General features: G+C 37.2%; 5 protein-coding genes across 6 annotated transcripts; 4 read left to right on the top strand and 1 right to left on the bottom strand.

Annotated features, from left to right (window-relative positions):
* Positions 1-19,955: 19,955 nt before the first annotated feature.
* LOC110865445 lies at positions 19,956-27,132 on the top strand. Of its 2 annotated transcripts, none has more exons than XM_022114690.2 (15): positions 19,956-20,212; positions 21,004-21,539; positions 21,617-21,893; positions 21,984-22,297; positions 23,080-23,262; positions 23,350-24,090; positions 24,185-24,279; positions 24,357-24,416; positions 24,527-24,615; positions 24,699-25,226; positions 25,332-25,406; positions 25,501-25,571; positions 25,688-25,745; positions 25,873-26,077; positions 26,175-27,132. In XM_022114690.2, the coding sequence occupies exons 2-15, from the start codon at positions 21,130-21,132 to the stop codon at positions 26,786-26,788; spliced, it is 3,720 nt and encodes a 1,239-aa protein (XP_021970382.1). In that variant the 5' UTR covers positions 19,956-20,212; positions 21,004-21,129; the 3' UTR covers positions 26,789-27,132. The 2 variants fall into 2 exon arrangements, with proteins under 2 accessions (XP_021970382.1, XP_021970383.1); XM_022114691.2 differs by having other exon boundaries at positions 19,957-20,212; positions 26,178-27,132.
* A 6,708-nt stretch (positions 27,133-33,840) lies between these two features.
* On the top strand, positions 33,841-38,612 carry LOC110865444 (protein Brevis radix-like 4). Its single transcript, XM_022114689.2, has 5 exons — positions 33,841-34,107; positions 34,545-34,912; positions 37,649-37,784; positions 37,875-38,251; positions 38,361-38,612. Exons 1-5 carry the CDS (start codon positions 34,003-34,005, stop codon positions 38,437-38,439), a joined length of 1,065 nt encoding a protein of 354 aa, XP_021970381.1. The 5' UTR covers positions 33,841-34,002; the 3' UTR covers positions 38,440-38,612.
* A 2,370-nt stretch (positions 38,613-40,982) lies between these two features.
* Positions 40,983-42,082, top strand: LOC118479885. The gene is made up of 2 exons (XM_035974746.1): positions 40,983-41,479; positions 41,552-42,082. Exons 1-2 carry the CDS (start codon positions 41,391-41,393, stop codon positions 41,823-41,825), a joined length of 363 nt encoding a protein of 120 aa, XP_035830639.1. The 5' UTR covers positions 40,983-41,390; the 3' UTR covers positions 41,826-42,082.
* A 5,348-nt stretch (positions 42,083-47,430) lies between these two features.
* LOC118479884 lies at positions 47,431-48,529 on the top strand. Its single transcript, XM_035974745.1, has 2 exons — positions 47,431-47,926; positions 47,999-48,529. Exons 1-2 carry the CDS (start codon positions 47,838-47,840, stop codon positions 48,270-48,272), a joined length of 363 nt encoding a protein of 120 aa, XP_035830638.1. The 5' UTR covers positions 47,431-47,837; the 3' UTR covers positions 48,273-48,529.
* A 4,664-nt stretch (positions 48,530-53,193) lies between these two features.
* On the bottom strand, positions 53,194-56,240 carry LOC110865443 (growth-regulating factor 3). The gene is made up of 4 exons (XM_022114688.2): positions 55,866-56,240; positions 54,847-55,213; positions 53,430-53,839; positions 53,194-53,341 (listed from the first exon to the last, which is right to left on the bottom strand). Exons 1-4 carry the CDS (start codon positions 56,053-56,055, stop codon positions 53,334-53,336), a joined length of 975 nt encoding a protein of 324 aa, XP_021970380.1. The 5' UTR covers positions 56,056-56,240; the 3' UTR covers positions 53,194-53,333.
* Positions 56,241-72,089: the final 15,849 nt, after the last annotated feature.

Raw genomic sequence — 72,089 nt, 5'->3', positions numbered from 1 at the left:
TATACGAGGAAAAAGCCCTTGATCAATGAATGATCTCCGGCATAAAAAACCTCGGGTGATGGAAACTACCGATCACCAAGCTCAAATTAATCAATAAATGTTTACAACTTCGGATAGTAATGAGCTAGGTACAAGGATCACTATGGTGAAATGTGTAAAAGTGTGTGAAAACTGTTAAGTGTTTGCCGAATGCTTCAAGAGTGCGGTTGTACGAGAGTGTGTGTAGCTGAAAATGGCTAAGTGTCCTAATTACTAGCTCGTTACCCCTTTAAAAATAGAAGTTAACTATGCTAACAAACTATCCGACTTTTGTGCCATGCTCCCACGTTCTCCACAACGTCCATTTCCAGTCAAACGTGTGCGAAATACCCGTGGAATATTCCATAGCAATGTTGCTAAGACCAGGTCAAGCTTGTTACTCCTGCAAAACAATACGAAATTCAAACAAACAATCGTTAGTATGAGGATCCTTAAGGTGATCCATGATCCTGATCTTGAAGCTCTTCTGAGGATCACTATCTGTCACAGAAGTAAGGATCATTGTTAGGATAACAAGTAAGGATCATAGGTCATTAAAAATCCTGCCCTAACAGTTAGGTGCCAAAAAAGGAAAATGGGCAGAGGAACTTCCATTTGTCCTATGGGCTGATAGAACAACTATGAAGAATGTTACTGGGCAAACCCTATTTTCTTTGGTATTTGGGGCAGAAGCAGTGATCCCGACAGAAATGGTGATACCGACAGCTAGATCAAGCCTACGGGATCCTGAATCAAATCCTGAAATCTTATGTCAAGAACTGGATACTATTGATGAGACAAGAGATGCAGTAAAGCTAAGGATGGCGGCATATCAACAGAGGATATCCAGAGCATATAACAAGAATATAAGGACTAGAAGGTTCCAAGTCGGAGATTGGGTGTTAAGGAAAGCTTTTCAGAATACTACGAATCCTGCTGATGGAAAGTTGGCTCCAAAGTGGGAAGGACCCTATGAGATTGAATCGAAATCTGGAAAAGGAGCATACCAGCTCAAGAATATGGAGGGGGATATACTACCAAGATCCTGGAATGCTATACATCTCAAAGCCTATTTCAAGTGAGTTTAGAATTTAATTTCTAACTCAAAATGGTATGAATTCTGTCTCTTTTAAATATAATTTATTTTATTTGAACCCAATACTAACTTAAGCATCGGAGGGGTGTTAGCCAAGCTAACACCCACCTTAGTTTAAGGTTGTTTTGCAGAATATGCTTTCGGGATATAGCTCCGGATACACACTCAGGATACTTCGAAAGATTAGAGGATTGGCCCTCTCTCTCACGTTTAAGGGATCCTGATCCCTTCACAGGTTTAAAGGTATTCACCTTTCTCACGAATTGGGTTTAAACACCCCTCCTGGAGCGCAAGTTATCCAGGGATAGTTCAAGGTGGCGGGACCAGTTCATGTAAAAGTGGCTGACAATTTCGTTACTGTTGGCTATACCCTGGATCCTTAAGGTATATGAGGATTGATCACCCTCTCTCGCGAAAGGGGATTTTCATAATCTCTAAGGTTTAAAGGTTTTCACCTTTCTAAGTCTTGGAGTTTATACACTCCCGCCTGTAGCGCACGAAAATTTGGGATTTTCCCCAGGATACTAAGGGTTTATCCCCAGTACAGTAAGGGTTTATCCCCAGTAAAACTAAAGTTTTTAACAAGATTGTAAAGATATGACAAGCTGTGATTACACACATTCTTTGTGGATAAGAAGCTACGAAGTTTAATCACTAAGTGAAGAAATACTCAAGTATGTCATGCACTGATGCAATATCCTGCACAGACAGGGGACATCCATGTCGGGGACATTGCAAAGGATTCAAAGGTTGAGGTATCATTAAAGACGGACTAACCAGGATACAGGTTCAGTATATGTGTACGGGATACAGGATCTGGATACTTACCTTATTAGGGAAGGAGGTCATGGGCTCGATAGATTCCGTGAAGTCAAGGTCATCATAAGAGAAACCTTCAACAGCAGCGACAGATGGCTCCTTTTTCACCAGGACAGGCTTGGGATAACTGTCAAGCTTCTCAAGATCGAAGAAAACATATATCCTTGCAAGGCATGTTAGAATGACTAAAAAATATATCCGTTGGAATCATGATATCCAACAGTTATATTTTTGGGGACAATTGTTATGGGTGAAATTCTGAGCCCATATCCTGACTTTGTATCTTGATTTTGTATTAGTTGTATATGATCAGGATACTGGATCAGGATACCGGATCAGGATACTGGATCAGGATACCGGACCAGGATATTGGTAACGTCCTGAGGCAGTATCCTGACTATTACTAACAATTTGCTTGTAAACGTTGGCTACAAGGGACTAACGTTTATAAGGACCAAGTCATCCTGAAGACCCGCTCAAGTTGGTTAGGATAAAGACGTTGATGGCAAGAAAATAGCTCTTGTAACGGTCAGCATTGAAGAATGGTGTGTTTTATGGGAATTATTGATGCTGGTCAAAGATATCAATGATATAACGGTTATGGAAGCTTAAATCCCGGAGTTATAGTTAGTATGCGCGTGGAAAACGTGTTGAAACAGCCTTGCAACGTTCGGAAAGGAAATAATCTCAGTATCCCGGATTTTTAACATAATATCCCGGATTTTTAGCATAGTTAGTTATTTCCTTTTACTATATAAAGGAATGCACGGATCATAGGAACACACGACTTACACACACAATTTTCTTGAACACTCTTGCTCTCTACCACCTGTAACCACTCACAACACAACACTTGTACTCGAATCGCATTGTAACACTTAATTGATCCATATCGTGTTTTGGTCAAAAATCACACAAGGATAATGTAACCAAACTTTATGAAAACGGGGTATGATGCTTGGTTAACTACGAAAGTAAAGGATCACTTCTGTGATGAAGATGCAAAGACACAATGATTTATACAAGGAAAAAGCCCTTGATCAATGAATGATCTCCGGCATAAAAAACCTCGGGTGATGGCAACTACCGATCACCAACTTCAATATAAAAATGTAGTTACAACTTTGGATGATAATGAGCTGAGTACAAGGATCACTGAGTGTCTAAGTGTTTGAGAGTTGTGTCGTATGTCGTGTGTGTTCTTCCGAATGAAGAAGAGTGGTACTTATACATGTGTGAGTGACCTATTTTAGGTAAAATGACTAGATATCAGCTCATTACCCCTTTAGAAATAAAGATAATCTAGCCTAAATCGCTGCCCATGAATTAAGCCATGTTTCCATATCCTGTGCAACGTCTATCTCTGATTTAGCTCTTGCCATATTTGTGAAGACGCGTCCCTGGATCATGATCTTTAGAGCATATCCTGCTAGATGTTCCTGCAAAACGATATTGTAGTAAGCAAAGGTGACCGTTAGTATAAGGATCACCATAACGTCCCATGATCCTGATGTTGAAGTCCGGCTGAGGATCACTACCTGCCAAAGAAACAAGGATCACTGGTTAGGATCACGTATAAGGATCACTTATAGTAAAAATCCAGCCCTAACAATTGCCCCCAAAATATAAGGAGTTAATTGTAAATAGACGAGTTATATTTTGCTTCGATCTTATCTCTAACGGGCGATTCCGATTAACTAGCCGTTACACATGAACTAGCCGTTGTGATCATTACGTCACAGATGTGACAATCCTGCAGATCATGATTATAAATAGGAGATAGGGTGAGGATCAGTTTGTATTTAAATTCGAGATACACTCCCTTTATATTCTGCACCGAAGGTTGTTCAGGTATCTTCTTCCTCTCTCTTTCCCTTCTTCCTTTCCTTTACTCTGTTCTTTTCTACTCCGTCTCTGTTTCTATTCCGTCACAAAACATGTTGCTCCGGAATTCTCCATACAAGGATTCCAAGAAGGATAGTCCCTTAAAAAGCCAGGGGATTATCAAGGATTCTCCTACGGAGAGGTGCTGCTTTACTGATGTCCATATAGACATGATTCGCCATTGCTTTCCGGCGAATGTTGTTTTTAAATCCTTTGATCCTACTGCTTTGAGCGATTTTGTCTCAGATGTCTGGGTGGCTTTTCCTGCTACTCCGTTTATTATAGGTTACTCATATCCTTTTCCAGACTTTACCCAGTCTTTCTTTTCCTTAACCGGCATCTCTTACATCCAAGCTATGCCGATGATCTGGAGGGTTCTTTATACCTTCGAGAGGATCATCGAGCAAGAAGGGATTGATCTGGGGATGGCGGAGTTAGCTGAGTTTTACGATCTCACCACCTTCGGTTCTCACCGATATTTGTTGAAACGGAAAGCTGGGGAGGATCACCCAATCTTCAAAGTTACCAAGAATGATACCAACTGGAAACGTCGGTTTTTCTTTGTTAAGAGGGATTCCATCCCGGATGGGAAGGATCTGCCCAAGGAATGGGCCACTCATGGTAGGGTAGAGGATCCTCGAAGGATCACTATCAGTCCTGTCTCATATGATGAGGATCACTGATGTCTTTTTTCCTTTGTCTTTTATGCAGCTATTTCCATTGCTCGTCTGAAATTAACCCCTGCTGCAAAAGAGAGAGTGTTAGCTTTCAAAAAGCTTGATCCTGAAGTTAGAAGCTTCCAAATCACTATCCAAGATTCTCAAGAGATATCCTCTGCATCTGCCACAATGTCAAGTAAGTATCTTTATAGAAAATAAGTTTTATGTAAAAGTATTTAATTTAACAAGGAGACTTATCTTGTTTTTTGAATTGTGTAGGTGCTGGAAAATCTGCCAGGTCTGTTAAATCCGCTTCCAAGTTTGGGATAAGTGATCTTGCCAATGTCACGTCTTCAAAGAAGAAGAAGGCTCCTGCTGCCAGTCCTTCAGCATCAGCTCCTAAAGCATCTATCCGGGGCAAGGGAAAAAAGAGGAAAACCTCTGAAGATCTCCAAGGATTTCCCCTCCTCCGTCAGCAATTCCTCGACTACGTGAATGAGGTAAGGATCACTGCCCCTGTTGGTTATCCGTCTATCATATCCTGTTTGTGTATCCTGCTTTTCTGGAGGATCATCTGATCCTATGCTTATCTTTTTCTTCTCCTGTTGCAGAAACTTGCTGAGATTGAAACTTATCTTGGCAATGTTGAGGACCAGGAGAGCCAGATTGCCGATCTTCAGCAAATGGGTGTGTTAAAGGATCTCAAGATAGCGGATCTTGAGAAGGAACTCCAGGCCACCAAGGATGAAGCTGCTCAGAGGCTGACTGATATGGATAACGAGAAGCAGGAGATCACCCAAGATGCCAAGGTCTCGGCGGCGATTGCTATGTACAAGATACAACTTCAGATGGCTGAGGAGGCTCAGGATCCCACCTTTGACAAAAGCTCATGGGACGTTGAAGGTTGGAAGGCAAGGCTGGCGGACTTGGATGACGAGGAGGATGCTGAGGATATCCCAAGGCTGGAGGGAGGTGATGCTGATAAGGATCAGGATGGAGAAGCTGGTGGAGATGGAGCAGCGAAGGAGTAGGCTGCATGATTGGGCGATGATGGATATTGTTGACTAGGCCGGAGCCCAATTTTTTAGGTTTGTTAGTGGTTGTGGTTGTGGTATTTGTGAACAATTATGGTTTGTAATTTCTGAACAATAGTTTCTTAGGGTTAAGGATCCTGGATCCTTTGAACAATAGGTAGGATTACAAAAGGTGGAGGGATCCTCTGTTTGGGGGATGAAGCCTTTGTGATCCTGCCGCTTTTATTTCCTGCAAAATGCTAAGACCGCATAGACAATGGACACCCTTTGCCAACCCATGTGGACGGGCCACGTTTTGCTGGTAGAAATGTGGGTTGGCAATTTTGACAATCTTTTTGAAAGGGTTAATGATCCTTTTGCTTAATAATATAACTTAACTTTTCTGGCTTATCTTGTGTTGTTATCCTTCAATAATCCTCTTATTTCTCAATTGATATGTTTGTTAAAATAACAAGAGTTGACAAAGTGTTTAATGAACTTAGGATATGATCCTGGATCAAATATCCTCATATTGAAAATTCTCAAAGCGTTTTAGTTCAAGGATCATAGGTTTGGTTGTCGAAGTATAAGGGTTGGTTAGGATAAAGAGTATAATCAAAAATAGTCAAGGATCATACCTGAGGATCCACGTTAGGATCCTATCCTTTAATCGGAACAACCATAGGTAAGACTTTAATGGATAATAAGGATTAAGGATCCTTAATTGTTTAACTTCGAAAACCTGAGAAGATGGAACATAAGCTGGGACTAAGCCAATATAAAAGATAAGTTAGTAACTGGGGACAAGCCCAAAGGATAACTGAGAATGATCCCAGAGGATCACTGGGGACAAGCCCAAAGGATAATTGGGGACGATCCCGGAGGATCACTGGGGACAAGCCCATAGGATAACTGGGGACAAGCCCAAAGGATAACTGGGGACAAGCCCAAAGGATCGTATGTAAACTGGAGTATGGCCCTTTCTGGCAACTATCCAAACTTAGTGACATGAAAATGTCAAAACCTTAGCTAACGTGAAAACGTTAGAAACCTTAGGAACGGATGTATGGTGCGTCCACCATTATACGTAGGATCCCAAATATAGCCAGTACGATGAGGTTGTCAGCCCCGAAAGTGGGTACTGGTCCCAAAGACGTGAACTATACCAGGATCATCGTGCGCTGCTGGCGGAAACTGGGGATAATCCCAAGGATAACTGGGGTTGTACCCAAGGATCTGTGGTGCTTTTGGAGATCTTTGACGATTTGCTGAAGATACCTGAACTATCATAACTCAAATGGTTTGTGAGTAGAGGATGAAGGATACATGATCCTTATCCTTAGGCAAAAAGTAAGAAAATGCAATAGTTTTAGGATAAGCATATTACCAGAGTAAGGATCACTGATATCTCCAGGATCCTTCAAGGATACTTCAATGTAAGGATCACATGCAGGAAGGATCATGCTCACATGAAATATTTCTTTAAGTGAACAGCATTCCAGGCTCTTGGTAACAAGTTCCCTTCCATGGTTAGCAACCTGTATGCCCCCTTTCCTGCTTCAGCTTCAATCAAGTAGGGACCTTCCCATTTTGGTGCTAGCTTCCCGTCAGCAGGGTTGATAGTATTTTGAAATGCTTTTCTCAACACCATATCTCCGACTTGGAACTTCCTTATCCTGACATTCTTGTTGTAGGCACCAGCCATCTTTTGTTGGTAGCTTGCCATCCTTATCCTGGCTAGATCCCTGTTTTCCTCAATAGTATCTAAATCCTGAGCCAGGATTGTAGCATTTTCTTCAGGATCACGAGCACTTGTTCTAGCAGTTGGGATCACCATCTCTGTTGGGATCACTGCTTCTGCCCCAAATACTAAAGAGAAGGGTGTCTGACCGGTGGCATTCTTGGGAGTTGTCCTATCAGCCCATAGCGCATAAGGTAACTCTTCTGCCCATTTCCCTTTCTTGGATCCTAGCTTCTTCTTCAGATTGTTGATGATGATCTTGTTGGATGATTCTGCTTGACCATTGGCTTGTGGGTGAACTGGTGTTGATGTGATCATCTTGATTCCCCAACTGTCACAAAAGTTAGTGGTTCTGCTTCCAATGAATTGGGAGCCATTATCACATACAATTTCAGAGGGAATGCCAAATCTAGTTATAATGTTTCTTTTAATGAAGGATATGACTTCCTTTTCTCTGACTTGAGCGAAGGCTTCAGCTTCTATCCACTTGGAAAAATAGTCAGTCATGGCAAGCATAAATACTTTTCCACCAGGTGCTTTAGGGAGCTTGCCAACTATATCCATTCCCCATCTCATGAATGGCCATGAGGATGGTATGGGGTGTAGTAATTCAGCTGGTTGGTGAAGGATATTGCTATGTCTTTGGCAAGGATCACATCTCTTAGCATACTCTATGGCATCCCTTTTCATGGTTGGCCAGTAGTATCCTGTTCTAAGGATCCTTGAGAATAATGCCCTGCCCCCAGTGTGGTTTCCACAATCTCCTTCGTGGAAGTCTCTCAACACTTCTTCAATTTCAGGATCTTCAATACATCTTAAATATGGTCCTGCAAGGGATCGTTTATATAGCACATTATTTAAGATTGCAAATTGAGATACCTTAATCCTGAAAGCTCTAGGATTTTCTCCCGTTGGAATCTCCCCATGTTGCAAGTATCTCATGATTGGTGAGATCCATGATCCTGAATAAGATTGGGCTTCTTCACTAGGGATCATTGCAGTATCCTCTTCTATTTCCATGGCCACCTGATTTTCAATAGCAGGAGCCAGGATATGGATGATAGGGATACTTATATCTTCTGGAATCTTCAAGGATGATCCTAGGTTGGCCAATGCATCAGCTTCCGTGTTATCCTCCCTTGGTACCTGTGTTAAGCTAAAAGAAACAAAAGAGAGTGCCAATTCTTTGACTATCTCTAAATATTTGGTTAGTTTTTCACCTTTAACAGCATAGGATCCATTAAAGTGATTGGTGATCAATAATGAATCCACATATACTTCGAGATATCTTACCCCCATATCCTTAGCAATCTGTAAGCCAGCAATTAAGGCTTCATATTCAGCCTCATTGTTAGTTGCTTGGAATTCACAGGCTATGGAGTGGGGTATTATGTCCCCCTGTGGCGATTTTAGTAGGATCCCTAGCCCTGTGCCTTTGATATTTGAGGATCCGTCAGTGTGCAGGATCCAAGGATCCTTAGTCTCATCCAACTGCTGAACCTCCAATTCTGCTTCTTTTTGTAGATCACTACTGAAATCAGCCACAAAGTCAGCTAGTGCTTGAGATTTAATGGCTGTTCTTGGTTTGTATCTTATATCATGGGCACTAAGCTTCACTGCCCACTTAGCCATTCTTCCTGACATATCCGGTTTCCTGAGGACATTCTTAATTGGAAAATTAGTTTTAACAACAATAGTATGGGTTTCAAAATAATGCCTTAACTTAGTGGATGCCATGATTAATGCAAGGATGAGTTTTTCGAGGTGTGAGTACCTGGATTCGGCGTCAAGTAGACTTTTACTTACATAGTAGATAGGATATTGTGTACCTTCGTGATCCTTAACGAGTACAGCACTTACAGCGGTTGAGGATACCGCCAGATATAAGGATAACACATCTCCTTTTTCCGGTTTTGCTAATGCTGGTGCTGAGGACATATACTCTTTTAGGGCTTGTAAAGCATTCTCATGCTTCTCAGTCCATTCGAACTTCTTATTCTTCCTTAGGATATCGTAGAATTCTTTGCACTTTTCTGAGGATTTCGATATGAATCTGTTCAAAGCTGCTATCCTGCCTGTTAGTCTTTGAACATCCTTGGCATTGGCAGGAGATTTGATATTTATTAATGCTTTGATTTGTTCCGGGCTTGCTTCAATGCCCCTCTGGGTTACCATGTATCCTAAGAACTTTCCTGCCTTAACACCAAAATGGCATTTTGAAGGATTAAGTTTCATGTTGTAACTATCAAGGATATCGAATGCTTCTTCCAAGTCCCTTAGGTGATCCTCAGCTTTCTTTGACTTGACCACCATATCATCTATGTACACCTCCATAGTTTTTCCAATTTGATCTTTGAACATCATATTTACCAGCCTTTGATATGTTGCACCTGCATTTCTTAGTCCAAAAGGCATGGCAATATAACAATATAAACCGGTTGGGGTCATAAAGGCTGTATCTTCTTGGTCAGATGGTTCCATCTGGATTTGTTGGAATCCAGATGATGCATCCATAAAAGTTAACAGTTCATGCCCCGCTGTTGCATCCACCATGGAGTCAATGTGGGGTAATGGGAAAGGATCCTTGGGACATGCCTTATTCAAATCAGTGAAATCGACACATACCCTCCACTTTCCGTTTTTCTTTTGGACAACAACCACATTGGCTAACCATTTAGGATACTTTACCTCTCTGATCATACCTGCTCGAAGTAGTCTCTCTACTTCTTCTTGGATAATGGCATTCCTTTCTGGTGCAAACTTCCTCCTTTTTTGATGGATTGGTTTGATAGACCTGTCAATGCCAAGTTTGTGAGTAATAATATCCTTAGATATACCTGTCATATCTTCATGTTTCCATGCAAAGGTTGATTTTCTTCTTTTGAGGAAGGATATCATGTCTTCTTTCATCTTGCCAAGGATCCCTGATCCGATATAGATTTTTGATTCAGGATCACTAGGATCCAAGAGGATTTCATCTACATCTTGTTCCCTTGCCTCCAAGACATTCCTCGGAGGATACTGTAATTGCTATTGCTCCCTTGGCTTCGAGGTTGGCTTCATGGATGAGGTATAGCAATCCTTAGCCTCTTGCTGATCACTGTCGATCTTGATTATCCCCCATGGGCTAGGGAGCTTCACACATTGATGGTAGGTAGATGGAACTGCTTTCATGTCATGTATCCAAGGCCTGCCAAGGATAACGTTGCAACAAGATAAACAGTCAATAACACAAAATTTTTGGTAATTATGTAATCCTTCCACGTAGATTGGGAGTTTGATGTCCCCCAGAGTTTTCTTCGTTTCCCCACTGAATCCTACAAGCACGGAGGATCTTGGTGTGATGTCTGATTCTGGGATTCCCATCTTCTTCAAGACATCAAGCTGGATAATGTTCACTGAGCTCCCACCGTCAATAAGGATCCTGCGGACAAAATGGTTAGAGATAAAGAGAGTGATCACTAAACTATCATGGTGAGGATCCTGAACATTAACGCGATCATCCTCATCAAATGTTATCATCTTCCCTTCTGAGACGCTTGAGGTTCTAATAGGCCTTTCTCCATTATCCATTTTTGATTCTTTTGCATGTCTTTTGGCCGCTGAGAAGGATGTTCCACAAATGTCTGATCCTCCGGATATGAAGTTAATCACTTGTGCGTTTGCCGGAGGTGCTGGAGCCTTTTCAGGGATCCTTTCAGGATCCTGGGTTCTTTGCTTTTTTCTTCCCAACAATTCTTTTAGATGCCCCTTGCTTAGTAGGTATCCAATTTCTTTTCTTAAGGCTATGCAATCTTCAGTTAGATGCCCGAAATCCTCATGGTATGCACACCATTTGGACTTGTCTTTAGTCCCGGATGGTTTGTCATTCTTCCTGGGCCACCTAGCCTTTTCACCTAGATTCTGCATTGCAAGGATTAGTTCATGATTATCAACGGAAAAACAATATTCTGAGATTGGAGGATATTCTTCATCATCCTCTTCTTGGTCAACAGCATGCACATTCTTGTTCTCATTCCTATGGTAGGATTTGAACTTGTTGCTTTTGAAGGAGGATCCTTGCTTCTCCGGTTTTGAGGATCCCACTTGTCTCTCCTGGATCCTCTTGTCATCCTCTAGCCGGATAAACCTGAGTGCTCGAGTTCTTACTTCATCTAAATTCCTCCCATTGGGTTCAAGTTAGGGAATCCATATTGCTGGGATTCTGGAACAACGGAGGGACCAGTGGAAGCAATGGTCTGCATTGGAATGAAGTCCCCTTGATGGACATCTAGACTCCCTGTTTGCAAACTTTTTAGGGATCCTGGCATCTGTAAGGATCCTGGTATCTGGGATGATCCTGGAACGAAGGAGGATCCGTGAATCTGGGATGATCCTGGAACAAAGGAGGATCCTTGGCCCTGGAATGATCCTGGAACAAAGTAGGATCCTTGAAACTGCTGTGCCCCCGGATAGGCTCCCGGATTCATGAAGGATCCCGTGTATTGAGGATAGGATCCTATTGGCTGAAAATGTGAATCTGATGTCTGAGTCATTGCTGCCGAGTTGAGACGTGATCCTCTTGACTCCCCTATGATTTGCACGTCCGGGATCCCTGATGGCTGGGAAGTGATTATTGGAGTATCGAAGCTCAAGGATTTGGGCATCAGTGGAGAATGATCCTCTGCCGCTTTCTTTTGTCTTTTGAGATCTCCAATTTCCCTGAGGATCCTTTCGTTGGTTTCATCTTGCCGCTGCATACGATCCTTCATCTGCAAAATTAAAGCAAATACATCACTAGTACTGGGAATAGAAGAATTCATAGCAGAAGAAGATAGAGGTTTAGAGAAAGTGGGAGTTGATCTCTTCTCAGTATTTTTCTGAGATCCTGCCGGTGGAGGAGGCAAGGTGATCTGTGATGAGGTGACTGCAGACATCGCCGTGGACGTGTTCTTCAATGATGAAGCCATGTAATTCTTTGAAATGATTTCGAACAAAAGATTTTCTTATGAATGAAGCACCAATTGCCCCACGGTGGGCGCCAAACTGTTTTGGTCAAAAATCACACAAGGATAATGTAACCAAACTTTATGAAAACGGGGTATGATGCTTGGTTAACTACGAAAGTAAAGGATCACTTCTGTGATGAAGATGCAAAGACACAATGATTTATACGAGGAAAAAGCCCTTGATCAATGAATGATCTCCGGCATAAAAAACCTCGGGTGATGGCAACTACCGATCACCAACTTCAATATAAAAATGTAGTTACAACTTTGGATGATAATGAGCTGAGTACAAGGATCACTGAGTGTCTAAGTGTTTGAGAGTTGTGTCGTATGTCGTGTGTGTTCTTCCGAATGAAGAAGAGTGGTACTTATACATGTGTGAGTGACCTATTTTAGGTAAAATGACTAGATATCAGCTCATTACCCCTTTAGAAATAAAGATAATCTAGCCTAAATCGCTGCCCATGAATTAAGCCATGTTTCCATATCCTGTGCAACGTCTATCTCTGATTTAGCTCTTGCCATATTTGTGAAGACGCGTCCCTGGATCATGATCTTTAGAGCATATCCTGCTAGATGTTCCTGCAAAACGATATTGTAGTAAGCAAAGGTGACCGTTAGTATAAGGATCACCATAACGTCCCATGATCCTGATGTTGAAGTCCGGCTGAGGATCACTGCCTGCCAAAGAAACAAGGATCACTGGTTAGGATCACGTATAAGGATCACTTATAGTAAAAATCCAGCCCTAACATATCGTATCCTGCACTGTATCCTGTTATTCAAGCAATAAGAAGAACAAGGCAGCCGACGCTTGTCAGCTCCCGAGGTTTTATGCCGGAGATCTAGATTGATCAAGGGCTTTCCTCGTACATCACGTGTCAACCTTTACATTTTTGCTCATTGTTTGATTATAGATACAGCTCGATATCCCGAGCCGTATCCTGTTAACTGTTTTTTGCAAACTAACAAAACAACATATTTTTCATAAAGTATTACTAGCACACTACCTCACAAAACTAATTTGATCACTTAATTGCTTAGGTAATTTTTGACCAAAAGTGATCACTTTATCAGTCGTGAGGGTCGTCATCCTGGTTGGTATTTCCCCTCTTCCAGCTTTAGCTTCCTTTGCATGTCTCTTGGCCGCAGAATATGATGTCCCACAAATGTCGGATCCTCCTGAAATAAAGTTAATTATCTTGGCATCGGCAGGAGGTGATGCTGCTCGTTCAGGATCCTTCTCAGTATCTTGACCCTTATTCTTCTTTCTTCCTAGAAGATCCTTCAGATATCCTTTGCTTAAAAGATAACTTATTTCTTTCCTCAGGGCAATGCAATCCTCAGTAACATGTCCGAAATCCTCATGGAAGGCACACCACTTGGACTTATCCTTCCAATCAGCTTTTTGTTGATTCTTCCGAGGCCACCTGGCTTTGTCTCCTAAACCCTCCAGCCGAATGTATCTCAATGCCCTGTTACGAGCTTCATCCAGGTTCCTGCAGGGATTCATCACAAGATCCTGGTAAAATTGAGAATCTTTCTGCAATCCCATCTTGAAAGCCTGCACAGCTGTCGCGACATCAAGATGTGGGATATCCAAGGATTCTCGGCTAAACTTATTCACATAATCCCTCAAGGATTCCTGAGGTCCTTGAGTTATCCTGTGAAGATCACTGGTTAATTTCTCAAAACTCCGGCTGCAAGAAAATTGACTATTGAACAGATTAACCAAATGAGCAAAAGAAGTAATTGAGTGAGGAGGAACGTTTAACAGCCATTTTAAGGTTGATCCCGTTAAGGTAGAGCCGAAACCCTTGCATAAGCATGCTTCTTTGAGATCTGGGGGAATGGGATTAATTTCCATCCTTTCCCTATACTGGGCGATATGCTCTTCGGGATCCGTAGTTCCGTCATAGAGCTTCATGTTGGGGGTTTGAAATCTTTTTGGGATTTCAGCATCACAGATAGGGTGCGCAAACCGAGATATCCTGTGACTGTCCTGGGATACTTCTGGAATTGGCTGGATCACCCCAGGCACACTGGATATCATGTCTTTTAACTTCTGAAGCTCCCTAGATAACGCTGACATCACACCTGTATCCTGCAAAGATCCAACACAGTTAGTGGCAAGAGTATTATTATTATCATATACATTACCGATCTGGGGATTCTGGCCATATCCTGAAGCATATCCTGAGCTTCTCACAGTCGACACTCTGACCGAAGAGGGTATCTCAGGAGTATGATTATGGGAATGACTAGGTATAGTATTTCCCCGATTATCCTCAGTGTAAACTGCAGAACTGAAGTTCAAAGCCCTGGGCTGCAAGGGAGTGACAGTGTCTTCAGCAGGCCTGCTCGAGCTTGACTTCAAGAGTTGTATCTCTCTCATCAGCATCTGATTAGTTTCCTGCTGCTGCCTCATCTGTCCATGTACACTACCAAACAAACTTAGAATTTCCTCATTAGAAGCTAAAACAGGACCGGATCCCTGGACATTGCGGGTGGGAATAACATCCCGAGCCACATGAATTTCAGTTCCTTGGGAAGAAGCTTGAGATCTCGAAGGAGGTGGTGGAAGCACCGAACCAATTGTTGTAGAGTTTGTAGCAGACATGGTGGAAGAGCTCATGTTTGATCTTAAGGCCATTGAAAATAGTTTTGAAAAGAATTTTGAAAACAGAAAACCAAATAGCGATTTTGCAAAGGCTTTTAGTAAAAATAACACCACTACTCGCCCCACGGTGGGCGCCAAATTGTTTTGGTCAAAAATTGCCGAAGCAATTTAGTGATCAAACTTAGTTTGTGAGGTAGTATGCTATGTAAACTTGTAAAAATGTGTTAACTTTGTTGAAAATGTAAACAGTTTCAGGATATAGTTCCGGGATACAGAACCATATCAATTTGTAAACGAAATGCAAGTAAAGTAAAAATTGACACGAGATGTACGAGGAAAGCCCTTGATCTTTCTAGATAGCCGGCATAAAACCTCGGGAGCTGACAATAGTCAGCTGCCTTGTTCTTCTTATTGCTTGAATAACCAGGATACAATGCAGGATAATGCTCGGATCGAATCTAAGTGTTACAATGATTGTGAATTGTGAGTGTTAGTGTGTGTTTGCAGCTAGAAATGAGAGTGTACGAGTATGAGAGCTCGAAAGTGTGTGAATTCCTATGATCCGGCACTCATATTTATAGTTACAAGTCCGATAACGGCGCTGAAGTAGTAAATCTATCGGCACCATAGCTGTGGCCTACACTCGCTCGCTCCCTTTCATCCGATAGAGAGTTTGAATCCTTACTTGCTTCTTTACCGTCGAAGTGTCCCGCTATTGGAACGGTCAAACCGTTAAGTCAACAGAAATAACAAAATATGCTAAAAATCCGGGATATTCCCCTATTATTCCGGGATCGTTGGAATCTTCCCTTGTGACCGTTGTAGACCACTTCTCTTGGCTCCAACGTCTCTTTTCCAACTAATTTGAGCGAGTCTTCAGGGGAATTGGTCTTTGTGAATGTTAACAACCTTCAGCAACAAGCTACACGCAAATCGTTAATAACTGCCAGGATACTGCCTCAGGATGTTACCAATATCCTGGTCCGGTATCCTGATCCAGTATCCTGATCATAAACAGCTAACATAAAATCAAGATATAGTGTCAGGATATGGGCTCAGAATTTCACCCATAACAATACACATGCCAACATAGGTCACTAATGTAACTGGATTTATGATGTGAAAACTTAATATGAAATGTCACACCTATGTATTGTACCGTTTCACATTTTTGTACTTTCAATATTTAGAAAGTTGTATTCGTATTTCTATTTTTGAAAACTGGTATTCGTATTTAATTTCCAATTTTGTAATCCGAGACGTTGATCATAATGGAATTCACTTTTATACATATACATGTTACATATTTATGTTATACGCAATCAATCACCGAATATGTGCCTATACGTGAAACTGAGACTCGAAATACTTGGAAATACCAATCATACATGCATCATGCTCATATAATACCTTGATACACTTTGAATACCTAAAAATAGGCCAAAATACAAGAAAAAGACATAAAATAATGTAGTTACAAAGTACAGGGGCTGAAAATGAACAAAAACCAAACTTTGGGAAACATTACCCGTCGCGCCACGCGACGGAGAGATGTTGCATGGTCGCGTGGTGCGACCATGTTGATCCGCAACATTCCCTTTCCAACTAACGAGTTGGTCCATTTTTCCACCTCTTCTCACCCCAATCACCTTCCAACCTTCTTTAAACCCAAACCATAATCCTCCACTATAAATATATGACTCCCACACCTTCCTAACACCTTTACACACTCTACAAATCACTCCAAACATCAAAAAACTCTCAAGAATTCCTATTTTGGGCAAAAGCATCCAAAGTGTTCTAAGTGAATTTTCACTCACTTTTCTCCAACTTTCTTCTTCAAATCTTCTTTCAAACTACTTGGACAACCTCTAGGAAGGTTTTCACAAGTTTGCCATGACAAAATAAGGTGGAACCTCGCCACATTTGAGGTCCAAAGTAGGATGAAAATTATGTTTTCACAAAACTTTTACAACATGTTTGGTTCTTGTTACATCTTATGAAAATTTTGCATCAACCTTGCTCCCAATCAAACTCATGTTTATGGGGCTTGTGTATTGTTGACTTCCAGAAGATTAAAGACCTAAATACATTGTAAACATTCTGTTTTAAGAAGGTTCCAAGCAACCTACAAGTTCAATATGGTTGAACTTGTGATTTGGTAAATGTTTGAACCATGAAAGCTTTGGCTCTCTAACCTTGTTCCACTACCTCACTTTCTTGATTTATTACTTACCACTAAGTCTCAAAACATTTTCCAACAAAGGGACAAGGCTACATCATGTCCCCAAACACTTTCCATGTTTGGGATGCACGCATCTAGCTTGCTCGCTTGGTTGTTTTAAGATTTAGTAGTTTATGTATTATTCATTTTTAGTCTATATTCATGACCAAACGAAATCATCAACTAAGTTGATGATTTTGTGCTTTGGTGAAACATATAATGAGGTTAAATGGATGTTCATCATCCTACCTCCTTGCATGATCGCATTCGTGGCTCCTTACTTTACATTAATTTATGTTATACGTCCTAAATTCCGAATCCAGTCCGTTAAACAAAACCACAACTCACACACCTTCGTTTCCCTCTTAGGGTAACTTCGGTGTTCCAAAACTCAAGACTCGTCAAACTCACTAAGTGGAATTACTTCACAAACCGTGAGTATACAGGACCCTCTTTCCGATTTTACACTTTGGGTGCAATATATATTACCATATTAAAACTCACACAAACACACATATGCAAATACTTTATTCATACAAACGAATGCGATATACATGCTTTATACGTTCATACTTTAAAAATACATGCATGCTAGAAGCCATTCTTGCACTATACTTTGTCATTAACTTCGTACAAGCCTACCTTAACATGTATAGCGCTATAGGAGTAACACACCGCCCTTGTTGGGTTTATGTTAAGTAATCATACAAACAGTCTTGTCGTTGCGACGATAAGACTACACTAGTGGAATCTTTGAGTTGACACGTATGTGATGCATGCTAGTTCATGATATGTTATGCCTTAGTATACGTTTTTGCCATATGAATTTTGTTAAAACTCTTTTATACATATGCTAGTACACTAAACTTGTATGATCACCAATGCTTTTGTGTTGACATGCTACTTTTATATATATTGTAGGAGCTTGATGTTGATGCGTTGAAAAGAAATCTAGTACAAAGGACTAGAAAAGCACTTAGTTAAATTTATGTTTGTTGTTTATTTTGTTATGTTTTAATTCTTGTATTTTCTTTTAAAACAATGTATTCCCGTTAGCATGAAATGAAAATCGTTACTTTAAATACTTGTCACAAATAGTCATTATGAAGTCTTGAGCAATCTCGTTTTCGTCTCACTCCGATATTTCCACCATCAGTTAGGATGTGAGATGTATCAACCCACTATAACTAAATATATTAATACCTCTCGTAGAAATATACAGTATTAAATACTAAGATTGTTTTAAGATTTTGTCTTATAAGCTTCCTCTTTCGTCACTCATGGTCCATGGATTCCACATGATATCTATATATATCTAAACACACCTTTTGATCAATGTACTTATCCCTATGTGTCATGTGTTGTTTATCTAAAACTGAAAAAGAATCATTCCCAAAAGTCTTAGATGCAACTACTTATTTGTAAGCTCGATATACAAATCTTTCTTTGATATAACATGTCAACTTGATCGTCAGGTGCAGTCTTCAAACACGTCCACTTTATTCCACTGAATATTGACTCTTATTTTGATAGTTTAAACATCACGAAAAACATGTTTTACAATGGATTTTTCGATATGATATGAAAATGTTTTAAATGTATATAAACCACTATAAATTATGTATCAAATCAATCTAATCATTTTCATGTATTATTAACTAGCTTACAACCCCGTGTATTACACGCGTTGAATGATGAAAAATGTAAATTATAAACTTGTATATAATCCTTATTAATGAAATGACTTATTTAGATAAATTAGTAAAACAAAAGAACAGTTATATTTTCGTCACTTGTACATGTGATTTGATACTTTATTAGTAATTATTGTTTATATCCAAATACTATATTTTATCTTAACAAATATATTTGGTTAGGGTAAAATGAAAACTTCTACGAGTTGTGAGAACTTAGAGAACTCAACCTTACAAAAAGTTTTTTGAATTTTTTTTACAGAGGGTGTGAATGAGCGGTTAGAGATTCAAGGTGTTAAACTTTTTGATTTTGTATTTAAGTGGTTAAAACCACTAAAACATAGGGACTCAAAAAGTAATTTACTATTAATTAAATTTGAAATTATACGTTTGATCTCTAACTATATTAAATAATATTATACTTATTATATTATCTGATACATTTATATTTGTTATAGATAATTATTAATTAAACTTGAATTTAGACGTTTATCTCTAACTATATTAATTAATATTATAATATATTTTGTGTATAAAACTAATATGTAATACTATTATTAAAAGGGAGGAGGCACCAGAGAGTGACACGTGTACAAAAAGATTTTCATTTATTAGTATCGGAAGATATCAACATTTAATGAAAATAAACAAACAAACGTATCTAGCAAAACCCTACATATGAAGACATCATCTGGAGATTCTAACTAGAAGGATATAGTATTCGTTAGCTTGGTAAAGTATCTAAAATCTTTTACTAAACTAACTGAATATTGAACAAACTTTTTCCGATAATTAATTATCGATTAGATTAGGTAAAAAAAAAATTTATAAGCGAAACGCTATTAAATTTCTGAAAGATGTTTTGACAATCCATCTATAACCAAACTTCTTAGTAAATTCATATTAATTAATCATATTATTTTATAACTTCAGAAATTAGACCCAAGAAAAACTTTAAACATAGGGTGTTCATACTTTATACATATATCTATCTATCTATCTATCAAATATCTTAAAACCTAAAGAAGTAAATAAAAAGAAAAAAAGAAGAATAAAAAGTAAAAACATTAAAGGAAAAGACAGGCTTGAGCTATTGAAGCCGACTTGAAACTTGTTATTCCAACAACACCCATGTTGCACCCTCTTCATGCAACACAAACCATGGGCAAAACAGTAAATTCACACAGAGCCAACGCATCTCCGATCATAACACTGCGCTGCAATGGCTTCGTTCGATTACCTTAACCCCCAAACTCAAGAACACATAATATCATCATCATCATTATTACAACTACAATTACAATTATTATTATTATTATTAAAACAATATTTCAAAAACAAATAAATCGCAAATTTGCATAAATTTAACCTAATCGTAAATCCCCCAAAATTCGATCAGCTTCGTATAAACCCTAAAAGCACCAATTCTACACGCGATTTGCAGTTACAGCTAAAGGTATTTACGTATTCGATCTTGTTATTGTTTAATTATGTGGATTTTCATAGATTCTGCTTAATTTGATCGTTTAACTTTGGGTTTTTGCGTCGTTTCGGCTTCTAGGGTTTCAATTTGGTAAGATTTTAGGTAATTAGGGTTATACAGTTGTTAATTTATCTTGCATGTGTTTAATTTGTGAGTAGGTGAATTCCAGATCATAAGCTTGTATTGTTTATATTCAATTATGTAGTTAATTATTTTATTAGTGTGTTTGATGAGGAATATATAGTGTTATTTACTGGAAATGTATTGATAAAGTTATATGTTTAAGAATTAAGATGATTTATGTAGGAAATATCCATATGAAGTTAACCTTTTGGATTGGCATTAATTATGCTCAATAGTGAATTAGTGATCAGCCCGTCATATGAACTGTTGAGTATCCCGGAGAGAGATACGTGTATGTATTTTCTACGATATTGTACCGACACTCGCAAATATGTTAGATACGGGAGGTATTTTGTGCAGTACTTTTGGTATATAGACACTTTTGTAAACGTAACGCTTGTGATTATGAAGCTTTGTTTTAATGAATTTTAATTTGATGTACCGATGGGTACGCATAGGTTATACTTATTACCTATTTACAGGTTTATAGAGTGTGTAGACATTTTTGTGCATTGTGTGCCAATTACAAGAACTCAATCATAAACCGATTCACTTCTTAGCTTTTATATTATTAGAACCCAATCTGAAAGCGAATTACTTCAATGCGAATCTGAGGCTTGTACTATATCTTCAATTGTTAGGTTTTATTCTTCTTTTGCCATTGGGAAAACCGAGATTTACTTCCATGTGTTGTGACACGACAGTCTTGTCATGCACAACCGTGTTTTCAAGTCTTGTAACAGAGAGACTGTTTATGAACTGATGCAATGGCATCATCTGGTAAATTCGACATGTCCTCATCTGTTAGCACAGATAGGTCATTGTACAATTCTGCACGTGGGTCCTACACAGCCGCTTCACTGGACAGATCATCCAGTTTCCATGACAACATGGAAAATCCAATATTATCATCTCTTCCAAGCATGTCAAGAAGTGCCTCAACTGTCACACAAGTAGACGTTACCAACTTTTTTCAATGCTTGCGGTTTGACCCAAAGTCAATGGCGGCCGAACTTAAGTTCCACCGACATGGGGATTTTAAACGACTTGCAAGTGCTGTTTTTGGTTCACCGGATGAGTCACCGTCTGGTTCGTTGAAAGGAAATCTGTCTAATTTCTCCCCTGAGGATGTTAAGCGATTTAAGGCTGGTCTGCGTGAATCCACCATTAAAGCCAGGTATATATTTAATTATTTATATATCTTTGTAGGGTCAAAGATGTATACATGATGTAATATTTTTATAATGTATTTAGGGAACGGGTGAAGGCTTTCAGTGAGACGTTATCAGTGATCAACAAGTGTTTCCCAAGTATTCCGTCAAGGAAGCGATCAAGGCCAGACGTTTTACCTGGTGATCGTTCGAGTGGTTTACTCTTGAATCGTGCACCTATGGGGCAAGGTGTCGGTAAGATGGGTACCCAAAGTCATTCCCTCACACATGCTTTTGATTTTGAGAACCAGAAGGTTGAAGAAAGGGGTAAAAATGTCATTCCCAACAAACGAACCAGAACTTCAATGGTTGATCAAAGGGTTTGTAAATTGTAACTTTGTATAATGTTGGTGAATTTGCTATTTTTTTTTTGAACTTTTTTTATCTCATTTGGGAATTTACTAATACAGGTAGAGGTGCGTCCAAACACTCCTGCTAGATCATCTGTGAATATGGATAGGGATAAAGAAACGTCAAGACTTCCAAATGGAACCAGTTCTCAGGGCGAGGATCGGTCATTACCGATTGTAGCTGATGGTTGGGAAAAGGCGAAAATGAAGAAGAAACGTACCGGAATAAAAGCTGATACTGCTGCAAGTCCAAGGTCAATGTCAACAAAAGCTGTTGATGGATATCGAGAAGCCAAACAAGGAGTGCATGCAAGAGTGCATGCAAGGCATCTTCCTGATGCCATGTCACGGTTAAATGATTCCCATGGGTTAAGGTATAAATTCTCATACCTACAAGTAGGCTGTAAACGAACCGAACGAACACGAATTAATGAATGAATATGTTCATGAACGGTTCATGAACACTTACCGAACGGGATTTCTTCTTCGTGTTCGTTCATTAAGAAAATGAACATGTTCATGAACTGCTCATGAACACTTACCGAACGTAAACAAATGTAGACGAAAACAAACAAATGTTCTTGAACATAAACAAACAGACGAACGTTATATATTCATTCTAAAATAAAATCTGCATTTTCATCTGAAAGATTACGAAGAATTCACCAAAAATAAATAAGTATTTAACATAACTTTGCGAACATAATTGATCTAATCATCTTAAACATAATTAACAGAAGAATTAAGAAGTTTTGTCAAACTTTAACACAAACTGAAACTGAAATGCTCAAATGAGGAATGTTGGCAGAGGTGTATAGTATAACTATGGTTTCAAATTTTTAAAAACTAATACGCGATAAAACAAAAATATAACATAAAAAACCCTTTAAATGAACAAACAAAATGAACATAAACGAGCAAACATAAATGAACACATTACCAAACGTTCACGAACATAAACGAACGCAGCCACTGTTCATGTTCGTTTGTTTAACTTATCGAACGAAATTTCTTGTTCGTGTTTGTTCATATACTAAACGAACGAGCTACACGCCGAACGGTTCACGAACTGTTCGCCGAACGTTCGGTTCGTTTACAGCACTACCTACAAGTCATACATCATTGTGTTCAGTCTTTATGGTCAACTTTGATGTAGGCCAGGAACTGCTAATGGAACGGTTGGAGGTGGGAAAACTGACGGTCCAGCTCAGCAGGCAAGTATGGGCATGCGGTCTTCCATCCCACGGCCCGAGCAGGAGACTACAGCCCTTCTTCATGATAAAAGAGATAGAAGTACTAGCTCCGAAAAGGAAAGGACAAATCTCAGATCAGTTAACAAGTGAGATAATATGGGTTCTGTTGGCATTTATGTTTAAATACTCATATCTGTATCGTGTACTTATAATAGTCTCATCATGGCAACCAGGTCGAACGTACGAGAAGAGTTTATATCTGGTAGTCCTACTTCTAGCACAAAACTGCATGGGCCGGCTCGAGGTCCAAGATCAGGGCCTAAGTTATCAACGGTGATTCAACGGGCAACTGCTTCAAGTGATTGGGACCTGGTTCACGGTACAAACAAGAATTCCGGATCGTTCGCGTCCAGTAATCGTAAACGTACACCCTCAACACGCTCTCCATCTCCACCGGTAGCACAGTGGGCTGAGCGTAGGCCCCAGAAGATATCACGAACCGCAAGGAGAACCAACCTTGTTCCTATCTTATCTAGCAGTGACGAAGTCCCGGGTTTGGATAACACCAGTGATGTTACCGGTAGTGAAAGTGGGCCAGGGTTGTCGAAATGGTTTCCAGCGAATTCTCCTCAGCAGTTCAAGTCAAAAGGCGATCATTTCCCGTCATCTACGATATCCGAAAGTGAGGAATCCGGTGCTGCTGAAATCAGATCTAGAGACAAGGGAAAGAAGTCTGATGAAGTAGAAGAGAAAGGCGAACAAAATGTTCAAAAGGTGTCGACCTTATTCCCGCCAACAAGAAAGAATAAGGTGGTTAACGGGAAAGCTGTTGGTGATGGCGTTCGTAGAGCAGGTAGAACTGGGCGGGGTTTTGGTTCCGCACGAGGTGTTACACCGGCAGTAGAGAAGAACCGCAACATGGGAACTGCTAAACAACTTAGAACTGCTAGACTTAGTTTTGATAAGTCCGAAAGGTTGTTCGTTGTTGCTTCTCTATTTGAAGATAAAAATAGTACCTTTTTAGTTGCTGTATGTTAACGAAATATATATTGGTTGGTGATTTGACAGCAAGCCCGGCAGGCCTCCCACTAGGAAACTCTCTGACCGCAAAGCTTATACTCGTCAAAAGCATAGCACATTCAATGCTGCGGAAGATTTTTCGGGTATATGAAATGTTGACTTTTTTAAATGAAGCATTGTTGATCGTAGATTTCTTATATTTGTTCGTTATTTCTGCTAGTTGGCTCTGATGATGGACAAGAAGAGCTTCTGGCTGCGGCTAAAGCGGTTCTTAATCCTAGTACTGTTCTAAATCACCTCTTCTTACACACACACACACATATATATATATATATATGTTTCTTTGTTTGAGCACTTTGGTAAATCTAATTACTGGATCGGTGTTTACAGATCATGCTTTATCCAGTCCATTTTGGAGGCAAATGGAACCGCTTTTTGGTTTTGTATCTGATGTGGATATGTCCTGTTTAAAGCAACAGGTGATGGTTCTTCAGGTTTGTAAAGACAATATTAGATGTTGTAAATTGCAACTTTTAATTTACTTTTTTCTACTCTTATACAGGGAATCACTCACTCCAATATTAACACAATAAACCCAGTTCATCAAGACAATTACAGTTCTGGTACACTTCCTAACGGAACAGAAAACAGAAGCATTGAACCAACCGTTGGTCCGGAGGGAATTCCCCTTTGTCAGAGACTACTTTCTGCCCTAATTTTCGAAGAAGGAAATGACGGGCTTCCTTTTAGTGGGAACACTGACAACAAATTTAATGTTTATAGATCTTCATTTGAGTTTGAAACAGATGTAGAGCCAAATGCCGTCAATCATCAATCATTGCAGAGATGCGAACTTGGCGGACGTGGTACTTTTGGTGGTCATACAATAACTTCTACGCTGAGATCTTGTAACGAGTCCATGTCAGATTCGACAATTGCTACTGGTTTTGATCATTCCTACAATGGTCTACTTTCAGATCCAGCAATGACATCTGCCGTAACCTTTTCGGATTATCAGTATGGTAACATGCCATTAAATGAAAGACTCCTTGTAGAGATTCAGAGTATTGGACTCTATCCAGAACTTACGGTATGTGTTTTCTTTTCCTCACTCTCATGTGTTTTTTATTTTAATTTTTATGAAGCCAAAGAAAGTGCAATAATTTTTAACGGGAAACACTTTCGTTTTGGCCAGCCTGATCTACCATGTAACGGGAATGAAGACATTAGTGGAGAAATCCGCCGACTTGGAGAAAAACATCGTGAACAGGTAGGAGTCTACTGCAACTTAAATCTTTTTATTTGATGGAAAGTTCTGCACATTAAATATAAAAGCCTCGTCTCATGATCTACTCGATTAACAGGTTTCCCGAAAGAAAGACCTGCTTGAGAATCTTTTGGAGTCCACTAATGAAGCAAGGGAACTGCAAGAGAAGTGAGTTTTTTTTTTTTTTTTGGTGTGTGTGTGTGTGTTTCTCACCAAGTGACTTTGATCTCTCTGGCTTTTGTTCTCATATGGATATTCTAATAAGATCATCTGTGTGTTTGTAGGGAATTTGAACAACTTTGTATCGACAAGCTCACCGCAATTGCTTATCAGAAGTACATGGTAATGTTCATTGCTCACAATCTGCATCGTGTTAATTCTAGTTTGAACAACTATTAATGGGAATTCCTTTAAAAACGCCAAAGTCGTGATATCGATCTAATCCTTTTGTCTGTCAAATGTTCTTCAGAGTTGTTCTCATCCTAAAAGTGTTGGTAGCAAAGTAGCCAAGCAAGCCGCTGTAGGTTTTGTGAGACGCACACTGGACCGATGCCACGAATTTGAAGAAACAGGCAAAAGCTGCTTCAATGAGCCATTATATAAAGAAATGTTGCGGTCTGGTTCATCTCACTTAAACGACACACAAGTAGACACTGCAGCAGATAATGAATTTGGTAAAAATATATGGCACTACACATTATTCACACATATTTGCAATGTATTTTCTTTTCTTTGTGCATATGGTGATTTTGGTTCTTGTTTATAATGAAGTAGGTACACAGCTAAGCCCGTCGTTGAATAACCATGACGTGTATCCGTCTAGTGCATTCCACTTCTCTGAGCAAAGTAATGGCAAAAATGATAATATATGGTCAAGCAGGGTCAAAAAACGAGAGTTATACCTTGATGATGTTGTTGGCGGCAGTTCTTCAGGCATTGGAACAACAGTGTTAAATGGTGCAAAAGGAAAGAGAAGTGAAAGGGACGGTTTATCCAGAAATGGAGGCCCAAAAGTTGGGCGGCCTGCTTCTGGTAATGCTAAAGGTGAAAGAAAGAACAAAACAAAACCGAAACAGAAAACAACTCAATTGTCTTCTTCGTTCAATGGCCCAATCGGAAAGATTTCAGATCAAAACAGAACCTTTTCTTCAGTCGCTATGAAAAATAATACGATCAAAGAGAGCGATGAATACAAGTTACTGGAGAACACTGAGGAACCACTTGACTTTTCCCACCTGCAACTACCGGAAATGGATGTTCTTGGTGAGCAAGGGGAGGATATAGGCTCGTGGTTGAACATTGACGATGAAATATTACAAGATGACGACTTTATGGGACTCGAGATTCCTATGGATGATTTGTCAGATTTGAATATGATGGTCTGAACTCTGAAGTTGATCATGTTATGTTGTATAGACGTTCGTTATACCACTTACAGGTCCGACATAACTGCTGGTGTCAAAAAAACGGATTCTTTTCAGACCCCCTGAAAGAGTTTTAAGCAATACCTGTGTGGACTGGACGGCTTCCGGTGGTATGGATTTTGGTGATATTTAATATATAGTGACATAGTTTGTAAAAAAATCTTTTTGTTCTCTAAGCATAAGCTAGTTTGTTCTGCTCACTACATTTTAGAAAACAAGATTTATCGTTGTAGCATTTAAAGATCAGGGGACAATACCCCTTGTACATACAAATTATGTTCTCAATAAAATCACTTCATTCATAAGTCCACTGTTCCGTACTGGCGTGTGTGTGTGTGTATTTATCTCATCTTTTTCTTCATGCTTATTTTCTATGCCTTGGAGTTTCTATCTATCTTCAGGTACAGAAGACTACTGGGAAAGAAAATCATCTCTGTTCCTTTGAGGTATTATGTTTAGAATTACTGCATCCATTATTTTCATTAATGGATATTTGATTGTATTGATTTGAGTCTCTATAAGATTTATCTAGTTTGTTTATGTTGAAGGATATCTTAGATATCTGCTGTTATTGAGAAAAGTCAAACCATCTTATCGTGCGGACGGAATGACATCTCTTCTTTTTAAGTTTTGCCCAAGATTTTACTGTTCTGTTATAGTGAAGTATTATGATCAAATGTTCATCATCCGTTTCTATTTTCGACTTATGATACATTTATTTTCTTATCCTGATGTCTTTTATGTAGATTGAAAGCAGCCTTGGTTTTTGACATGGTTGCAGCATTTGTTGACCATCTTTCACCAGCTTATTTATCACACATTTGAACATATATAATAAATAATATTTTGGCATAAAAATAATAATTTGTTAAAGAAGGTTGATGTTTTATAGAACAGATAAAAGACTTGACTAACAAGTAACAACCTTTTTTCTTAACTATGAAGACAAAGATTGGTCATCTAGACTAATAATGGGGGGAAGCATCTCTAGTTTTTTCTTCTCTGAGAACCACTTGACCGGCATCACTTCAACCAAAAACTGCCCTCCGTTCCAGATGGCTGCCGAAACTTTAAGTATTTGGAAAACAAGGTGCAACTCGTATGACATAAAGATCGGGACTGTCAACGCCATTGTTGCTACTGTGAAAATGGCTTGTAGCAGAATATACATAAGCATCCGGTTTTGATCTCCAAGACACCCGCTTAACCGCCACCATACATTATTTTCCTTCTGTGCCTTTTTCGACCCTGAGATTTTGTAGAATTTTTTTGGTATATACGTTTTCGACCCCCGGTCGGAAATCTCAAGCTTCACCTGAAACAAACGAATCCACACCTTGGATCGATCTTTTAGCCTCTGCTTCACCTTTGAGAATCGACGTCCACCATACGAATTTTCTTCAGTGATCGACATCTTATCGTCTCATCATAACACATTCACAAATCTGAAATGCATAGAGTCTGATTTTGTGTTTGGTGATAGATTAGATGCACAAAACAAAGGGAAACTGATGGGGATTATATGAAATGATATGCACAAACACACAGAGAAGGGGGACTGGACATATGGAAATATACATAATTTATTATATAGGAATTAGGAAGGATCTCAAAATATGTAAATTCAGAATTTGTTCATGAATTTTAACCCTCAGTTTATATGGGCTGTGGTATAATAATATTCTTATGGATTCATAACCAACTTTATTACATTCCGTACACTTAAACATTAGCTCTTGAGCCTCCGAGCTTGTTTATACCCATAGTGAGTAGACGTATAAGCTTACACAATTAGACCACCCGTAGTGGGGTGGTATTTAAAAAAAAAAAAATTGAAAAAAACGCCCCCCCCCCCCCATTACACTAGGCGTTATTGGGCGTTTTTTTTTTTTGAAAAAACTTGTTGTTGGCGTTTTATTTAAAACGCTGAAGTGGGTCAAATGGAATTTGAATGTGGCCAATGGGAGTGGTCCAAGGTTTGACTAGCCAATGAGCAACTGTTTGCTTTTTTTTTGTTTAATGATTGGAAGGGGCGTTATTAGGCATTATTCCCACTACGCCACTTTTGCAATAACGCCCCATGCTGACTGGACTGCCACGTGTCGAATAATGCCCCATGGTAGGGGCATTATTTTGTTTAACCACTACACATGGTCTTAACAAAAAATACAATATTAATTATGAAACATGCCAGTCTATCTTTATGTATCAAATCATAGGCATCCCATTGGTTCATAAAAGTAAGCACCAAATTAATAAAAGATACCCAAAAACCAACAATGTTGCTAAGAATAATTTTGATGAATCCTAAGACAAAACTCTAAATAAGAGAAAAAAATATAAAATATATAGTATATGGACTTTAACCCGTAACCTTGTGGGTAGGACTATGCATGGGCTTGAAACCGAACTAAATAAGCTAAAAGAACCAGGAAATCGCATCGGTACATGTTTGGTCTCCGTCCGGTCCGGGTTGGATTCAAGCTAAGAGGCTTTCTATAAAATTCAAGTGATTCTTGTGACATCAAAGAACGGGACTAAAATGGATTCAAGCTAAAACAAATGATTTAGTGACAAGATCCGTTTAAATGATTTTTTTTCTTCATGTTACTACCTTGAGTTATAAATTCACACTTAAAAAGCATAAATCTCTATTCAAAATTGTATCAACTTTTTTTTTTTTTTTTCTAATCAAACATCGTATTTATCTACCAAATCTACATTAATGACATTTTACTAACAAAAGGTTAACTATGGTTCTATTGGTGCGTTTTTCTTGTTGTTCAAATTACGCAAACATTGTTTTAAGCCCTTATCTACAATCACACACCTTATATTGTAAGTCATTGTAGACGTATACTGTTGCTACAACAATTATGCAGTGGATGAAAGGCATATATTTATCTTTGGAGCAATGACGGACCCAGGAATTTTTTTCATGGGGCGCGAAATATTTAGGGGTCGTTTGCCTAAACTGAGCTGCCCACTTGATGATGAGAAGATGTCTCTACCTTGTTTATACCTAGACGTATGGTTCTTTGAATTCTGTAGCTACTTGCTTACGACGATGGCTCCTTAAACCCTTTAGTTGTTTTAGGATGGGAAGTGGGTTTTAACCCACCCCGTCATCATCAATTACTATTTCTATTTATTATATGATGCTAATTCTATAAATTACGTAGAAAATGGCATAAAATTAAGAAATTAAAGGTTTGTTTATATAATATCCAACCATCCATACCGCTTAATATTGTGCACTTTGTCCGTGATAAGTTCAAATATTTGGTTTATGAGTAGTCCACCATCCATACACACTTAATAGGGAAGTCCGCATCTCTTCTATAGTCGGTGCATCTAAAACATGTTGATATTAACGACCATACAATCTCTATGTCTTAGTATGTCTCTTGTAGAGTTAGTTGTGTTTCTAAAGTAGGAAAGAGAACATGCATAGTAGATTGGTAGGGGTTGTATGGGCGTGTTTTGCTGGTGTGGGCCGACCCCATTCAAAGCAGATGAACCGTCATTGTTTATATTAAAATAATGAGTCACATGTGAAGGTGGTTGAGTAGAAAAACAAGATGGAATTAAAAACGAAGGTTGTGTAGATGGACTTTTTTTGCATGTTGTAGACTACCTAGAGGATATCAACCTTGGTTATATAACATTAAAAAAATAAGTGGAGAGTGGGGTCATGGACGAGATAGGTGTGTTATGTGTAGATGCGGGTTGAGGTGGGTTAGGCCCTTAACTCGCGAATATTTAAGAAAAAAAAGTTAATTACACAGATGGACCTTGTGATTTATAGCTAGTTTTATATTTGGGTATTAACTTTTTTTAACAGGTTCAGGTTCTATGGTTTTGATTTTGTAAAACCTTTGAGTATTAAGGCTAACTTTTAGGGCTGCAAACGAACAGAACGAACACGAACACGACCTTGTTCGTGTTCGTTTGTTAAGGATTTCATGTGTTCACGAACACTTACCGAACGAGATTTTTTGTTCGTGTTCGTTTGTTAAGGAAATGAACTTGTTCGTGTTTGTTTGTTAATTTAGGTACCGAACACAAACGAACGTTCATGAACGCACACAGACGCAAACGAACACAAACAAACGTTAATGAACATAAACAAACGAACATATATTTACTTTCGAAGATGATCATAACAAAAAAAAAACACTAAGTAGATCCACCCAAAATATACCAAGCTAATTATCCAAACTTGAGTAGCTTAATATATAATTTTTATAAACATAACTAACACAAAGTAGTGTCTCAAAACTTCATCTTAAACTTCAAGTCTCCATTTAATCCACCAAAATAACCTTGAGATCGTCTATAACCAAAATAAACTTGAATTCGTCTAACCATCATCAAGTAAGCTCAACACATATGACATAAACAAACGATAAAATATAAGTTGGGCCATACAATATAATATAATATAAGTTGGGTAATAAAATAAAATAAAAAATATATACATATATATGTATATATTCCTATACACGAACATACAAACGAACATAAACAAACGAACACAAATGAACGTAAACGAACACATTACCGAACGTTCACGAACACAAATGAACGAACATGGCCTTTGTTCATGTTCGTTCATTTAACTAAACGAACGAAATTTTTTGTTCGTGTTCGTTCATTTATTAAACGAACGAACACAAACGAACTTCCCGCTGCACGGTTCATGAACTGTTCGCTGAAAGTTCAGTTCGTTTGCAACCCTACTAACTTTTGTTAAATTTTCTGTTAAGATCAGATAAAATGACTAAAATATCTTTTACTCAAAAGAAAAACTACAAGGAATATTCATGTAAATTTCCTAAATTTAATAGACTGGGGTTGTTTGTGTAAATTTACTTAAAATCAAAATAAATAAATAATTAAAAAATGAACTAAACCCCTTCGTTCACACCTCTCATTTTCCGGCACCACTCAGACCACAATCGCCGACCCAACGAACCCCACCTCTTTTCATGCACAAACGGCAAACCGAGCCACCTTCCAACACTCCTCGCCACTCCAGAATACGCTATCATTACATGTTACACAAAAACCTAGTTGATTAGAATCCTTACGTAAATAACACTAGTGCCTTGTGTAGAATTTGATTGTGACAGTTACAAGTAGTTGTTGTAAGTTTGTCATCTGGTGGAGAGTCTGAAGGGATAATTAATATTTTGAGATTGAATACATCTCTCATGTTATTTAGTTATTTTAAGGTTGATAATGCATGGCGATTGTATTTATTTAATAAATATAATATAATATAAATGCTAATAGAGCTTTTTAATTTAATAAATGTTTATACGTTTCTTGTAAGCGCCACTATGGTTACAAAGGCTTTCTTAGCCTAAAATATGTCGTAAGCAAGTCCTCATGTTTAACTTAAATAAGTTGTGACGGAGAGATTAATGCAAATCATTATAAACGATATGGTTGTTTTATTACAATAATAAAAGGATTAGGATCAAATACAAAGGCTCTTTATTGTAAGAAGGATACAAAGACTTCTAAAAAAACCCACTACAAAAAAAAAAAAAAAAAAAAAAAAAAAAAAAAACTAAACACCCACCACCACCCAAAAACCTAAACCCCCTCCTCACCCACCACAAAAATATATATTTTTTTGTCGAGAGGGTTTTTTTGGGAAGGGGGGGGGTTAGGTTTTTGGGTGGGGGTGGGGGGTTTAGGTTTTTGGGTGGTGGTGGGGGGTTTAGGTTTTTGGGTGGTGGTGGGGTGGAGGTGGAGGTGAGTGTTTAGGTTGATGTAGTGGGTTTAGGTTTTAGGTTATTGAACACTTATCACTCTATAAATCCTTCTTACAATTAGGAGTTTTTGTAGAATAACTTAACCCTAATAAGAACATAACTACACTTTTTGCGTAAATATTAATATGATTATCTAACGACGAAAATTCATACATAAAGTTAAATTACATGTCTTCTAGTAGCATTGACATAGAGAAATAAAGTTAATTATGTTGTCGAAGCAACATAGATTATTTGTATTGTGCATAGTACCATTAACTAAAGAGAAAATATGGAATGAAGTTGTGGTAATAATTCCATATTAATCCGAATCAATCTATACGCTCCCATTTAATAATAAAATTCCGGCAAGAAGCATACATGTACCGTAATGCACATCTCCATGGGTATCCGATAACCATGTATGTATGGGTAGAACCAACAATTTAATAGCAAAAGCAATAAAAGATTCAATATATACATAATATGATTTTCAAAGCCGAAGGATACAACTCATTAAATGACCTTTCAAAACTTAATGTTGATTGATTAGAACCAAATAATCTGACACCCAAAACTCCCATTAAGAGAAAAAAAAACCCAGTCGTGTACAAAATAAATTATGTGGCTGAGTAGAGACGCTTATTTCCTCTCCACATGGATAGAAGTAAATGACGATATTTATAGGTTGTTCAAGAAACAATACCATCTTATAACATTCCTTAATTGTTAAAGTACGTTTATAATTGTAAGAGGATTTACAATGGAGCCTTTATATCCTTCTATATAAGAAAACCCTTCTCTAGATTTTATTAATTTTTTAAAAAATCTCACATCCAACTCTTTAACTCTATCTATTTCTTACTCGCAAACAATTACTTTATTATTTTTTCTCTTTTCTATACACTCACAACATAAATAAAGAGGGTTGAATATAAACCTTTAAATATAGAGGTGAACTTTACTTTCTATATATTTTTCGCTGTTATTGAAATTCTAATATTATGGTGTTTTTGTTGTTTTCTCTATATTATATAGAATAGAGCCTCTAACTTGAATAATCTAAAAGTTAAACAACGAGGATTATATATCAAAAGTCTATTTAATGAACTTTACAAAAAAATAAAATTCATTTATTTTTAGGTATAATTAACAAATAAACCCAATAAAGAAAGAAATAAAAATAATAATAATGCTGCATTTAGTGTAGAATATCTTTAATCGCCAAATATACACAAGGAATCTCATCATCAAAACCTGAATTAAGAAAAGTCCATAAACCAACAACACATGATTATCACACCCTTCCTTCTTCTTCTTCTTCTGTATTCAATCTTGATCAATTATATTCTGTAAATTCATTCATTCATCAACTGATCGATCATCACTTCATCAATCTTCTTCCACAAAATGCTAACATGCATTGCTTGTTCGAAGCAGCCGGATGAACCACACGAATCAAAACGTCTTAACGGCACTACTCCTAAGCAATCCATCAAAACGCTTACCACTCAGGTATCGTAATTCACCTAATCCAACAATACATCGATCGATTACACAACTTTACGTATGTGAAATTGTTGATTCAATTGGTGCTAAAGATCAAGGACGTATGTTTTGTAATTTTCGATTTTCGAACAACAATATTGTTTAACGCATTTTTCGATTACAAAACTTTACGTATCAATCGGTCGTGAACCGCCAGGATGTGAAATTGTTAACTGAATTTGTGTATGTTTTTGAATATCGAACAACAATTCGTTTAACGCATCGATCGATTACACAACTTTACGTATCAAACGGTTGCGGATCGCTAGGGCATGAACTGTTTACTGGAATTGTGTTATAGATAATAGATCAAGGTTATGGCGATTAAAACAACAATTCGGATTCATCGATTACAAAATTTTACGTATCAAACGGTTCAATTGTTAACTGAATTTGTGTTACAGATCAAGGATATGGCGATTAAATGCAATCCGTGTAACGGAGCGGCGATGACGACGCCGCAACAGCAGTTGCAGAAGAGGAACGGCGACGTGGAATCGGAGCGGTTCCGGTGGTCGTACAGGCGGAGCGGGAGTAAGAACTCGAGCTCCGGTAGGGTTTGGGGGAAGGAGATGGAGGCGAGATTGAAGGGGATATCGATGGGAGGAGGTGACGTGTTGTGTACGTCAGCTAGTGGCCGGAGACAGGTTCCGGTTGTGTTAGAGGAGGAGAAGGAACCAAAAGAGTGGGTTGCTCAGGTGGAACCGGGCGTGCTCATCACTTTTGTGTCTCTGCCACGTGGCGGTAACGATCTTAAAAGAATCCGGTTCAGGTAATTTGTCATACTCTTCCTTTGTTTAATATTATTTTATTCTTTTATAATTTTTTTAGTTATAATTTGCTTCTGGTACACTTCTATTCGATTCTATTCACACCATTCTATCTATAATAGTATAATATAATTTCATTTTTTTTACATATAATTAATTATATTTAAGTTTTGATGTTAATATAAAGCACTATTATTGTAGAAAAGTTAATGTAAAAGTTTCACTTTAGGCCTCAAAATAGATTGGACCGACAATCATCGTAGAAATCACGAAAAAAGTGTAAGGAGACATAACCTTGCCATGTGGATATGAGTGATCTAGATTATGAATGGTGGTGTTGTTGTAAGTTATAACAAAGTAGGAATGATTACAAATAGGATGATTCTCAAGTTTGTTTATGGAAATAGTTGCTCATTATGAGAAGTCAGGATTGTGTCATAAGGGTGGATGTAGGCTTTATTGATTCTTTCCTGTCAAGAATATTTGAGATCCTAGTGTAATTACTAAAGTTATTTGATGAGAACAAAGCAACGATATGGTTCGCCTGGTGTATTGTGTTGGTTGGGGAGTATCCATATTGGGATCGATATCCTACGTTCATAGTTGATGGATGAATGTTGAAATAATAAACATGAATCAATCAGTGAGTAATGACATTGTGTTCTCGGGTTATAGAGTACGAAACTTTTGTTGTTCACTTTGTATCAAATAAAACAAATGCTAAAGTTCGTATATACATACATATGTGTACACATATACAGACATGTAAACTAATATATAGTTTTTAACTTCAACAGTAAACTATTTTGTTTATCATTATTGGTCAAGGAGATAGTTATTAGGCTTAATTTTCTTTGGCATAACCATAGTTTTGTTAGTTTCTGTTCTGAAAAGACTTGAGATTCAAGAGCCTTGAATTCTAATCTTCTTCTGCCGGTTGCTATTTTGTTTCTTTTCTTTTGGAATTGTTATTTCACATGCACAAGTGAATGTTTCTTTGGTAGGTGACACAATCATCAAAATCACTATTTTCTTTGAAATTGGCCACAACATAAAAAAATACAATAATAAGAGAAGAGGGTTGTTGACTCTTGAGTCTTGAGAACCGATATTTATTAGAGAATTGTAAGAACCATAAAAACACTTTTACGTATTGCTTTGAATGTGAAACAACAGACGACGCTTATGCACCCGTCTCTCTTTTTCTCTCCTACTACTTATTATCTTTCATGCACTACGTTCCTACTGTTCACGTGGTTCTTTTTCGAATTTGGTTCTGTGTTAAACGCGTTGTGATTGAGAAAATCATCAGAGTTTATTATTATTTCCTATTCAAGAAAGACTTCTGAACTCATATTGGCCTGCAAAACATAGCATAACAGATTCCATCCCCAACTAAAATTCTTTATTTTACTAGTCTGGTACTCATTAATATTATTATATTATATTTTATTTTATAGAATATTTAAATTATGAATATTTGTTTAATCAAAGCATATATCTTCATACAAACAGGATGTGTCTCTTGTGTATGGGAAATAACCTTAAAAACTGTCTCAATCGTACTGCAAGCATCATTAAGAAGAAGGCCCCCCTAAACAATATGTGAAAAAGTCCAAAAAATGTTACTTATTGCTCATTACTCATTAGTATTTTTACAGGCCCCTTGTATAAAATAATGTTTTCTCTTAGTATGCTTTTTCACCAAAATTCTCTTGCCCTGTCGGAGAATGGTCTCTTCTCAAGCTTTTTTTTTATTACTTTGTCCTACTTACGTTGTCATTTTGTGATAGTCTGGTGGGACAAGAATGATCAACATTTGTAAACCAGAAATAGTGATCTAATTTGAAGTTATAAGTCTCAAGGAACAGACTAAAACCCTCTTGTTTCCAGTCTAACTAGCTAGGATATAATAACATTGTACCATTTCATAACTGTGTCATTAAGCTGGGGCACAACATTAAATCAAACATGGTCCCACTTAACGATACGCGATCAAGAGATCAGTTTTCAAAATGTAGTTTTAATGTCAACCTTGTGGGCCCGAACTCAGATTGAATTATCTTTATATGGATTGATTGATGGTTTCAAAATTTCATTTTGCCAAGCTGGTTGTTTTTCACTTGTGCTTTTGTCTTTCAATTACCATGTAGAAGTTGGAACTTTGACCAGCATTTTCCTTTTTAATCATGAAATGATGGACTAATTTCTTGCTTTTTTAACACAATCAATTGATTGTACATTACTTTACAACTATCATTAATTCATTTTTCTCAACAATCTTGCTCTATTTACTTGTTTATGTAAAAAGATATCTAAAGATATCGCAATATATATTATTAACCCGTCAACAGTATCCGCAATGGATCACCTAGATCCAAATCAATACATATTCAATTCTGCAAAAGGAAAAAGAAGCAATGTCTCTTTAGATCAACAATAGTGGGTAGGCTTTTGTTTTTCTATATTAGTGGAATACATGATCCACATACAATATGTCCTAAACTACAAATCTATTATGCTTTGAATATTAATACAATCCATAGAGATAGTGACTTGTGGCCTAATCTAGCCTTACTGATGAAGGTACCCCTTTATGGTAGTGTCATGCAGACCACTTAGTCCTTTGGTACACAACTTTACAACTCATGAGTACCCATATTTTACTCAAAAATATAAACCATTATTATTGTTATGCCAGAAAATAACTAGACTTGTGATTTTTGTTTTTTCATTAGCCGAGAGACGTTTAATAAGTTGCAAGCTCAAAAATGGTGGCAAGCGAATTACGACAAAGTAAAGGAACTTTACAATGTCCAAAGGTTAAACAAAAAAGCATGTCCCCTTCCAACACCTCCAGAATCCGAAGACGAGGTGGGGAAAAAAAACATTATATCTTAAATTTTATTATCACATTTATTTGAAATTAATCTTTGGAGGTTAATTAACTTATTGGTGTAACAGAGTGGTACGAAATTTGAATGTAACGGAGACAGTCCAACAACACCAGCTTTGAGTAAAGAAAGGCTACCTCGAACCTCAAACCGACCAACAAAAATGGAATACTCATCCTCGGATTCACTTGAACACCAAAGCTCGACAGTGGTCTGGTCCAACCGGGACTCATCAGGTCTCACTGTTAATCCAAAACTATCAAGTATTGGTGAAGCTAAAACAGAAACAGCATCCATGGATGTTTCAGCTGATGTGTCAGGAGAGCTATCAATCAGCAATGTAGGTGATACGGAGAACGAGTGGGTGGAACAAGTTGAGCCAGGAGTCTACATCACTGTTAAATCACTTCCAGGCGGCTTAAGGGAACTCAAACGTGTTAGATTCAGGTTCGCACAAATGATTCTGTTTCTGAAAACTAGAATATTTAAAAATATTATAAGTTTGTTATGGTAACATGTTTAAGTAGCGGCTAACTGATATTATAATTGACTGCAGCCGAGAAAAATTCGCGGAGATGCATGCGAGACTTTGGTGGGAAGAAAACCGAGCAAGGATTCATAAACAATACTTATGATTTCAACAAAGCTGCTGTTGCAAGTGGTTCTTAAGTTCAAAGAACATCTAGTCTTTTGGATATCCCTTGTTTGATACTGTATTTAAGTAAATGTAGGATCCAAACATGTCTGTTTGAAATTTTGTATTCAATTGGTCGGTATATTATTTTGTCCTTAAACATGGGCTCTTCAAGAGTGTTCTTAGCTAATTTGGAATTTTGGATCATGTGGTAGATGGATGGAAGTAGAGGTGGGGAAAAAAACCGGTTAATTAACCGGAACCAGTTATTAACCAGTTAGTGGTTAATTTTAGCCGCCGATTAGTAACCAGTTATAGAGATTTAGTATAGGACCTGGTTTTTTTTACCGGTTAACCGAAAAAAAACCCCAACAAATTCCAAAAAAAAAAAAAAAAAACTAAAAACTGGTTAATTAACCGAAAACAACAGGTTATTAATTGAACCGGTTAAAGTGATTAACCGGACCAGATAAAGCAATAACCGGTTAAAGTAAAAAGTGGAAATTAACCATCACAACCGGTTTGTGCACCTCTAGTCTCTAGATGGAACCTCACATTCTAAAAAATAAAAATGACAGGGCTCGTTGCACTTGGGCCTTGGGGAACATTTAAACTGTTCATTCTCCTCACTCCTCAGAAAAAACCTATAATGGGCTTTTGATTTACAGGCCCACCCAATGACGCAAGTATCTATACTATATAATAAAAGATGTCATCATATTAGACCATCTCTTAAAAATAATTATAATATTAGTTTAATCTCTTCTAATTAATTCTATATAACACTTCTATTAAATATTATTTAGTTTAATATCTTATATTATAGATAATCCTCCTATTAAATATTATTAGTTTAATATCTTATGGATAATTATTAGAGTTAATTACCAAAATCGTCCCTCAGGTTTGGGCATGTTTGCCATTTTCGTCCAAAATGATTTTTTTGTACCAAATAGCCCCCACGTTTGTAACTTTTTGCCATTTTCATCCAAATGCCTAACTGGGTTAGAAACAATCGTTTGATGAGTTTTTTTTTAAATTTCACAAGTACAAGGCTTGAAATGTAATTTCTTTTTAAACCTAAAACCATTACCCTCTGCTTTCTCTGTCTACAACCTTCAAAACAAACCATCAACTACCACTCACACTGTTACTCACATCCACCATGTAATGCTCATAAATAGATATAAAACTAAGATGTATCAACCAGTACCCATCAGTATATGCCATTCAACAAAACCTTTTATGTATCGACCTGTACGTAATGAAATAAATTAAACTGAACATATTAGCTGAACTCATATTACAGTTGAGTAGATCATAAAAAAAAAAAAAAAAAAAAAAGCTAAATGGGTTTAAACTGTCATCACACTGCAGCTAAATGAAGTGGTTACCGGTTTCAACCTTTCACGTTTTTGGGATACACGCATACCTCAGACAGAAAATAAACAAGGAAATTCGAAGTAACTAACAGAAACCATGAATCAAATGGAAATTCCAATAATACTAAGACTACCTAGGACATGATTATATTCGGTTTGATAAATTTGTAAAATTAGCACATGATGATATTTTGTTTACAAAATATAATGGAGAGGGATAAGAGGAAACAGAGGAAGTAAACATGAAACTAAGAACACTTAGAATGTGATATTCACATGTTTCTTATCAATAAGCAAAAAGGATAAATATGTTAAAAATAGGCATATGACTGTAATATTCCAGAGCATATGTGACAACCGGTAATTAACGGCTTCTAATTACGCGATTAACAAATGTTTAGGACGATAACAATTAGTGTTTAAGACGCAAATTAAATTAATTAGGCCTTTGGAGTGCCTAGGAACGTTTATCCGACTTTACAGTGCGCGAACGGTGGTTTACGGAGAAACCTGTTAAACGTTAAACAACAACGAATTGAAACCGAACAAAATACTGACCACTCCGACAAATGCGGATATACGTATAATTTAAACCTATAGATTTTGCTTTGGGAAAATATTATACTTTCGAATATCATAAAACGCATACGCAAATGAAAAAGAGACAGCGGGAACGCACCGACAACGAAACAGAAGCTTCGTAGTCGTTTATTATCTTGAAAACTGAAATATTATGACATATATTATGGTATATATTTAAATAAGGTTCGTTTAAAATTCATTTTTTTTTACCGCGTGTCCATGTTTTACAAAGATTGTAGATTTACGACCACGCAATGTGTGTGTGTGTATATATATATATACACTACCAAGTCTTATAACCAGTTTGTTATTCATATCACATGTAGTACATATCTATATCTATCTGTATAATAGATGTATACAAACACATGTATAATATGGTGAACACATAAAACATTTTAGTTGGAATGAAATCATATAAGTTATGAACCAACTAGACTTGGTAGTACAAAACATGAATTATTAAATGTCAAAACCCATTCCACCTTTTGTGTTGCTTATCATCTACGACAAAAAAAAAAATTAAAATAAAATAATATAATAAGGACATCATGCACCATACCTTCCATGTGCACATGAATACATGGGTTAGATTTATTTTTCAGTAAAAATGATATGTATAACAACTACACCATACAAATACAAGACTTGTGAAATTAAAACAACTCTTACAACTCACGACACGACTACACATCCACATACAAAACCCTAACTTCTTTTCCCCTCCTCATTTCAGTGCACACCATCAGACTTACCTCCCCTGCTCCCCCTTCTTCTTCGATTTCAAAACCACAACCACACACCCACCTTCACACCTGAATCCCTCATTTCACCGGCGACTAGCAGGTGTCGGCGCAACTCAGGCCACCGGCACCCCTCCTCCGACGCGGCACTACCCCACCCCCACTCGTTTCATCGGTCAAAAAGACACCACCACCCGACGGTGGTGGTGAGCGGCGGCAACGGGATCAAAGAGACGAGAGAGAGAATGGAGGCCGGCGACGGACCGGCGAAGGTTACCGGCGTCGCTGCCGGTGATGTTGATGAAGATGATGTTGACAACGACGTGATTCTCCGGTAAGTATCTAATATTCTTCGATTCCTGATCGGAAAGCATGATTCCCTCACATTTCTCCTTGTTCTCCCGAGTGATGGTGGTCGACAGCGGCGTACAGCCGTCGGAATTAATGGCGGTGGTAGTGTGGTGGTTAACTTGGGTCAGGTTCGGGTCAACGGTTCAAGTTCGGGATACGGTTCAGATTTAAAGATCAGTTCGATGTTCGAGTCAACTCAGGCAATACGGGTCAACTCAGTGGTACGGGTTAACTTAGTTCGAGTCTCGGTTGACTCGGTCAACTCCGGGTCAACTCAGACAAATTTTGGTCAAGGGCAGTCAACTGGCTTCGTTTCGGGTCAGCGCTAGTCAACTCGGTCAAAAAAAAAAGACGGTCAAACTCGGTCAACTGGGGTCAAACTCAGTCAACTCGAGACGCGGTAAAGTTTTACGACGCGAAAGTTAGATTAGATTGATATAGATTTCAATATTTTATTTAGTATACGTGAACCGAGCTCGACCCGACTAACTAACGGTTTTACGTTTAGCAATTTTGTTTCATATTTGATGTTTTGATAAAGTTGACGTAAAAATTATATATAATGTTTGCAGAATGGTTGATTGAATTTTGAAATTAAATCGGCACTTTAGTTGTCAGGATCGTCTAAAAACAGAGGAAACTCTGTCCGATTTTCGTTAAAAACGCGGTTACGAAACATTTATTGTTATAAAGAGGACACTTGTTGAAAAATCCGAGTTTTTGTTATAAGATAAATATATAGATATATTTATTTGGTGACACTTTTCAAATTACAAAAACGAAGCTATAACATTCTGGCGAAACTCGATATTCATACAAAAATAACATGATTATTTATGTCATTTCAAAACGCCGATAATTCGAAATACTTGAATATTTTCATAAAGTAAATATGAAATTTCTATTTATTTCAAACGATGAGATTTCCGAACACATTTATAAAATAAATATAAGATTTATATTAAACGTCGACTTTTAACTTTCTTACGAACTATATATAGTTTTTATATTTAGTTCAAACGACTGAATTACGAGTTTATATTTCAAACATCACGGCTTAAAATATATGTATGTATATATATATATATATACATATATATATATATATGTAAGCATTTACTTCCATCTTACGACAACTACGATGGCACGAACCGCTATCCACCTACGTATTTCCAATCGCGATCACTAACACGGCGCCGTAAGTATACTTATATTTAAATAAATAAATATATATGTATATTCTAAACCATTCGATAACTAAGTCGATTTAGTGACTAGTATTATCCCGATTATAAACGGGATCAAATAACCGTAGATGGGTTATTCTAAGTCAAGATACCATTACTTTAGAATCGTTTAGTTAACGATTCGGTAGAGCTCGGACACGTAGTTTATCTACGTTGTCTTATGTAGAAACTTATAATTATTCCTTGGTTAGGAATACTATAGATGCACGCTAGCGAGTTCACATTCTTGGAACGACATCACGGAATCACGCTAAGCTAGCTTTGCACAGGAATGTCAAGGTGAGTTCATAACCCCCACTTTTTACTGTTTTACATTTTTTTTATAAATGTTTTCGGGGGTGGAAAGACATGCAAGTTTTGCAAAAACACAATGTTTCGATAAACAAAAATCACATGTTTCTAAACCATTTCGTAACAGGATTTCAACGAACTCAAATGGTTTACCAAAAGGTTTAATCCAAACTTACCGGTTCTTACAACAATACAAGGTTTTCGAAACATGCATGAGTTTCAATGACGTGGGCAAAGGCCCAAGGACATGGGCAAAGGCCCAATGACATGGGCAAAGGCCCAATAACACTAGGTGTGTAGCTATGGAATTAGATGATAACAGATCACTGTGCGTAGGTAGGAGGATGACATTAGTAACCATTAATCACGTAGTGACCAAGGTGCAAAAGGTATAGATCTATCGAGTTTGAGGCGCGCTCCACTCCGGGTTTGTTAACCCTTTTTGAGTGCTTTTGTGATCCCAATTGATAACAAAGTTGTCTCGGTTTGGTTACTTACTTATGGCATAGGTCAGTGTATTAGCTACACACTGATTGATCCTTAGATTCCATAGGTATCCTACATACTATGATTTCAATACCGGTTTACAAAGATAACAGAAAACATTTCAGTACCGGTTTACAAAGATAACAGAAATCGTTTCAATACCAGCTTACAGATATGAAAGAAAATATTTCATTACTGGTTTACAAACTCAACAGTTACATATATCGGTTTATAAACATAACAGAAAACATTTCGTTACCGATATACAAAGACGACATTTCAAATGTTTTGAGATATTAAGATCTCATAAACCGGTTTTTCAAATGCAAGATTTCAAGTGTTTTAAAATGCATTTGATACAAAACAAACAAACTATGAACTCGCTCAACTTTATGTTGATTTTTCGCATGTTCTTTCTCAGGTTGCATTTTACAAACTACGGAACGGTTGGAATAGAAGAACCCATGGGAATTCGAGTACTTAGTGGCTGTTCACTTTTAGAAGTCTTAGCTCAAATACTTCCGCTGTGCAATGAAGATACCAGTCCAGTCACGCCAGCTCTGATATTTCGGGGTGTGACAGATTGGTATCAGAGCTATAGGTTTCAGCGAATTAGGTTTCTGTAGAGATGCCTAGGCTTTAACCTTACTTTCCTCTGGGAACTTAGATTATCAAGACTTGGACACCTACAGAACGCTTAGGACTTGAATATGGGTTCCAACCGTTGCCGACAACAACGAGTCCAAAATATTGGTTTTAAACATACACAAGTGTTGTGTTGATAGACGGTTCATGAAACAAATTCATACATTAAGCAAAACTTTGAGAGTTTTGAAAAACATGCATTTAGGACCTTTGGAAACTTATGTCGAAATTCATTAAAGGTCCTCACGTAGGAGCCGCGAGTATTAACTCGGACACACGCTATTATCTACATTGTCTATGCTATTTCACTTACCCGAGCAGGTAACCTACGTGGAACGAAACGCTAGTGCACGATGATACATGAAACTCAAACTATACGTCAACGGATGTCGGAGCACATCACATTCTATGCGGAACGAAACGCTAGTGCGCGACTATACATGAACCTTAAACTATACGTCAGCGGACGTCGAAGTATATCACACACGACTTTCGAGGCAAGACCTCGGGGGAAACACAAACGATCACGACAACAACGATGCTAATCTCGATAGCGAGAGAACAACAACCGAAATGCAGTACTTTGCCACGTGATCTTGCAAGTGACACGAGTCACGCTGAGGTACGCTAAAACAAGATTTCACAACAATCGATGCTTAGTCTAAAGAGACTCACAACTATTGACGCTGCAAAAGAAGTCACATGTCTCCACATTCCCCCTATTTCATTTATGGCGATTACACTATGTTCGACATTCCATGGTAATGTCAACTAACAGAGGGTTATCACGCGAACTTCCAGGTAATGTCCTTAAATTTCTTTTGTTGAAATTTCAACTTTTTGCACATAGTGAGTAGATTTTTCCCACTTTTACTCCCCATAATGGTCATTGCGTCACAAAGATTTTCTTTCATAATAACGAATACTCATTTGCTTCATTCTTGACAAATTCATATGTTACACATGCGTTGTTTGTTACGCATGTGGCTTCACTCGAAATTTGTTGTTTTATCAAAGCCCAAATATCGTTTCGCTATACTTGATCTTTGCATTGTGATCTAGCTAAACCACATTATTGCATAATGTTGACTCTTTGATATCGAGTCAACGAAACTCGTTGAAACTCCTTTCTTTTCAAGCTACATACATGGTTTTTTTTTTCATTGTAACCATGGCAAAACTTTCTTGTTGATACATGTAATCATTGTTGGATTACGCTTAACCCAAGTTCAATTGATTGAACTTGCTCGTTATATATATTCGATTCAAGATTCCATATGATGGATTTAAGCCATCATGTTCGAAATAATCCCAACAAGCACTTCCTTTGCTTTGAACCATAACAGGCTTGTTTGGTCTTTGACTTCATTGAATCGTTTCCTTCATCACGATCACCTTGTGGTGACGTTTTCACAAATTTGAAGCTTGCGCTAACCTCGTTTACACACATCTTGTACGGATTTAATTATTTATCTATTTGTTTATTGATATTAAATCCACTTTGTTGATTTATCATGTTAACGCAATCTTAATACAATCATGTGTTGAGATAATGGTACACAAATTTATTTCGTATTTCGGTGTACCTCTTAACGGTTCTTTCAGCATCGATCGAACATTTTATGATTTTCATTGCTTTTTCATTTTCGATCGAAAACATTATTTCCTTGCTTCATTTTCAATTGAAAATCCTATGAGATTTGTGTGAAACAAACATTCAGATTCACTTCGTTGAGCCTTCATTTGATTTCAAACATGGTGATATTTGTTTGATCACCGCTATTATTGAATTGTTTCATTCATTACGACACCTTGTGGTGTTAGTATAAACTTGAAGCTTGTGCTAATCACGATCAGCCGTTTCATGCGAAACTATATATGCTTTTCGTTTGACACATCATTTAAGTAGTCTTAATGCAACTATGTATTAAGACGATGATACACCAGGTTTGGTTGTATTTCATTTCGGTGTATCCTTGCAACACGTTGGTTTTATTCATTTAATGGTTCGAGAGTTGATAAATCATTTTTATGATTCTATTTATTTGAGTTTGTTGAATTCGAGTTTCAATCATACAAAAACCTACGCAAGTTTTCGTTGGTAGTAAATTCTATTGTTTCAAAAAAAAATTGCTTTGTATATTGTGAATGTTCATTTGGAATTCTATTGGATGAAATTCCTCTTTTGTTGAACCCCGTAAACTTGGTCACATTAGTGACAATATCACTACGCTTCGTTCACTTGACATCAATTTCTCGAACACACTCAGTTGAACCGTTGGGTTCTTAATAATGCAGAATGTCCTTACATTCATGCAATCTGAATAAGTCTTGATTTGATTAAGTGGTCATTCACTCTATTATTTTTCGGACTTACCTAGGAACGACACAACTCTGAGGAGATAACATAAACTAAATTTCGAGGACGAAATTTCTGCAACAGGGGGAGAATGTGACAACCGGTAATTAACGGCTTCTAATTACGCGATTAACAAATGTTTAGGACGATAACAATTAGTGTTTAAGACGCAAATTAAATTAATTAGGCCTTTGGAGTGCCTAGGAACGTTTATCCGACTTTACAGTGCGCGAACGGTGGTTTACGGAGAAACCTGTTAAACGTTAAACAACAACGAATTGAAACCGAACAAAATACTGACCACTCCGACAAATGCGGATATACGTATAATTTAAACCTATAGATTTTGCTTTGGGAAAATATTATACTTTCGAATATCATAAAACGCATACGCAAATGAAAAAGAGACAGCGGGAACGCACCGACAACGAAACAGAAGCTTCGTAGTCGTTTATTATCTTGAAAACTGAAATATTATGACATATATTATGGTATATATTTAAATAAGGTTCGTTTAAAATTCATTTTTTTTTACCGCGTGTCCATGTTTTACAAAGATTGTAGATTTACGACCACGCAATGTGTGTGTGTGTATATATATATATACACTACCAAGTCTTATAACCAGTTTGTTATTCATATCACATGTAGTACATATCTATATCTATCTGTATAATAGATGTATACAAACACATGTATAATATGGTGAACACATAAAACATTTTAGTTGGAATGAAATCATATAAGTTATGAACCAACTAGACTTGGTAGTACAAAACATGAATTATTAAATGTCAAAACCCATTCCACCTTTTGTGTTGCTTATCATCTACGACAAAAAAAAAAATTAAAATAAAATAATATAATAAGGACATCATGCACCATACCTTCCATGTGCACATGAATACATGGGTTAGATTTATTTTTCAGTAAAAATGATATGTATAACAACTACACCATACAAATACAAGACTTGTGAAATTAAAACAACTCTTACAACTCACGACACGACTACACATCCACATACAAAACCCTAACTTCTTTTCCCCTCCTCATTTCAGTGCACACCATCAGACTTACCTCCCCTGCTCCCCCTTCTTCTTCGATTTCAAAACCACAACCACACACCCACCTTCACACCTGAATCCCTCATTTCACCGGCGACTAGCAGGTGTCGGCGCAACTCAGGCCACCGGCACCCCTCCTCCGACGCGGCACTACCCCACCCCCACTCGTTTCATCGGTCAAAAAGACACCACCACCCGACGGTGGTGGTGAGCGGCGGCAACGGGATCAAAGAGACGAGAGAGAGAATGGAGGCCGGCGACGGACCGGCGAAGGTTACCGGCGTCGCTGCCGGTGATGTTGATGAAGATGATGTTGACAACGACGTGATTCTCCGGTAAGTATCTAATATTCTTCGATTCCTGATCGGAAAGCATGATTCCCTCACATTTCTCCTTGTTCTCCCGAGTGATGGTGGTCGACAGCGGCGTACAGCCGTCGGAATTAATGGCGGTGGTAGTGTGGTGGTTAACTTGGGTCAGGTTCGGGTCAACGGTTCAAGTTCGGGATACGGTTCAGATTTAAAGATCAGTTCGATGTTCGAGTCAACTCAGGCAATACGGGTCAACTCAGTGGTACGGGTTAACTTAGTTCGAGTCTCGGTTGACTCGGTCAACTCCGGGTCAACTCAGACAAATTTTGGTCAAGGGCAGTCAACTGGCTTCGTTTCGGGTCAGCGCTAGTCAACTCGGTCAAAAAAAAAAGACGGTCAAACTCGGTCAACTGGGGTCAAACTCAGTCAACTCGAGACGCGGTAAAGTTTTACGACGCGAAAGTTAGATTAGATTGATATAGATTTCAATATTTTATTTAGTATACGTGAACCGAGCTCGACCCGACTAACTAACGGTTTTACGTTTAGCAATTTTGTTTCATATTTGATGTTTTGATAAAGTTGACGTAAAAATTATATATAATGTTTGCAGAATGGTTGATTGAATTTTGAAATTAAATCGGCACTTTAGTTGTCAGGATCGTCTAAAAACAGAGGAAACTCTGTCCGATTTTCGTTAAAAACGCGGTTACGAAACATTTATTGTTATAAAGAGGACACTTGTTGAAAAATCCGAGTTTTTGTTATAAGATAAATATATAGATATATTTATTTGGTGACACTTTTCAAATTACAAAAACGAAGCTATAACATTCTGGCGAAACTCGATATTCATACAAAAATAACATGATTATTTATGTCATTTCAAAACGCCGATAATTCGAAATACTTGAATATTTTCATAAAGTAAATATGAAATTTCTATTTATTTCAAACGATGAGATTTCCGAACACATTTATAAAATAAATATAAGATTTATATTAAACGTCGACTTTTAACTTTCTTACGAACTATATATAGTTTTTATATTTAGTTCAAACGACTGAATTACGAGTTTATATTTCAAACATCACGGCTTAAAATATATGTATGTATATATATATATATATATATATATATATATATATATGTAAGCATTTACTTCCATCTTACGACAACTACGATGGCACGAACCGCTATCCACCTACGTATTTCCAATCGCGATCACTAACACGGCGCCGTAAGTATACTTATATTTAAATAAATAAATATATATGTATATTCTAAACCATTCGATAACTAAGTCGATTTAGTGACTAGTATTATCCCGATTATAAACGGGATCAAATAACCGTAGATGGGTTATTCTAAGTCAAGATACCATTACTTTAGAATCGTTTAGTTAACGATTCGGTAGAGCTCGGACACGTAGTTTATCTACGTTGTCTTATGTAGAAACTTATAATTATTCCTTGGTTAGGAATACTATAGATGCACGCTAGCGAGTTCACATTCTTGGAACGACATCACGGAATCACGCTAAGCTAGCTTTGCACAGGAATGTCAAGGTGAGTTCATAACCCCCACTTTTTACTGTTTTACATTTTTTTTATAAATGTTTTCGGGGGTGGAAAGACATGCAAGTTTTGCAAAAACACAATGTTTCGATAAACAAAAATCACATGTTTCTAAACCATTTCGTAACAGGATTTCAACGAACTCAAATGGTTTACCAAAAGGTTTAATCCAAACTTACCGGTTCTTACAACAATACAAGGTTTTCGAAACATGCATGAGTTTCAATGACGTGGGCAAAGGCCCAAGGACATGGGCAAAGGCCCAATGACATGGGCAAAGGCCCAATAACACTAGGTGTGTAGCTATGGAATTAGATGATAACAGATCACTGTGCGTAGGTAGGAGGATGACATTAGTAACCATTAATCACGTAGTGACCAAGGTGCAAAAGGTATAGATCTATCGAGTTTGAGGCGCGCTCCACTCCGGGTTTGTTAACCCTTTTTGAGTGCTTTTGTGATCCCAATTGATAACAAAGTTGTCTCGGTTTGGTTACTTACTTATGGCATAGGTCAGTGTATTAGCTACACACTGATTGATCCTTAGATTCCATAGGTATCCTACATACTATGATTTCAATACCGGTTTACAAAGATAACAGAAAACATTTCAGTACCGGTTTACAAAGATAACAGAAATCGTTTCAATACCAGCTTACAGATATGAAAGAAAATATTTCATTACTGGTTTACAAACTCAACAGTTACATATATCGGTTTATAAACATAACAGAAAACATTTCGTTACCGATATACAAAGACGACATTTCAAATGCTTTGAGATATTAAGATCTCATAAACCGGTTTTTCAAATGCAAGATTTCAAGTGTTTTAAAATGCATTTGATACAAAACAAACAAACTATGAACTCGCTCAACTTTATGTTGATTTTTCGCATGTTCTTTCTCAGGTTGCATTTTACAAACTACGGAACGGTTGGAATAGAAGAACCCATGGGAATTCGAGTACTTAGTGGCTGTTCACTTTTAGAAGTCTTAGCTCAAATACTTCCGCTGTGCAATGAAGATACCAGTCCAGTCACGCCAGCTCTGATATTTCGGGGTGTGACAGCATATAAGTATAATTCGTCAAAACGGAAGTTAAAGATACCATAATAGGCCTATGTATAATTCTACAATTTGTTTTACATGTAAATTTTTACTTTTATAAAGTTAGAGTTTATTGTGAAATTTCAAAAAAAAAAAAAATCTCATTAAACGGTTCTTATAGATATAACTTTTTATTATTTAATATATAAAATTATATTTATTCAACCCGTATAATAAATGAAGTTTTTAAAGATATATTGTTTTATTATTTAATATATAAAATTTATTTATTCAACCCCGTGTAATACACGGGGTTATAACCTAGTTTTTTTATTAAACTAAACTATATACAAGAACAAATATTGTATAACATCGAAGAAAAGTACTCAATTTTTAACACTATTGCAATAGCTTCTCCATGGAAAATAAGTTGCATTTTAGTAGGGGTGCAAACGAGCTGAGCTACTCGCGAGCTACTCGAGCTCGACTCGAAAAAAAGATCGAACTAGTCGAACTTAAACGAGCTCGAGCTCGAGCCCGAGCATAAAAATAAGCTCGTTTAGTAAACGAGCCCGAGCTTCGCTTATCGAGCTCGAGCCGGCTCGCGAGCCTAAACGAGCTTTCTGTTTATATATTTTTTATTAATATATTAAACATATATTTATATAATAATAATAATTACCATTCATATAATATAAAAAAAATAACTAAATTGTATGTATAATAATAATTATAACTAATATAAATTAATTAATAAATACTAAACGAGCCGAGCCCGAGCCGAGCTCGAGCTTGAAAAATTACATTCGAGCCGAGCTCGAGCTTTAGAAATAAAGCTCGAATCGAGCCGAGCTCGAGCTCGAGCTTTCATATGTTAAACGAGCTCGAGCTCGGGCTCAGCTCGGCTCGTTTGCACCCCTACATTTTAGTATGGATGACAACATAATACATCATAACTGAAATAATCAAACTAATTAAAAACTAATGTTTGATTATAAGTTTTTTGATTATCAAATTCATGTTTTTTTTTATTTAATAATATGTTATATGAGAAAAGTTTTGTTATAGTTTTCTTAGCTAACATGTTAGTTGTTGCTAATTCTCATTTCTAAATTATGTTGATGATATTTTATTTGACCCATATATAATTGGATTTACCAATTAAGATGCGCACATCCAAAGTAACCACAGGGGCGGACTTAAGTTTGGCCCAAGCTGGGTGGGCGCACCTCCGGGAAAAAAAAAAATTTAGTGCTAAGTTTCTTTGTTATTTTTGATGATTTTTGGTTGATTTTTTTGATGATTTTTGGTTGATTTTTGGTGGGGGTGGGACGGAACCGGTAGCCACCGGAAGTGATTTTTCGATGGCAAGAGACATGTGCTTCTTGTTGTTGTTAGTGATGATATTTGATTTTGTGTGATGGGTTATATATTTATATTTTGTTAGTGATTTTTTATTTTTATTTTTTTTAATGGTGTATATGATGTTTAGATGAGTTTTAGTGTGATTTACATTATGATTTCTAGGGCTTGAATACTTGATACATTATGTAATATGTTATGGAGCCATGAACTTATAGATCAATTTGTTTGTGATAGCCGATAGGAACCAGGAGTAGGGACGTTATGGCGCGATTTCTCAAGAGGAAAGTTGATACATCTTCCGAATTCGTTGATGTGGATTTTCAAAATCAAGAATTTGGGAACCGTTTTAACGAGGTAAATTTAGTTTGATGTTCTTTTGTTTTACATGACCCGATCCGACTCGAACCAACCCGATACAAACCAATTTTTTTACTTATATACCTTGGGGCCTAAAAATTTTAAAAATGTTCTGCACCCCCATGAAAAAATTCCTGGGTCCGCCACTGAGTAACCAAACTATCTTAGTAAATGAATTAACCCAACCGTTTATATATCTCATTTTAGCTTTAGTTTCTAATGATAATATTACGCCACATGCATTCTAAGACTCGATAATATGACGTATGGCGTCACCCTCGCTAACCTCTAACAGTGCTCAAAGATTTATACGATTACGGTTGGAAGAAACATAAGAGTTTGAAAAGTAGGCAAAAGATCAAATACAAATAATCTTAACATACTAAACATACAAATTGAAGGAAAACCCAAAAAGACAAGGTGGCATTTTTGTAATTACCACCAACTATCAAAGTTACAACCAAAAATACCTAAAAAAACACAAATTTTTTTTGAACATTTTTTATTAAAAAATCGCTACATTTCGTTAGCAAAAAAAAAAAATATTTTTTTTTTGGCTGCTACTAAAAGTAGCGATTTTTTAATAAAAAATGTTAAAAAAATAAAATAAAATAATTTGTGTGTTTTTTTTTTTATTTTTTTAGGTTTTTTGGGGGGTTTAGTTTTTAGCATTTTAGCTTGGGTGGGGGGGGGGGGGGGTTAGGTTTTTTTTAGGTTTTTGGGGGTGGGGGGGGGGTTTTAGGTTTTTTTTGGGGGTGGGGGGAGTGGTTAGGTTTTTTTAGGTATATTTGTAGAGTAACTTTGATAGTTATTGATAATTACAAAAATGCCACCTTGTCTTTTTGAGTTTCCTTCAATTTGTATGTTTAGTATGTTAAGATTATTTGTACAAGAACTTTACCCTTAAAAAGTAACATTTAACCAGAGCACAACACAAGAGGCAAGACAAAGATGTGAGAAATCTCATGAAAACATACTGCTACAGAAGAAATACATATATAACACAAGTCCCTAAAACATACCAATTACACAACACAATCATCATTACCTCATACCAAACCGAATACCAGAAAATCAAAACCTCATTTATCTGCAACAAGAACAAATACAAGTAACTGAGAAACCGTTTCTTGACATCCAAAATCAAGATAGAAGAAAAAAAAGGTGAAATTACCGACCATTATGGGCGAGGAAGAAGTCACGAGCACAGTCAGGGATGGAGATCGAGAGTTGAGTTGTGGAAGAATCTTTATCTTTGTTATGATCATCTTTTGGTGACACATCAAAGAAATGGTGCATTACCTTTTGGGGTTCAACTTTACTTTCGATTTTCAGGGCTAATTGATCATAACCGCGTCCCTGATCCTCCTGCTTTGGTTGTTTATGCATTGAGGTGTTCTGATACGAGTAATTTTCATTTTGGTAATCTGAGAAAGAACGCTGTTTGGATTGTGATTGGGCCAATGAAGAGTTTTTCATGGCCAACGGTTCCAAGTGCCAAGAATCACTCATTGAAGCAGAGATAGCACCACCACCACAACTTTCTGACAAGTATGGATGTTCATCTACATCTTCTTTCATCCCATAGCTAACAAAAATTAGGAGAAAATATTCTTTAAAATGTGTAGCAATGAGTTTTACTACAAGTTCAAACTTCAAAATCACAAGGCATAACCATCATGCCATGCATTTAAGGCAGAAATTACTGTACATTACATGATAGTTGAGTGATATGTGAAAAAAAAAAACAAATTATTGCGAGAACACATTGAACAAAATAAATCATTTATAAAATTGATATAAATGTAAAAATAAAAGAAATTGATATAAATATAACTTTATTGTTTCTCTTTTGAAATTAAAAAAAAATGGATAAATTAGGTTTTTTTTTTTTTTTTTTTTTTTTTTTTTTTTTTTTTGTGTGTGTATAACCTACAAATGTGTAGGTTATTAAAAAAATATGAATAAATTAGTTTGATAGTATTTTATATACATAAAAATCTAAGCATGTGGGCATTTAAAAAATATGAACTACTTATAGACAATTAAACTATTCTAATTTGTCCTTTCTATATCTCAAATATAATTCTTTGAATTTATTTAAGTAAAATAACATCTAAGGTATATCTTATAGTCGGTGTCGTACGCGAGTTGACTCTTGCGATAGATATCTAAGACCTAGATATCCATCGCAAGAGTCAACTCGCGTACGACACCGATTGATGAAACTTTAAAGAGCGATACACGAGCTGTGCCTAATTAATATCTCTAAAGGGTATATCACATCCGGAAAAATTCAAAAAATACTAGTTTCTTGATATTCTCACTAAATAAGGTCCAAAACCATCCTAATAACAGTGTTAAGGTAAACTTTTTACATCTTAAAATAGCAAGTAACCAGTGAGCAAGAAAAAGTACAAGTTGTCAAAAGCACAAGCTGCTGCTACATGTTCAGAGAAAGAATCATTTACATGACAGACACAGACACTGGACATAACCATGTGAGTGTCTGCTTCTTCTGCATGTGTACAATCATCATGACAACAAAGGATTAGTGCTAAAGTATTATTGACACAAACACAAACACAAACAAACCTGTGATCTTTTTCTGAGTGTGGGTAGGGGCTAGATTCCAGCAAAAAGTGATCTTGAGAAGACAAAACACTACCAGAAGATCTAGATGATAACTGTGGTGGATAAATGAAAGATGGATGAGAAGTTTGTGAAGGGTAGTTTGGGGATTTTGTGCACATTTGTAATGGTGGTGGTGGTGGTGTGTTGTTTGGTGCTTCCACAGGCTTTCTTGAACGATTTCTGCCTCTGTGCATGTGCCTTTCACAGTATTTTGAATCAGGGTATACTTCTTTAGAGCATCTCCATTTTTTACCATCTGTTCTTCTGCATCTTCCTGGTTCTGGGTCTATCTTTCTCCCAAATCCCATCTGGAAATACTCTCTTCCAACTGCACATTTAACATAAACACAGATGCTTAAATACCCTTTAATTTTTTCTTATAAATTTTTGTTTTTGTGACCATTTTCTCTGTTTTTTACAATTAGAAAGATAAAACTTTTTTTTCAAGCATCTCATTCTCATTCGCAAAGGCAAAGTATTTAGAAACGCTAAGTTTGAAGATATATGGTTCAAGTTCCACAGATAACAGAGAAATTCGGCTTTCAAAAAAATATATATATATGCATTTAGTCATTTATACCCATCTCTAAATTTTAAAGAAAGTTATAGGGAAATCAGCTAAATTATGACTTGATCAGATCCCTAAAATAAGGAACAATTTTAGTGAAACTAGCATGATTCCAATTTTTTTAGTGAAAGACTGAGAAAATGTAATAAAAAATAAAGAATTATTATTTATATAAATATGGATAGAAACTTTTGGAGTTGGGGTCTCACCGGAAACAACAGCCTCTCTTCTGTCACTTGGGACAGGAGTAACGCTTGTCTACATCCGACGACGCACAGACCCCACCGATAGTTTGATTATAAGTGGGATTATACTGTTTCTAAAAAATAACATTTTTTTATGAGAATGTTCGTTCAGGAATTACATCAAACAGTTGGCATGCATATTAATTAACATTCAAGAAGCAACTTACTAGACTGAAGAGGAGATTGATGGTGCAGAAAGAGTTTAGTGGAGGAATCCAAGCTTCTCTGAATGGAAAAGAGGAGATCAGGGGGAATGGGCATGCCAGAAATCATGTATTTGTAAACAAGTGCTTGGTGTTCTAACTCTTGCCATTGGGTGGATGTGAAGGGGAACCTAGAAGAAGCCATCATTTCCATCTTACTACAACTCTTGTTGCAAAAATGGAGGGGGTGAAGGTGAATAAACTAATGGTTTATGTTTCAGAATTTATGCAAGGTGGTTTCTTCTGTGTGTGTGTGTGTGGCAGGCAGAGATCTGTATTATTATTAATGACTGCAAGACTTCTGTTGCTACTTTATGGCAGCACTTGTCCCTGACAAATTTCATACAGAAACCTATAAAAAATTATACTATATGGGGTGGTTAAGAATACGAATATTATGTATGTATGTATGTATAAAGGTTTGGAATACTCTTTATAATGTAGTTAAAAGTACTTTTATATGTACAATTATTGTAAACTAAAGGGTCTTTCGTCTGGTGGTATCAATACGTTAGTGGGTTCAAGCACGATAACAAAATATGTTTATATAGAAGTATGATTAATGGATGTGTCTCTTAAGTGTTCTAAAAGATATATGATTATCATTGATAATTAAGCGTTTTTTTTATAAGACATGGATAACTAAAATAATTAAAGTATTATAGCTTAACATTTCTATGTTTAAGCGCGAATAGAAATGACACTAGATCACAAGGTTATGGGAAGAAAGTCTTTGTAATCTTTGTTTTTTAAATTTTCGATTTCTAACAGCTTTTTATTTATATTGTAAACAGTTATTGTAGATACAAAATATATTATTTTTATTCTAAGTATCGATAAAGTTTATCTTGTTTAAATGTGTTTTTTGTGTTTATCTTTGTAATTTGCTTATCGATATCTTCCATTTATTGTTTATCATCGAGGTCTCTTGATCGGAATCACTTTGTGTTTGGAAATGCTTTTCGTATTTCAAAGTTGAGAACCTTTCAAGGTTGGCTTTTAGTCTATCATCTAATTTTAGCTTCGATCTGATAACACTTAACTAGAAAATGAATATTGAGGGGACAACATATGATCGATTCTCTACAAAATTCTCTATGTTGACGACTAAAGTTGTCATGTTGAAAAAGGTTTTATGCTGATTACACATGTTCAACTATTACACTTTTAATAAGTGTTATCCATTATTAAACAAACAGCCAGAGTATCAAACTAACTTAAGTAAATTGCCAAGGTATCGCTGATGGCGCCTTAAGCGATGGATTATCAATGGATATTGGTGGTAGTTACCATAGCAGTAACGACATAATACTTACTAAATGATCACCGGGGATCTCTTGTCAGCAGATTACTGGGGCCCTTTTCGTAGATAATGAATTTTGTAGAAAACTAGAGGGGTGAATAGGTTTTCAAACACGCATTTGGAATGGTTTAAGCTTGTTTGAAACCCAACAATAATAATATGCAAGAACTTTAAAGAGTTAACGGTTAAAAAGATAAAAGTTGATTTATATAGGTTAAGTGGATGTTAACTAATCCACTTTGCGTCCTCTTCCCTCAAATAAAAAGTTGCTCCACTAAACATTATTTTCAAACAAAAGAGATCACCGGTACAAATATTTCACTAAGCAAGATGGTGACCACCTAATAACATCTCGTTAATCCAAGGTAGTGATCACCTTCTTCAACATAATATAAAAGATAGTATGTAGTTACAACCATTCACTATGTCAAGATAATGCATCCTCCTACAACACTATGTCAATATAGCGTTTACAGCAATCACCAACAAAGGTCAGACCCCTCACAAATGTATTACTTTTACAAAGCAAGTGATAACCTCAACAGTACAAGAACATGAAAGTTTAATTTGGAGCAAAACTTTTCTTTTTGCTCCTCATCTTTGATCTTCAGTTTCTCTTCTATTGGATGCGTAAATATTAAGAGAGCTAGAGATATATTAATTAGATGTGTATATTGAAGTGTTGTGAGTGAAAAAGGTTAGATGAGGTTTGTATTTATAGGCAAAACACAAGGGACAAGGAATAAGCATTCTGCCAATATCATGGTTGATCTCACGCTCGCCGTATCAATCATGGGTCACCAGATTTGACTTTTTTTCTTGCGTTTAACCTCTTGAACGTTGTGTAGCGTCTATATCTTGCCTCCAATACTTTTGCACCTAAATCACAATGAAACTAATTGGCCTCTATCTAGAATAATGACGTACTTTTGAGGGATGGTGACGTTTAGGTGTTGTTTAGGTGATTTCTTTCCATTTGTGGTAAGATCTTGTCTTTCAACATGATAGCATACGACATATGGAAAGATCTCATCTAGAGCCATTTCATATTTGAATTCCAAATTCCTTTCAGTTGCATCTTAACCAAAACCATTACTTTTAGGAGTTGGAACTTTACTAGTTGTAATTAGAGAGTTTTAATTGATTGTTAATCCTTATTTAATTATTTATCTAGTCCTTGATTAATTTGCTTAATACATGAAGCTTTGATTCTTGCATCTTGTAGGTGATATTCCATACTTAAACTTTGAAGACCTAAATCTTCACATTGTATTCTTTGATCCTTTCACTTACTGATTCTTATATGTAGTGATCTTTGTGCTTAGAGAACCATTATGTGTTAAGTGATATGTGGTATATGCATATCCTTAATTAACGAAAGTTATGAATTTCAAACATTATTAAAACACGGGATTATTTGGTTATTAATCATTCAATATTTTTTCCTTGGTTCTTGTTTTCCCAACAAATTTATGTTTAGAAAAATAAACATTTAGAAATAATATTGATTTTCAGTAAATGTAAATAAAACGTACCAATGATAAAAAAAAAATTACTGTAAACCTAACACGGTTCTTATTAGAATACAAATCATCATCATACTCAGTAAATCTCACCAATAGCAAAGCTAAGGTAGGGTCTGAGGAGGGTAAGATGTAGACACCATTCTCTCTTTCGCGCATTTGCCTTCTTCACATGCTCTCCCTTGTTCCCAAGCTCGGATCTGTCACACTTAATACCAATCTCATCTAATGTGTCCTCACTCACACGTGAATGAACACATTTGCTAATAACAACTGTTTCACCCAACTCATCAACAACATCGTAAGTAATAGATTTTGAATAAACATTAAAGGTTAACTTACGATTCTCAACGCTCATTGTGATAACTCCATCTCTGCAGTTGATTTGAGCATTGGCAGTATGCAAGAATGGACGACCCAGAATTACCTTTTGTTGCTCATTCGTTCTCGTAGGTACATAGTCCAGCACCATAAAATCTACCGAGTAATAGAACTCACCCAGCTGGATCATCACATCTTTAATAAACCCACGAGGTTGTTTCCAAGTATCATCCGCCAAAATTACCTTCCTGTTAGTATCATGTAATGGTCCAAACTTGTACTGGTCATACAAGCTTCCAAGCAGAATATTCATGCTTGATCCATAATCTAACAGAGCCCTATGGATCTTCAACTTTCCAACTCTAATTGTAATGAGCGGTGCCCCTGGCTCACTCTCCTCACCTCCATCAATCTCCTCACTTATCCCTGCAACTACTTGAGACGAAGATGTAAAACATGTATTAACAATCTTAGATTTAGGTAGGGTACACCGAGTTAACTCTTGTGTTGTGCTAAGGATTTCTCGTAGTATCACTCGGTAGTTTCCCTGGATCTCTTCTTCCTTGAGCCACCTCGGCCGCCAACTGTGCAACTTGTTTTTCTAAAGCTTGATAAGCCTTGGCTTGCACCTCTTGATCCTTTTTATTTGCTTCAGAATATCCATCATCTCATGGTTCGACCCTTCATTCTGATTGCTAGCTCTGCCTTGATCCGGGTTCTACTGATAACTTCTTTAATTGACCTGGTTGTAACTCAGGTTATTGTACCCAGATTATCGGTTCTGGTAATGCTGACCTCCCTGATTTGGTACCTGAAAATTTGGATTTAATTGATTAGTAGTATTACTATACCAAAAATTGGGATGATTACGCAAACCTGAGTGATATGTGTTAGAAGTCATATCATATTTCTTCTGTTGGTCTCCATAAACCATGTTGACTTCTTCGTGAGCTGTATCGAACTGTACCGAACAATCTTCCCAAACATAGCCCAAATCGCCATAAGATTCACAAATTGGAAAAAATAGAGCAACATGCATCGAGTCTTTTCCTCCAAGACTTTTAAATCTCGCCAATTGGCGTTCTAAAGCTCCCTTCTCTCTCTCTAACTGCGCCACCCGAGCTGTAGAGGCTCCCGTGCCTATTGTCGAGATTGGATATTTCTTTCCTCTATCAGATTGGGCTTGCCTTTTCAAGTCGGCTGCTACAATATCCAAATAATCCCAATCAACATCCACATGATTCCTTAGAAAAGTACCACCCGTTGTGGCCTTGATGTTTCGCCTATCTTCGTTAGATACCCCATCATGAAAAACGGTAATTAACTCCCATCTTGGAATGCCATGATGGGGACAATTACGGATCAACAGATTGAACCGCTTCCATGACTCATAGAACAACTCACTCGGAAGTTGTTAAAGAACTCTCTAATGGTGGCTCTTCACATCTTAGTTCTTTGTGGAGTATAACACTCTTCTAGGAACTGTTGTTGCAACTCTTGCCAAGTGTTAATGCTTGCATAAGGCAAGGAGATGAACCATTCACGTGCCGAGCCTTTAAAGGATAGGACCAAGTTAACTTGATCCGGTGTGAACGCGTGCCCACCTATCATACCACAAATCGCTTCAAATTCCGCAAGATGAGCATACGGTTCTTCACTCCCCTTCCTATGAAAATTAGGCAACATGTTCAAAATATGTGGTTTTGTCTCAGAAGATCGATCACCATTAAGAACGACATGACAATAGGTGATGAGTGTTCAGCAATTTTCGGATCCGAAAATCTTGGATCTCTTTGCCTTTGACGTGGAGCAGTCGGTGCTCGATTCACCCGTGGTGGGGTTTAATATCCGTTACCCCCACGTGTTGCTGAAACCCTTGGTACTCTCGGTTTGCCACTAAATTCAATTGGCCTCCTTGCATTCCCGCATATGCTTCATGCTCATCCCATTCTTCGTCATATTCCGAACCATAATCCAATCTACCCTCTTCCCAACCATCCACTCTACCCTGATTCATTCTCTGTTCAAACTGGTCACCTGCACGGTGTGGATGAGGTTCACGATTAGGTCTATTCACAACCCGAATCGGCTCGGGTTATTGTTGGTTTCCTAACGGGTTACCCATGTGTAGGTACTCTAACTCTCCACCTCTCACTTGAAAGTCACCTTGTAGAGGTGCTTGTCTAGCAATTAGGTTTTGTTGTGGTGGTTGATTTGGTTGGGTTTGTTGGTTTTAGAAGGGTAATGGTGGTTGATTTTGATGATTTGGGGATTGAGGTTGATTTTGTGAGCTTTGATTTTGGAATGGTGGTGGTGGCATATCAGGAAGTGGGTCTTGTTGCGGTGTTTGCTGATTCAAGGTCGTTTGACTTTCTGGAGGATTCATTGTTGACTCTATCGCTTTTCCTTTCAAAGCTGAACGAAGCACTAAGTTTTGTCGTGCGGTCTTTTCGATTTCAGGGTCGAAAAGAAGTGGTGATGATCTTCCTAAAAACCTGGTATGCATGCAACTAGAGATCACCCGCACACAAGTAAACAAGAAACAACACGTAATACCGAACGAAACAGAGATAAACAAAAATAAATATTTTTGGATTTTTTAGATTTTTTTAGAAAAAAATAAAAAATAACTAACTAAACTAACACTAAGCGCACGAATTCCCCGACAACGGCGCCATTTTGATGACTGTCTTAAGGGTCAATCAAAAACCTAAATAAATTACGTAGATACCGTAAGTATGGTATCGTATCCATGGGGAATTTGTGGTCAGTGTAAAAGAATTTAGTTAAAAACTAAACCTATCTAATTGGGGGTTTGTTTGTTTTAAGGAAAACACAATTTGTCACGAAAAGTGTTATCAGAATGAGAAGAAGTAACCGCCACCCGGAATCCCGAATACCCGTTTTAAAACAAAAAACCGTTTACTGATTCAAAACACCACATAGACATGGCCTTGGATTTAATGACTTTGGTTAATGGTTAGGGACCGTTTTTAAATAAACTATAACAACCTAACAATCCATTAAATTATATCAACTACCCACTAATTTATCAACCCGCTAACGATGCAAGGAAATCGCCAATACGCTTGATAAAAGACAAATAGTTCAAATATAATAAACGTTTACCAAGAAATCAACACAAGTGGTCAAGAGTACCATGTTGGTCAGTTCTGTTTTAGGCATAATGGAAAACATGAAAACATACCTGATTGCAGCAGTACAGGTCAGCAGAGAATCCAGATGGAGAGGCAGCAGTAAGGTTTGACATGATTGTCATCTTGGTCTGGTTCCTCCTTATGGTGCAATCTAATGATGGTGATGATGAGAACCGATAAAGGGGTAATCCGCTATGGAGAAGAGGCGATTTGATGTTATGAGTAATTAGGGTTTTTGTGTAATTGTCTAACCCTTTAACCTCCACATTATTCTCCTTATATATGCACCCAGGAGGAAACCCTAATTAGTTAATAAGGGTAATTAGGCCCATCAACAATTACCAACTAATTATATAATAGGATTGTTATATATTTTGATCCATATAATGTAAATGATTATAATGGCTACTAGATTAAATATAAAATAATATATTTAATCTTACATTCTCCCACTTAGCCGAGTAATCATTTACTATGAGTATTAGCTAAGCCTGATCAGGAGTTAACACTCATTTTAGCCTTAAACAAGTACTATAGCAGAGAAATACAGCCGTTGAATCATTATGCGACTCAGGACCCCCATTAATCATACTATAGCCTTAATTTAAAACCTAATCATTATGATCAAAATACGCATAAGCCCTTTGTTTGATTTGTATCTTTATTTGTCTATATGCCATTATGTCGACTTGACATATTCTTAGAGAATACAAAATCAAACTGATGAGGAAAATTAACTAATACTTAGTCATTCATAGTACGATATGCGGTTGCGCACGGCCATTAATTAATACCCGTCTATGAGCTCTCTTAATAAGACTTATGGGTAATAGCCCTTCAGTTATAGGATCCTTAAGCATATCATGAATGTATTCGATACAAAACTTAGTTTCCTCAATTCGTTCATAAACGAATAATTAATTGCGTATCGAAATTTAATGCAGCACCTCTTGAACTATTACTGTTCAAGGAGTTATGGTAGCTGACTTTATCACACTAATTCTTCAAAACATTAATTATATGGAGTTAATAAACTTATGAGTCCACTGATAAATTTCCAACAACACTTAGTGACTATATTATGTCCTTATAACTTAGGTTGTTAATATCAGTGCATTATGACTCCTCCATGAGATAGGTTTTGTCTGCTGACATAAAGATATACCCGAAATTACATTTTGTCATCTTTGAATATCACAAAGTTAAAGTAATCAACCGGTTTTTAGTTCTCACTTCTTCTTTAAATTGTAGTCTCTCGTTTCTTTTAAAGATATTGTAATACTCCATTAGATGCTACACATTAATCTAGACATATCTAGTGTGTTGCAATATGAGTAATATCTAAACGAGTATAGACTTAAACTTACATAAGGCTTCCAATTAATGAAGCATAAAGAAATAATTTCATTTATCCTATTATCCTCTAAAGGAGAGCAGTATTTTGTTACATATGTAAGGACCCATTTAATGTTAAACTTATGGAACGAAACTAATGTCCCATTGGGTCTATCTCGGTACGTTATGATATCTATTAAATAAGAGACATCTCTGAGATCTATTATATCAAAGTTTGTGTTAACAATGCTTTGACTTATGTAACATATACTTGTCAAAAGAATATCATCTATATAGGCAAGTTTATCTTAGTTGCTCCCACTCATTTTGAGGTAGGTTCATTAATCCACTTGATTCTTGATGAAAATAATTACATTAAGATTTCATCACATTATGATGTTTGCATTGACCCATACATGGATTTTATTGGCTTACAAATAAAGTGTTCTTTAACCTTCAGTTTAGAACTTTCAGGTTGTTTTATGAACATGTAAATGTGTCAGCCAGTTTGTTAGGGAAAATTCTTTTAATGTTCATCTAATGTAGCTTTAAACTATTATAAGCTACTAGAACAGTAATGATCCTCAAAGAAATCTTTGATAATTTATCTCTTCCTAAGTATAACCTTTGACAATCAATCATGCTTCTTAGTGTCTTAACGTCTGTATCAGGATTAGGTTTAGTTATGAACACTCTTAGGTAATTCAATCAAATCCCAAACGTTATATGAACACATAAAATCAGTTTTACTAGAAAACAGTTTTATTCTATTTAGAAGATTGATTGACACTAATGGCTTAATTTGAAGAGATAGGATCAGTAAACATTTCCAAAATCCATTTCAACTTCAGTTAGGGAGGTTACGTAATCATCAAAGTTAGTAGGCTTTTAAACCTAGATGACCTCCTGAGTTGATTATTGGGTTTTAAAAGTTTCAGCTTTATGGATTAGCTCTTAGTTAGGTTGCTATCATTTTCATTCTAAGGTTTTGTAAGAGTTGGTGCAGTATGGTGTACAAGAGGTGTAATCGGAGTTAAATTCGGAGTGAAATTTAATGACACTCTTCCCCCCGCCTCTTGTATTCCTTACAAATCATGATAAGGACTTTGACTGCTCCCACTAACCTTAGAAAACTTTAGGAACTCAGCATGCTTAGGGTCAATATTTAACGACCAACAAATTCTACTAGAGAAACAAGTTAATGACGTTAGTCGTTGTGATTTCTCTTGTTGAGGATTATGTTAGTTTAGGTAAGAAATCTAAGTGTGCCCATAATTAAGCAACAATGAAACTTTTGTAAGAGTAGCATTAGATTTTAATGAGACAAGTTTTGATAGAACAGTGTCGTGATGGAGCGGTGTCTTATACAAGAGGTGTAAATTTAGGTAATGTAAATTTTCACTCCCCACCTCTTGCAACTATTGCAAGTTATTATTAAGACACTTAATGCTCCCACTGATCTTTAATATCTCTAGAAAAGCTACAAGAGAAGTTTCAATGAGCTACGTGACGTGGGAACCTATCACATATACGTTAGACTTTATTTGATTTCTTTAATGTCCAGATATCATAAGAAACTTTAGGGACATTTTTAATAGAAATCTTATTAAGTATATATATGAATAGATTTCTTCTAAGACTGTGAGCCATATGCGACAAATTTAGATACAAGTTGATAGTCTTTTAAATGATAAATGAATTATGTCTGAATATTCCATTTCGAATAAGTTCCACGAATGTCAATGAATGACTTATGATGGACCCATACTTATTCCTGAAGCCATTATTTAGGGCTTTAACATCATGATTTAAAATCACTTAAAATGAGATTAGATGAATAATCATCCTCATTAACCGTGTCATGATTTCTCATGAATTTTGGTTATAATAGATGAAAATTTATAAGTCTCATTTTCCTTTTGTCAAATTCTCATTTGCATGATAACAAAAGTTGTGAAAATGTAAGGTATCATCTAGTTTTATCTTAGTAATGTTTCTATCCAGATATTTAGAACAAATAAAATGAGAGTTTAAGGTAAGTGTGACTTTATGTTGACTATGCAAACCTCACAATCTTCATAACATTGCTTAATTATGATACTATATTCTGATTAATCTTCAGAATATATAAGGTATCGAAAGGCGTTGTTAGAAGACTGCCTATTATGGTTCTTATAGCCTTAACATTTAATTTTGTCACTAACTCTCACGTTAGTTATTTGTTGACTTCTGGTAAGGAAACACTTAAAACTAGAGTCAACTAATCATGTGTTAATTGGAATATTAAAATTATCAGACTTAAATATCATTATTAAGTGACTATCTAATTAATTTATCCAACTGTTCTTTAGAATAATGGATAGTCTCGTTGCTTATGTCTAGTTTAATGGCATAATTATGCAGCGAGATTTTCCCTTGAAGAACCCTAAAGTTGGAATTAGCACTTGTAATTTGTCTATGGATCTTAGAACAATCCTCTCTTAAGGTTTTAGTGGTTGTAAGGTGAATAACATCTTATTTTCCAGTTTCAAACATTTATTTCTTTGTATATATGTTGTTTATCAACACACTCGTTATACTTTAGTATTTTTGAGTGTTATAGTTGATTTATAAGGCATCAAATTGTACAAGTGAAAATCTTAGTATGCAATGTACTGGAAAAATGTACTTATTTCCATGCGTAAGCCCTTAACTTTATGGGTCATGGTATTGTACATTATTATGTATTCACATATACCACTTAGCTTATAGTTTAGAACTTTAAATGAAGGCATGCATATTAGGAATTCTTGTGATTATTCCACAATTATAGATTAGTCTTAGGAAAGACTTAATCTGGAATAACCTTTTAGTGACAACACTTACGTTAGAGAGTTCTTGATTATCATAAGAGACATCATGTTCGATGTATCCTATTCATCATGCTCTACTTTTATTCTGTAGTGCTTTATCAGAAGAGAGCAATAGGATCATTGTGTCTTAAGAGATAATCAAGGATTTAATTTAAGAGCCAATTCTTATAGAAACTTTAAGTAAAGCAAAACATATTAGGTTTAGTAATTAGAGTGGATGAGATATACATTTATAGAAGAAAACTACAGTGAGTAAAATAATAGGTACTAAGAGTAAGGCAGACAAAATGATCACAAAAATTAATTGAGGATCATTAATATAAGGATCATTATGTGAAGAGGTTGTGATATGTCTATTACTAACATCAAAATAATAGACTACTTAAAGTTCTACTTAAACGAAGAAAAAATCAGCTTTGGCCAGAAGTGTAATCATTTAAGCATGTGTGCAAAGTGGTTGTAACAAATCAGCTTTGGCCAGAAATTGAGACAATCACTTTAGTTATGCACTTGTTAAGTATGCCATCTATGAAGGAATTAAATCAGCTTTGGCCAGATATTAAGACATTCATGTTTATGATGCACACTTAACATAGCTTTCGTAATACTTGGATGATAAGTAGATGCATCAAATCAGCTTTGGCCAGAAGTGATACATCAGAAGCTCATTCAAGTTAAGCCATTTTGGTTTTGTAAAACATTATTTGATCCTCATTAATTAACTAACTAATTACAAAAACCAATTATTTAGTAGCAAACCACCTGCTAGCGCGGATCGAACTCCGCGGTGAGTTCGCCGGGGGGTTCGCGGCGGAAACCCGAGCTAAGTCTAAGTTCACATTAAACAGCCTAAAATAATGAGGTTTCGAGTGAGATTTCGACTCAGTTATGAGATCCCGAGTGAGATCTCGAGTCAAGTCTCGACTCAGCTTGTAACATTATGAGGTCTCGACTCATTAATGGTCTCGAGTCGCAACCTCAGTGTCTCGAGTCGTAATCATGGTCTCGACTGCTGTGAATTATGAGATCTCGACTCCTTATGAGGTCTCGAGTCGCAACCATGGTCTCGAGTTGTGATGTTGTGGTCTCGAGTTGTAGCTTTATGGTCTCGAGTCGCAACCTTATGGTCTCGAGTTATGGCCTTATGGTCTCGAGTCGAGACCTTTGTCTCGAGTTGTAAAGATTGAAGCCCTTAGTCGAAACCTCAGTGGTCTCGAGTCGAGACCTTATGATCTCGAGTCGAAATCGTTGTCTCGAGTTATAAACATTTGAGAACACTTATGATTTCGTGTCGAGTTCTTGTGGTCTCGAGTCGAGACCTTTGTCTCGGGTGGTTATGTGACACCCCAGGAAAAACCAGTGAACGATTGAACTTATCTAGCTTCCTCAGTGAGTGCATACCAAATTTCGGGACGAAATTTCTTTTTAGTTGGGGATAATGTGACAACTCGAACTTTAGATCTACTTTGTGTAACGTAGGTGAACGTTTTGTGATTATATACGAACCTTATTTATTGAACGTTATGTTGTTATATGATATGTGTTATGTTGTTATGTGATATGTGTTTAATGATTGTGTACATGATACGTTATGTGTATGTATATAAGTTACATGAAACTCGAACCGCACAACACCTACACACTCGAACCGCACAACACCTACACACTCGACCGCACAAGCCTTTGGGCCGTATCACTTGTATCCGGTTAGATGGCAGCCCAAGTGATGGGTTCGGCCCATCCTACCTTAGCCGATTTACATATGGGGGTGTTGTAACCATTCCCCACTTTTTACAAAATCACAACACACACAAGAAACCCTATCTATTCTCTCTCTCTTTTTCGCAAACCGAAGGCAGCCAAGAATCTCTCCTTCACCGAAGATCTTTGTGCTCGGATCAAACCCATCCTCTTTTCAATCGGTTAGTGCTTGATTATTTGATTGGTTTATGTTATGTGACTTCACATGTCTTAGAGAATACATGATTGTAATGATGTAAACTAATATTGATACTCTTATAATCGGATTTGCATGAGAATAACCATAAACTGATTCGATGATGCTTGTTAAATTGCTATTACGATATATGATTCAGATTTGTTAGTTTGTTGTTGTGCTAGTAAATCAGGCTATGTTGACCGGCCACATGCTCATGTAAATCGAATAGTTTGAATGTTCTTAGTTGTGTTCGTGTTATGATCTTGATTAGGGTTCTTGGGATTTGGTTGTAACAACCCGCTTTGATCAATGATTGCTAGAATAGAAACTGTTAATTAATTATTGTAAACTTGGAAACTTTGAATTAGTGTAACCGATTGCTTGAATTATGGAAGTTGGTTAATCAATCGCACAAGAGTAAACACACAAGCCCACTCGTACAAGGTCTCTTGGTCGCACAAGAGGCCCACACGTACAAGGCTTCGGATCACACAAGGCAGCTGGGTCGTACAGCCCTCACTGGATCGCACAAGGTATCTTTAGTCGCACAAGACTTTAGTTGGGCCGTTATATTTTTGGACTACTTATGCCATTGGGCCGGACAGGCCCAAAGGCCGATCGCACAACCTTATCAGTCGCACAAAGTTTACTGATCGCACAAGATTGTTATTTGGTTAATGTTTTGGGCTGTTATGTTATTGGGCTGTTACGTGTTACTATTTGGGCCGGTACATGTTGGATCGCACAACATATTGTGGATCGCACAACATGTTGGGCCGATTACAATTGGGCTATTTTTACTTGCATAAGTTGGATACATTGTTTGGCTGTTATGAGTTTACCGTGATATTCACATGTTTATAACGTATTAACTTATGTAATACATACGTGCAATAATTGAGTCAAAACCTGACTTCTATGATAATCCTATTAGGACGTGATTGATCACTATTAGTTCAAGAAACCCTCTTCTTTTGTGTATCTGCCGAGCAACCCAAGGTGAGTTCACACAGCCAAGGCATGGGGTTCCCAGGGTGGGAATGGGATTGAATGAATTATACGTACATACTTAGTTAATGGAACTTAATGATATGAGTCCTCAGGGTGAGGATGGTGAATGATAAGATACGGCTAGACTAGTATACCTACTTGAACAGATCTTCGCACACACGCCAAGGGTTGGCTGCGATAATTATGACTGCTCTTCGCACATATGCTTCGGGGAAGCTGCGAACTATAGAGAATAAATCTTCGCAAGTAATGCCAGGGTGGCCGCGATACAAATATACATAGTCTAGGATATTTGGGAGTATTAACCCAAATCTTCGCATACATGCCGAAAGGGCCCGCGATGGAAACCAACACTATACATGAACAATGAACGAACATAATACGACTCATACAATTACTATTACTGAACTTACTTTCTGTGAACTCGCTCAACTAGTTGTTGACTCTCTGCTGCATGCCTTGCAGGACCTTAGGTACTTTATGGAGCTTGCACAGGGAGGAGCAGGTCGTTGTGGGCAAAGGATCGTGAATGCTATTTGAACACTTAAGATATTTCACACATTAATACTTATGTTTGGGTTTACTTAAATGCTTCCGCTATACTTAACTATGTTGGTTTGATAAACACCTTTCGTATTGATGGATAACTATTACTATTTATCACATGTTCAATATGATTGGTGGCTTGATCCTGGTCAGTCACGCTCCCAAGCGGTGGTACTCCGCAGGTGGATTTTGGGGGTGTGACAGATTGGTATCAGAGCCATTGGTTATAGAGAACTAGGTTTTAATATGGGAAAACGTTTTATTAAAACCAGACTATAACCAGTACAGTGCTCTCAACGATCCACAACGACGCTTTGCTCCACGTGCAAGACTCGACATCCTAGGTAATAAGGTTTATGTTTATTGCCTGTATGCTAGAACTGCTTAGAACTTTGCCCGCATTACGTTTAGATACACATGACTTTATTACATGAGAACACCTACGTGCTTACACTTTTCTGTCATCGCCCTACTCGCGAACCACTCTCACTTACGTTACTTTTACTACGAAGATCATGTCTGGACGGATTAACATGACTCAAGCCCAGCTAGAGGCTCTCGTTCAAGCTCAAGTTGCTGCGGCACTTGCAGCTGCTCAAGCAGGTAGTATATCCTGTAGTCATAACTTACACTAGGATCTTTATATCCTACACTCCTAAACTAGCCCTTGTATTTAAACTTTGCCCTATTCGTACACAATAGGTCAACCAGCGCAGCAGCAAGTTTGCACTTTTAAGAACTTCATGGACTGTCGTCCAAGTACTTTCAGCGGCACAGAGGGGGCAGTGGGACTCCTCCACTGGTTTGAGAAGTTAGAATCAGTTTTCGAGATGTGCGAATGCCCTGAGGCTCGCAGGGTGAAATACGCCACTGGCACGCTAGAAGGAATAGCACTAACTTGGTGGAACGCCCAAGTTCAAATCTTAGGGTTGGCAGCTGCTAACGCCACACCCTGGAACGATTTCAAGGAACTCATCAAGAGGGAATACTGCACGCGTGACGACATCCACAAGTTGGAGAACGAGCTCTATCACTTGAAAATGACGGGGTCAGAGATTGAAGCCTATACGAAACGGTCAAACGAACTGACCATTCTGTGTCCAACTATGGTGGACCCTCCAGTGAAGCGCATTGAGTTGTATCTCAAGGGACTTGCGCCAGAGATCCAGAGCCATGTTACATCGGCAAACCTCGACAACATCCAAGACATCCAGCCTCTTGCTCATCGACTCACAGATCAGGCAGTAGAACAGAACAAGCTGCCCAAACGCGTCAGTGCAACTACTACTCCAGCTGCTACTTCTGCTACACCCAACGACAACAAACGGAAATGGGATGGAGATTCCAGCAGGGGATCAGTTTCCGTTCAATCTCAAGCACAGCAGCGCAGGACGAACGACTACCAGAATTCGAGTCAGCAATCATCTGGCAGTCAGGGGCAGGGTGGATACCGGGGAGTTCACCCACTATGCGACAAGTGTAACAGGCACCACAGTGGAAGGTGTCGCAAAGAACGTTGTCAGAGATGCCTCAAGCTAGGGCACGAAGCCAAAGATTGCAGGAGCTCACGACCTGCAAACCAGAATCAGCAACTTCCACCACCAGCTCCTCAGAACCCACAGCAGCAGCAGCCACAGCGTGGAAACCGGGGATGTTTCCAGTGTGGGGCTGAAGGTCATTACAAACGCGATTGCCCTCAGTTGAACCAGAATCAGAACCACAACAATAACCAGGGCAACGGGAACAACAACAACAACGGGGGAAACAACAACAACAATGGCAACGAGGCAAGAGGTCGAGCTTTCGTGTTAGGACGAGGAGACGCAATGAACGATATTTGAACTTATAACTTATTTTGGGTTTTCATTATTATGTTTCCGCTACTCAAACAAAGTTTGGTTTGAACATCAATCGTATTGGGTTTTATGAATTATTTTAACTACTGTATTTTATGTTTGATATGATGGATGGTTTGATATTATTGAACGCACATGCCGTATTTATGGACCTTATGAACAGGGTGTGCAAACCCTATCTTGACCAGTTCGTCATTGTCTTCATCGACGACATTCTGATTTACTCCAAGAGTCAGGCGGAACACGAGCAGCACTTACGTCTTATTTTGGAACTCTTACGGAAGGAACAGCTGTACGCCAAGTTTTCGAAATGTGACTTCTGGCTTCGTGAAGTCCACTTTCTA

The sequence above is a fragment of the Helianthus annuus genome, chromosome 6 (assembly GCF_002127325.2).
Source record: "Helianthus annuus cultivar XRQ/B chromosome 6, HanXRQr2.0-SUNRISE, whole genome shotgun sequence".
In the NCBI taxonomy this organism is placed as follows: Eukaryota; Viridiplantae; Streptophyta; class Magnoliopsida; order Asterales; family Asteraceae; genus Helianthus; species Helianthus annuus.
The sequence above is the reverse complement of the archived record's forward strand: the minus strand, read 5'-3'. Positions and strand labels throughout refer to the sequence as shown.

Coding starts and splice junctions, on each gene's coding strand:
- LOC110865443 (XM_022114688.2), bottom strand. CDS start 56,055: ATGGAAATGATGGCTTCTTCTAGGTTCCCCTTCACATCCACCCAATGG. Junction 55,214..55,865: donor TCAATCTCCTCTTCAGTCTA/GTAAGTTGCTTC, acceptor TTAAATGTGCAG/TTGGAAGAGAGTATTTCCAG. Junction 53,840..54,846: donor CACTCAGAAAAAGATCACAG/GTTTGTTTGTGT, acceptor AATTTTTGTTAG/CTATGGGATGAAAGAAGATG.
- LOC110865444 (XM_022114689.2), top strand. CDS start 34,003: ATGCTAACATGCATTGCTTGTTCGAAGCAGCCGGATGAACCACACGAA. Junction 37,785..37,874: donor CTCCAGAATCCGAAGACGAG/GTGGGGAAAAAA, acceptor TTGGTGTAACAG/AGTGGTACGAAATTTGAATG. Junction 38,252..38,360: donor CTCAAACGTGTTAGATTCAG/GTTCGCACAAAT, acceptor AATTGACTGCAG/CCGAGAAAAATTCGCGGAGA.
- LOC118479885 (XM_035974746.1), top strand. CDS start 41,391: ATGGAGGCCGGCGACGGACCGGCGAAGGTTACCGGCGTCGCTGCCGGT. Junction 41,480..41,551: donor GACAACGACGTGATTCTCCG/GTAAGTATCTAA, acceptor TGTTCTCCCGAG/TGATGGTGGTCGACAGCGGC.
- LOC110865445 (XM_022114690.2), top strand. CDS start 21,130: ATGGCATCATCTGGTAAATTCGACATGTCCTCATCTGTTAGCACAGAT. Junction 21,894..21,983: donor CTTCAATGGTTGATCAAAGG/GTTTGTAAATTG, acceptor TTACTAATACAG/GTAGAGGTGCGTCCAAACAC. Junction 25,407..25,500: donor GAGAAAAACATCGTGAACAG/GTAGGAGTCTAC, acceptor CTCGATTAACAG/GTTTCCCGAAAGAAAGACCT.
- LOC118479884 (XM_035974745.1), top strand. CDS start 47,838: ATGGAGGCCGGCGACGGACCGGCGAAGGTTACCGGCGTCGCTGCCGGT. Junction 47,927..47,998: donor GACAACGACGTGATTCTCCG/GTAAGTATCTAA, acceptor TGTTCTCCCGAG/TGATGGTGGTCGACAGCGGC.